General features: G+C 37.7%; 2 protein-coding genes across 2 annotated transcripts; both read right to left on the reverse strand.

Annotated features, from left to right (window-relative positions):
• Window positions 1–5770: 5770 nt before the first annotated feature.
• Window positions 5771–7030, reverse strand: CCER1 (coiled-coil glutamate rich protein 1). Its single transcript, XM_028105397.1, has one exon. It carries the CDS (start codon window positions 7028–7030, stop codon window positions 5771–5773), a length of 1260 nt encoding a protein of 419 aa, XP_027961198.1.
• A 15517-nt stretch (window positions 7031–22547) lies between these two features.
• EPYC (epiphycan) lies at window positions 22548–56261 on the reverse strand. Its single transcript, XM_028105416.2, has 6 exons — window positions 56103–56261; window positions 35004–35175; window positions 29906–30064; window positions 28855–29057; window positions 27463–27558; window positions 22548–22718 (listed from the first exon to the last, which is right to left on the reverse strand). The coding sequence occupies exons 1-6, from the start codon at window positions 56259–56261 to the stop codon at window positions 22548–22550; spliced, it is 960 nt and encodes a 319-aa protein (XP_027961217.2).
• Window positions 56262–72089: the final 15828 nt, after the last annotated feature.

The raw sequence follows: 72089 nt of genomic DNA on the forward strand, positions 1-72089 counted from the left end.
CTTCAATAATGTTATAGTATTATGAATGATACCCAGGGATTTTACACCCCTACAAAATTACCTACCATTCTTGTGAATATTTTTCTAACATAAAATTTTGATTGTGGTTTAATTATAGATGAGAAGCGACACAACATCTAAAACTATAAATTATCCCAATCAGGTGTTTTGTTTCCCACCAAATATGTGTATATTGACACATATATATATATATAAAATTATTAATTAACAGTTCCTAAGATTGTCATCATATGACTTACATAAACTATTAAACCACTACTAAGAATGATAATTGAGACAGGAATATTAGTATCTCCTTAGGTGCCATTATTACCAACCCCACACTGAAGAGACTATAATCTTTTCTCCTCTCCTTGGAACTCAGGTCAAGCTTATTAAAGGAAATTTTGTTCTACACAGGCTGTCTTAAATAAGACAACAGGGAGAGATGTTCCAATAATACAGTGGGCCCATAACTTTAAACTCAGAACAGAGGACTTGGGTCCTGAAACAATTACTTCTTTGAATTTCAGGTCCTACATCTGTATTAGGAAAATAAAGCATTAGTTCCCAGTGTGGCTATATGTCTAAATGTGATAATGCATGTTAAGAATCTTGCATATGCTTACACGGTTTTTGAAATATTAAGATCTCTGTTCTGAATAGCTGATGTGTTCCACGTAGGTGGCTTATAGCAGCTATTTAATATTTATTGGAATTTTCACTGTCTTTAGACTTAGCATAAGATAGAAACTTCTTTAAGCATCACATCAAAACACATGTTGAAAAGACACATTGCCTGTATGAAAAAGAATGAGCCTGACTTGAGTGGATAATTCTTAGCACTAGCTATTAAGGAATTAATGTCAGCCATAAGAAGGAAAGAAACATCACTGTCCTGGCGTTAGGGGAAGATGATAAAGAACAGAAAGTTTTAGCTGTAGAGATTTAACTGATTTTCATAGCCCTGCACAATGGTAAGTGCAGCTCAAAGTAATGTATCTGATGAGTTATCCATGGGGAAATGAGACAGATCAATGAATCATTTTATTAATTATCTTGTGAGGTTTTACATTTATAGTTGCTCTGATTACTTAACAAGTGACTTTTAGACACCACATAATATGTCAATGGTCTCATCTGTGCATTTACTGAATGCTTATCTGATAACTAGTAGGTATTGAATATCACTATTCTGAGTGTTTGGTAAGTATTGACCCATTTAGTCTTCAAAATCTCATTTAATCTCATGAGGTAGCTACTATAGAGGAAGAAAATGAGAAGGCAGAATTTCAGTAACATGCCTAAGGTCACACAAGTAGTAAATAATAGAAGTTTCGGAGCCACGGACTGTGATCTTGAACATTAACTTCCCATGACGGCCCTGTGATGGCACAAACCCCTCAACCACAGAACTTCTAGGTCTCTCATGTGCATGCATATCACTTAGAGGTCTTGCTACGAAGCAGATTCCAACTCACGAGGTGTGGGTTAGAGGCTAGGCATCGATAGTTCTAACAAGATCTCAAGTGGTACCAATACTGTGTGGTCCATGGACTACACTTTCAATATCAAGGCACCAGACAGACCACTACATTTGCACACTATTTTACCAGGAGCCCAAACTGAATGTCTAGGGCAAGGTGGTTCATGCTTAATTTAGTGCTAACAACTAAAATATCTAGATATCTTAGTCCAACAGAATTGCCATGAGATGACACCTCCTGGGCCTCGTTAATGAACCTACAGTGATCTAATGTTCAGAAACTGACATGATTTTGATTATAAGGTGTAGTTTAGCATATAATGATTAACAATGATGTGCAATCTATACTGCACTTATTTTTTAAAATATTTTATTTATTTATTTGTGTGTGTAAGAGAGAAGAGCACAAGCAGGGAGAGCAGCAGGCAGAGGGAGAGGGAGAAGCGGGCTCCGCGCTGAGCAGGGAGCCTGATGCGGGACTCGATTCCAGGACCCTGGGATCATGACCCGAGCCGAAGGCAGACGCTTAACCAACTGAATCACCCAGGCATCCCTATACTGCACTTTTTAAATACTGGGTTATTTGATCTTCGCAGTAGGTCTGAGCGGCAATGGAGTATGACAAATATATTTGAGGAAACAGCCCCAAGGTGAGTGACGACTGCCATAAGTGTCTTTTGCAGCCGTGACCACACACAGATGCCCAAATTTTTCTCTTCCATCAGCTGACCTTGATGTCTGGCTATGTTCCATTAACTGATTAAAAGTAAATAGATGCAAAACGATAGTACTGAAACAGGCAATATGCAGCCACATTCTGATTTTGCTTTAAAAACACAGATAACCAAGGCCGAAGGAATTTGGAAGCATTAAGAGTAATTTTCTATGGTGATTACATTAATATAAACCTATCTAAATACAAACAATAAAGCTGCATATATAATTTTATTATGCTGCTAAAATCAAAATTGAAGATGTTTTCTTAGTCCTATTTACTTCCAGGCCCCGATATCACGTATGAGAAGATACTAGTATCATTTTCTTCCCAGACTCTCTAGGTTTGGTGTGGCCGGCAGGAAACTGGATATGTCACCTCTTGTGTTTATTTTAATGGAACTAAATATGTTGGAATTACTTTTTTCATATGCAGATGCTAAAAGTTTTATGAAACTATACTCAGAATTCAGAGTTGATCTCTAAATGTCAAATGGATTTACTATCCTTAGAAGACTAATATTTTCACAGAAAAAAAAAAAGTCCCTTTGAGTTACTGTGGAGACAAAGTAATGAAGATAAATCAAGAAATGCTGTCAGTCACTAGGAAAGGAAAATTACCAAAGTCTCTATATTTAAAAACACTTGAGAATAGACAGCAAAGATTCTTATCAAGCCTGGGCCTTCTAAACATATTTGTGATTTATAATGTTGTTTTTCCCCTCATTGACAAAGGAAAGAATACCTCCATTCTTGACAGAAATGGCTACGTGGCACCTCTTTATCACTATGTTCACTCGTCAAGCTTGAACTGACTTTAAGAATAATGAGCATACTTTGGAAAATTGTGTTTTCTTCAAGTGTACACTTAACTCTAAAACTAAAGATTGGGTTTATTCTGAGTTCATACCGATACTACTGAATTATCAAGTTGTCCTGAACACGCTGTGCAGAGGTTCTCCATGGGAGTGCTCCAAGCATGCTAAGCAACAATCCCTATGACCCTGTCATTGATGATAGGTGTCTGGAAAGTGTTAATGATGGGTGTACTCGGATGACCATCCTCCCCCACCCCCAGCATTATTTATTTCATATTAAAGGGACCATCACAATATCTGGCTAATAAAACAAAGAGTTCAGATAGAGAATCATCTGTGACTAATCATTTCCTTCCTTAATTTTTGCTGGTGTCTTTCAGAAGATGTGAGTTGCACAGAAATGAACAGATAATAGAGCTTTTGCCTACCTCTGTCACTTTCATTGGCTGCTCTTTTGGGACACTTGTATTTCTGTCCTCAGTTCCTCAAAGGCACAAAGCTCCTCCCAGCTCCTGGCCTTTAGACTCACGCATGGTTCCCTCTGCCCACAGTTAATATCCCCAGCTTTTCTCTTGGGTTTCCTTGTGATTTATACTTATGATCATAGCGATGCATTTCCTTAGCATTGCTTGCAGTGACTGGTATGTCTACGTCCTCATTTAACGTGTCTTTTCTACTAAACTAAGAAGCAACCTGAGAGTAGGGATTTTATTTTTGCACCATTGTATCTTTATCACGATTCACATTGTTTGGCGCCTAGTAGTGCAGTAACTATTTGTTGGGAAGTAGAGGAAATTCCTGAGGCACTGCTCATGCTTACGTCCTTTACAAGGGCTAGTGAAGAATGCCTTGTGCCTATGGAGGTAATTAATGTGTTAAAATTTTTTTAAGGCAAAAGTAGAATCTTTTGTAATAATAAACTGAGAATTGTCCAGATGTGATTATGAAGAAATGAAATCCTAAATGAAATCCTAAATCCTTAATGAGAACATACTTACGATTTAGTGAATATTTGAATGTCTTGGATAAAGTATTTATGAGCTATGATTTGCAAGGATTCATGGGCCAGTCTCAGGGGAAGGACTCTTGGCTTCCCCCTACATATACTTTAGAATAGTAATAGTACTATGGGTAGCTAGTTTTAAACCACTTTTGTAGGTCACTCAGAAATTGCATCTTGTAGAAAGTCATGATCTTTTAGAGTATTATTAAATGTTTGGTTATCCACTGCTGTAGTTTGGAGTGTTCAGCATCGTTTTAAAATTCCTACAGTGTGTTAGCTGTTACCTCTGTTCATCCTGTTGACCACAGAAGTATTGCTGAATAGATTTCTAATATTTCAATAATAAGAAGTGAAAAACAGAGTACTTTCATTTAACCCTTTAATTTTTATTTATTTATTTTTTATTTTCCAAGAGCTTAAGCTTATCACCCCTAAAGCTGTAGTACACTGGGATATAGGAGTAAAAAGCAACATCCAGGTAAGATATCACCATACAGTCTTCTCTTCACCAAATAAATACTGAATTGCGGTTCAAACTATACTTAGAAGTACAGTTTGTCAAAAAATGTAATTTTTGAGAAAGCAGGTTCAAATTTTTCATCTAGGAATAGCCTGGAAATATGCTATGGATGGAACCTTTTACTAAGTTATGAGAATTAAGTGCCCAGGAGGAAATGTATTATTACTTCCTAAAAATGTCTGAATGAAAGCTATTGCTTTGAATAATGTATTCTCCGTAGGTAATTGTTTAGACATTAGAAACTCGCTCCCACAGGCTTGCACTTACGCGTCTTTGTTTTACTCTCCTTTCTAAGGAAGACAAACCGGGAAAGAAATAAGGTATTCCACCCCCCAAAGGCCAACAATCCTTAAAAAAAAAAAAAAAAAAAAAATCCATTCTGCAAAAACTATTTTTATGGTTCCTGTGAACTTAGGACAAGGAATATATCCAGGAACATGGCTTCAAAACATGGCTTCAAAATCTAAGCTATGTTCCATTGTTTGCAGTTACCTTGGATTTTAACTAGATGTACAAGTTGACTTCTGACCATGGGGCATCCTCTCATGCATGGATTTATGGGCTGTTGAGGCCATGGCAGATAACCAGTTCCACAGAAGCAACTTCATGTTCTTCTGAGGAAGATCCATAGCACTGTGGAACAAGGAATATAAATGAGCGACGCCACAGGAGACTGCGAATGGGGTTATCAAAATACGACCCTCAAAAATGAACTCTGAAGGTGGAGAATCCACAAGGAAAAATATTTTTCAGTGGTGTCACTACTTTGTTAAGAGCACTGATACGCATTCCATAGCCATGGCATGTGCTGCTTAAGCATGTTTAACAGCCAAAATATCTGTGGATTCCAAGCTCATTAAGTAGACGGATGAATAAATTTGTTACCAAAAAAAAAATAAATTCAGCATTGCCAGAATTAAAAAAAGAAAAAGAAATCTCAAGTGTCTAGAGGGGAAAACGCCAAATGAAACTATTCAAACTGCAGTGATAAAATATTTGGCCTTTAATCATTTCCAATTAAATTATATTTGAAAGCTCCCCTTCCCCCACCCGTAGTCATGAAGAAACACACCAGTTTTTAAACATTTTATAATGGCCCAAGAAGGGGTTTACATAGGTATGTTTATTAATGGAACTCACTTTTTAATTAGGTTTTATTTTTTAATAAGTTGCTAATCCATTTTAGCCTCAAATCAGTTCCATCCCATTCTCCATCCCTCCGCTGAGGTCTAACAGTTAATGTCCTCCACCCTGAGGAGAGCTTCCTGTGGCACTTCGGGAATGATCGGTTCCGGGCTTCCGTAAGTGCAGTTTATAAAGTTCTCTCTCTCTTCCTCAGCCCCCACTAGGAATGATAAAGGCATTTCCAGAGGTAAACGATCCTCTTCCTCGCTCTGCTCCTCTTCCTCCGCCCCCTCCTCTTCCTCTTCTGTGTCCTCCTCTTCCTCTTCCTCTTCGTCCTCCTCCCCCTCCTCCACACAGTCAGCCTCTTCGACCTCCTCTTCATCTCCGGCCTCCTCCTCCTCCTCGCTCTCCTCCTCCTCCTCCTCCTCGCTCTCCTCCTCCTCCTCCTCCCCGTCGCACTCCCCGTCGCATTCCTCGTCACCCTCCTCCTCCTCACACTCCTCCGCCTCCTTTTTCTCCTCGGCGTCGTCCTCCTCCTCCCCGAGCTGTGCGGCGGGAGACTGGTTTTCCTTGTCGGGGTCGGGACTGAAGACCCGAGAGGGATTCCGCAAGAAGCTGTACGAAGTTGCCTGCAGCTCCGCGGCTTCCGCACCGCCGCTGGGGGGCGCGTCGTTCCCGGAGGAGCCCTCGGGGGAGGCCGCGCCGCGCGCCTGGGCCTGCTGCGCCCGCAGCGCCTCCTGCTGGCGCTCCAGCTTCTCTTGCTGCCGCATGTCCTCGTAGATCTGGTTCATGATGAACTGGGTGGTGTTCCGCGGCGCCCGCATGCCGGGGGCCCGCCACCCGTACAGGTTGACTGGCCGTAGCAGCGTGCTCAGATCCACAGGCGGGCTCCTCGGGAAGGAGCGGCGAGGGTGGCGGCGCAGGCCGCGGCCCCTGCGGCCCCAGCGCTTCTTCCTGCCGGGGGGCCTCGCCCAGCCGGGGTTCCAGGGCCCGCGCCAGCAGGGGCAGCAGCAGAGGCAGAGCGGGTGCAGACCAAACACCCGGATCACTTGCACTCGGCCAGGAGGCTTCCAGAATCCCGCTGGAGGTGGGCGCCAGGGCCCTCCCCAGCGCCCCCAGTTAGAGTACACGGCCCAATAGGGCCGTCGGGGTGGTTGGAACCAAGGGCCCGGACCGTGCTGTTGCTTCGGCTGTTTCCTGGGGGGCTCGTACTCAGACTTGGGACCATAGCGGTGGCGCCGCTTGTATATGGGAGCACCCCTGCGCCTTCGGTGGCAGGTAGACCAGGTACGTAACGGGGCAGAGGACGCCCAGCCGCCGCCCAGGTTGAGAGGGTCCTCCCTTTTGTCGAGGGTCTGGGTCATCGTTCAGGGAGCTCCCGGAGGTGTAAATGGAAGCGTCCTAGAAGCTGTCGTCGGCTGGCCAGACCCGAAGCTCTGCAGAGCCTCGTCAGTCGGCGCAGCCCCACGTGCCTGCCACCGGGATGGCCTTTCTCTCCAGGAGGAGCCCTCTTCTCCGCTTGCTCAATCGCTCTTCCTTCGTAATCTCTTGTCCTTCGCACCCAAGCTGTCTTGCCCAGGTGGGTTGGGCGGGACTGGGGCTGGGTAAGGGTGGTGAGGGAGGAAGGTGTTGGTGGGCGACGCACGGTGAGACCCGCTCCCGGGTCCCACACACACCCGCCTCGGCCGAGGCGCGGGCTGGGAACCGGGGAGGCAGGGGTTGCGCGTTACCTTGCTGCTCCCTCCCAACCCAGGTGCTTCACCGTCGCCGTCCTGGCGGGACTGAGGTGGCGCGGGCAGCGGCAGCCTTTAAATAGCGGCCGGAGCCCCCCGCGTGCCCACCGCGTCCTTGGTTGCCCAGGGCGATAGCCAATTGGGGTCGAGGTCTTTCTCCCTGTGCGAGGAGAGGGGTTCCGGGTGGAAGGAGGTGCCCCGTGAATGTTCGCAGGGGGCTTGTGACGCAGTTCTTGAAAGAGGGAGAGTGGGCCCCAGGCTGGGGTTGTGCTTCCCAACTCAGACGACGTTTGGGGCAGTTAATTTGAAACCTTTGTACCACCTGGAGGTGCGGGGATAAAGATGATGGACCTTTAGCTGAACCCCTTGGAAGGGGGGGAGAACTTGTATGTTGGAAATCGTAAATCCTACACCTTTGGAGGTCGAGAGGACAGAGGAAAAGGCCGTAGAGTCAGACAGAAAACCGGGCCCCGCTCCTTACCTTATGGCCTGTGCACACTCTTCAAACTCCTGGGGGTTGTAGTGCATCATCCGTGAAACACGACCACGAACATTCATCGCGTGTGCTTGCAGCAAGCATGGGCTCATGGCACGTACCTCTGTGAGGTAGGCTTTGTTACGAAGCCTCACAGATCAGGAATTGAGAGGTTAATACACCCAAGGTCGTGGGGACAAGGAACTTTGGGGCTAGTATTTAAACCTAAGCCTCTTTGGCCCCCCGAACCAAATTCTTAACCACGTGGCTGCACTATACTGCCCATCTACCTTAAGTAGGACTCTTGTAACGAGTACACGAAATCCTTTGGGAAAACACTTTGCTAACTGTAACATAGCATGCAAATGTCCGCTGATTAAATAAATAGTACCAGGATGTATACAGGGGGTTTATTCTTGAGAATACAAATATGCCAATTATGTCTTTTGGTAGGTTCCTTTGTCTATCAGACAACACATACACTGGGAGTCTTTATAACATGGTTAAGAATATGGGCTTTGATTTAAATTAGCATGAACCTACTCTGAGTGATACTATAATGGTGGATATATGTCATTATGCATTCATCCAAATCCGTAAAATGTACAATATCAAGCCTGAACCCTAATGTGATCTGTAGACTTTGGGTGATGATGATATGTGAGTGCAGGTTCATCTGTTGAAAGGAAAGTACCATTCTGGGGCGGGGGCGATGTTGGTAATGGGGGAAGCTCTGCATGAGTGGGGAGAAGGCGTACATGGAAAATCTCTCTATATGGGAAACCTACTCCATTTTAGTGTGAACCTAAAACTGCTCACAAAAAATTGAAATCTGTTAATGAAAATGTGCTTCAACTTCAATTCAGCAATGATGAACCTCTGTAAACCTCAGGTTCCTAACCCACATCAAGAGTATAGTTATAATGCCTATTCCATAGGGTTATGTTAAAGGTTAAGTAAGCAGCTAGCGCAGGTACGCCACCACGAGTGCACAGTAGCTGTGAGCTATCGTCACTGTCATACTTAAATACTGCAGGACTTTAAAAGAACTTGGTACAGGGCGCCTGGGTGGCTCAGTTGTTAAGCGTCTGCCTTCGGCTCAGGTCATGATCCCAGACTCCTGGGATCGAGTCCCACATCGGGCTCCCTCCTTGGCAGGAAGCCTGCTTCTCCCTCTCCCACTCCCCCTGCTTGTGTTCCTGCTCTCGCTATCTCTGTCTCTGTCAAATAAATAAATAAAATCTTTAAAAAAATTAAAAAAAATAGTATTAAAAAAAAGAAGTTGGTACAGTGTATGTAAAGATAACCAACCCTGTGCGTGATGCCAAAATCAGCATCCCTGCCCTTGTGCCCTTTTCTTTTCCCACTTTATTAGAAACATCAAGGACGAGCTACCAGGCTCGATCCTAGAGAAAACCGTCCCAGAGTATGTCCTTTTATTGCTTTCCTGTGGTGAGTGGAATTGTGGAAAATGGAACATTGCCCACGGGGAACCCGAGTCTGCGCAAGCCTCCTGTACATGACAGAGAAGTAAATGGGGGAAAGCCCCGAAGCCTGCAAAGGTCATTTATGCCTTCCCGGTTGAAAATTGAGAACAGGGTGGGGATCCTGGATCCGGACTCCAACCCTTGCGGTGGGACCTGTAGATGCCACAGGCTTCATTCAATTTTGTTTGCTCTGTGGTTTGCTGGAGACAAGCTTGCTTGACTCAAAGTGCAGAATGCTGACACTTTTAGCCCCCAGTGTCCCTTTCTGGGTGGAGAATCACACATCTGGTGGTTACTCTCCCCTTACTCTGCTTAATTCAAATTGGAATGCTGATACCACAGATTTATTTTTCTGAGGACATATGTGGTATACATACTGGGTTTTAATTGGAACGTTGGAAATTGACCATGTTGCTGTAGTGGAATTCTCATCAATTTCTTCCTTGTTTTAAAGGGATTAACTCACAGATAATTAAAAACATTGTTTTTCCCATGGTGACATACATTTCATATTAATTGTCCTTATTAAAGAACATTAACAAGGTATCGTTCTTGCTCCATCCTTACTCTTCTTAAGAGAAGCAGAAAATTATGATTTATGATTTTTAGGTTTTTTTTCCAGTAGATTGGCATTGTAATTCAAATTGTTCATGTACTGGCAAATCACCCAAGAAGATTACCACCAGAGCATGTTAAACATAACTTTCAGAAATGCAATTAAGGAATTTTTAAAGACCTCTTTTAATTGGCCCATATTCTTTAAATGCTGCAAAATGAAGTGTTTTAGTATGTAGTATTAGTTTTCTACTGCTGTGTAACAAATTCTCACATACTTACTTAAAATAACATGCATTTATTATTAGAGTTTTCAGGTGTTAGGGGGTCCAGGAATAGCTTAGTCAGGTCTTCTACTCAGGGTCTCACCAGGCTAAGGTCAAGGCACCTGGCTGGCTTGGGTTCTCATCTGGGGTGCTCCATTTGGGAAAATGTTATGGGCTGAATTTATTTCCTTGTGGCTATATAAGTGAGGGCCCTGCCTTTTAGCTGTCTGTTGGCTGGGGGATGCCTTTAGATTTGGAGGCCACCCATAGGTCCTGGAGGTCAACAGCCATTCTTAGAGACTGTTCTCACTTCCTTGCCATGGGCTTTCTCAGTAGGGCTGCTCATTCCATCAAGTCAGCAAAGCAGATCTTAGTTCTTCGTAGCACAATGAAAATACACACACACACACACACACACACACACACACGTGCGTATGTATCATAGTATGGGCTTGACATGGACATTTGTGACATCCACCAACTTTGTCATATTCTTTTGGTTAGAAGCAAGATCCAGGTCTTAGCAGCATTCAAGGGGAGAAGGTTACACAAAGACATGAATACCAAGAAGTAGGAAGTTCACTGGGGGATTACCTTAGAGTCTGTTCACCACACAGACCAACTTGAGTTAAATATGTCCTTCATAGTAACTAGTTATGACTTTATTTGGGAGATTTTAATAGCATGCAGCATTTTGAAATTCCATTAAATGCTGTATGACAGCATAGGTTATGCTATGCTTTATGTTACATAGGACATTAAACTGTTAAGTTGAAAACACACTACTATCTTGGTGTTATTTTTTGTGCATTTGTGTGAATTGAAAAGGATGAATTCTAACACTTGATGGCAGTAGTAACTCATCCAAAATTCAGTCAGCAAGAGCACCCTATACAAAACAAACTATGAGAAGATAGGTACTTCATTTTTATATTTATCAAGAATGGCATATTTAAACTATTCCAGGTTGCCAATGTTAATTACCCTTTATTCTGGTGCAGTGTAATTGGGTATATGTATTAGATTTTAGCGTTTTTCAATTGGCTTTTGGAAAGCAAAGCTCAGCTAATTAAACTTATAAATAAAAGTTTTTAGAGAGAAGTTGGATATACCTGAGAAATTTGGTCAGATAAATAAAATTCAACAAATATTTTTTAGATCCATCTTTGTAACCAGTTAAGTTCTATGGGATATGAAAAAATAAATAATGAAACGCATTTTATACACTCTCAAAAACTTGCTTTTTGCAACTCTGAAGAGATCCACGTACAGTCATTTGAAACCAAAAAGGTAGGCGCCATCTGTTGGTCATAGAAGCTAAATACAAGGTATTAAACCTTCCCAGCTTTTCAAAAAGTGAGATGAAATTAACTCATTGCTTTCTCTTGATAATTTGGGAAGTTGTGGGATTAATTGGAAAATGGGTGAGGCGTGTTGTGCATCAGGGAATAACATTGGTACACTTCTCCATTAATGAATTCTCATGTCACTTAAGTAAATTATGAAGAGAAATTTAACTCTGTGAAGAGGTAATCACAAAGACAGTTTCTGCAGATTTAAGGAGGATGGGAATGTTGCACCCGTAAAGTACTATGTGTAGGTATTATTCACTATAACCCTTAGAAAATATTATTAACCTTTTAATTACTCAGGATTTTTAGAGAATTAACCTAACATATTGTAGTCATGACATTTGAAAAACATGTCATTAGTAATGATTAATTAGGAATTGTTAGCATGGAAATGTTTATTTATAAGTAATTTTAAAGTACACTATATTATGGGCAACAGAATGAAGTGCCTCCCCCCCCATGAAAAATGACCTATAATATTTGAGAAAAATAAACGTGTACCAGTTGAATAAAGAAAAAAAAAGTTTATTAAAAAGTACAGCATTTAATCAGGGATCAGTTTTAGAATTAAGAGCTTTCAATTAAGAATGTGAGGTGTTGGAAATGGCCCCGGAAATAGGATGCATACAGAAGGAATACTAAAATGTTGTCGTCACATTTTCAGGGCTATGGTAGTACTTTGTCCTTCTAGAAATCATGGTGAATTAAATCTGCAGAGAAGTCTTGTGAGTAGGAAGCCATAACGCCTGGGAACATGTCAGTTGGCCCTATATGTTCGCATAATAATGCCCTTTTTCCTCCCGGTATTTTATTTCACTTCACTTTTTGCTACAACTCCTCCCCCCCTCAATTTTGTAATAACAGTGTTGAGGGAAGTCTGTGAGGACAGAGTGGTTTCCAGACTATTGGCGGGGAGATCTAAGATCATCAGTGAGGTTCCTGTGGGTAAGGCCTCATTATGACTTTTTCATAAGCCCCTTCCTCCATAAAAAAATAAAAATAAAAATTCTATTTTATGACTTGTTGTAATGAGGGTAGATATAAACCAGGCTAGGTTCATGACTCCATATTTATTTTCATTATCATCATTATTATCATTATCTTGCTTTCTCTTATGTTAAAAGAAATGAAAACATTTTCATAGGTCTCTAAAATCATTATCGGCCCTTGGCACCTGTGGAATCCTAAGCTGAGAACCCAGTTGAGTCACATGGGACTTTTGACCTTCATAAACTGAGAGATAATAAGCTGCTGATTTTGTGCCAATTTTTTAAAGGCAACCATAGAAAAGTCAGCAGTTGCAATGTTAGAATTCTACTTTTAGTCTGATTCAGGATACTGTATTTATGAGGGAGTGTATCTAAAAAGTCAAAATGAAAATTCCATATTTAATATCACTGGTTTATAATGATGGGTTGATGGTTATTCTTTTTTAAGTTTTATAACTTTGAGAAACCAAAAAGGTAGGCGCCATCTGTTGGTCATAGAATATCCTACACCTTTGGAGGTATAGGATATTATGATTAATTATGATTAAATGATTAAATGAGTGCGTGGTTAGTTTTCCCCATAGGTCTCAAGAAAATTAATAGATATTTTTCATTATGACAGATATATCAGTATTTGTATTTTAAACTGAAACAAGGAAATGAGTATGCATCTACTGTGGAGAAACAGGAGAACAATTCTCTTCAATCACTCTACTACAGAAATTCTGGATTTAGCTCTAGTGTCTACAAATAATGGCATCTGACAGATGATATGGAGTAATGAGAAAAATTCAGATAATATAGATGAAGAAATATATTTGCCTGAGGGGCCCCTGGGTGGCTCAGTCGTTAGGCGTCTGCCTTCGGCTCAGGTCATGATCTCAGGGTCCTGGGATCGAGCCCCGCATGGGGCTCTCTGCTCGGCAGGAAGCCTGCTTCTCCCTCTCCCACTCCCCCTGCTGTGTTCCCTTTCCTGCTGTGTCTCTCTCTGCCAAATAAATAAAAAAATCTTAAAAAAATATATATATTTGCCTGAAAGAGATAGTTGAAAATAAAAATATGTATTGTATGTTTTTAAAAATTAGAGGTGTGCAATTACCAATTGTCCCTTTTTTTACTTTAATGGATTAATTCAGAAATAGATTATGCAATGATGAAAAAGTTTGATTTTAAACCATTTTAATGAGGTTGTAGAGAATCATGCACTCTCCCACACTGTTGGTGAGAGTGTAAATGGGTATAACATCTTTGAAGGCCAATCTAGTAATATTTATTAAAAATTTTTTTTCAGAGAATTGTTACAGAGCTTTTTTTTAAATTTTTTATTGTTATGTTAATCACCATATATTACATCATTTGTTTTGGTGTAGTGTTCCATGATTCATTGTTTGTTCATAACACCCAGTGCTCCATGCAGAACGTGCCCTCTTTAATACCCATCACCAGGCTAACCCATCCCCCTACCCTCCTCCCCTCTAGAACCCTCAGTTTGTTTTTCAGAGTCCATCATCTCTCCTGGTTCGTCTCCCCAATGACTTACTCCCCTTCATTCTTCCTCTCCTGCTATCTTCTTTTTCTTTTTTCTTAAAATATGTTGCGTTATTTGTTTCAGAAGTACAGATCTGTGATTCAACAGTCTTACACAATTCACAGCACTCACCATAGCACATACCCTCCCCAATGTCTATCACCCAGCCACCCCATCCCTCCCACCCCCAACCACTCCAGCAGCCCTCAGTTTGTTCCTGAGATTAAGAATTCCTCATATCAGTGAGGTCATATGATACATGTCTTTCTCTGATTGACTTATTTCACTCAGCATAACATCCTCCAGTTCCATCCATGTCGTTGCAAATGGCAAGATCTCATTCCTTTTGATGGCTGCATAATATTCCATTGTGTATATATACCAGCTCTTCTTTATCCATTCATCTGTCGATGGACATCTTGGCTCTTTCCACAGTTTGGCTATTGTGGACATTGCTGCTATAAACATTGGGGTACACGTACCCCTTCGGGTCCCTACATTTGTATCTTTGGGGTAAATACCCAGTAGTGCAATTGCTGGATCGAATGGTAGCTCTAATTTCAACTGTTTGAGGAACCTCCATACTGTTTTCCAGAGGGGTTGCACCAGCTTGCATTCCCACCAACAGTGTAGGAGGGTTCCCCTTTCTCCACATCCCCGCCAACATCTGTCGTTCCCTGACTTGTTAATTTTAGCCATTCTGACTGGTGTGAGGTGGTATCTCATTGAGGTTTGGATTTGGATTTCCCTGATGCTGAGCGATGTGGAGCACTTTTTCATGTGCCTGTTGGCCATTTGGATGTCTTCTTTGGAAAAATGTCTGTTCATGTCTTCTGCCCATTTATTGATTGGATTATTTGTTCTTTGGGTGTTGAGTTTGATAAGTTCTTTATAGATTTTGGATACTAGCCCTTTATCTGATATGTCATTTGCAAATATTTTCTCCCATTCTGTCGGTTGTCTTTTGGTTTTGTGGACTGTTTCTTTTGCTGTGCAAAAGCTTTTTATCTTGATGAAATCCCAATAGTTCATTTTTGCCCTGGCTTCCCATGCCTTTGGTGATGTTTCTAGGAAGAAGTTGCTGCGGCTGAGGTCGAAGAGGTTGCTACCTGTGTTCTCCTTTAGGATTTTGATGGACTTCTGTCTCACGTTTAGTTCTTTCAACCATTTGGAGTCTGTTTTTGTGTGTGGTGTAAGGAAATGGTCCAGTTTCATTCTTCTGCATGTGGCTGTCCAATTTTCCCAACACCATTTGTTGAAGAGACTGTCTTTTTTCCATTGGACATTCTTTCCTGCTTTGTCAAAGATAAGTTGACCATAGAGTTGAGGGTCCATTTCTGGGCTCTCGATTCTGTTCCATTGATCTATGTGTCTGTTTTTGTGCCAGTACCATACTGTCTTGATGATGACAGCTTTGTAATAGAGCTGGAAGTCCGGAATTGTGATGCCGCCAGCTTTGCTTTTCTTTTTCAATATTCCTCTGGCTATTCGGGGTCTCTTCTGGTTCCATACAAATTTTAGGATTATTTGTTCCATTTCTTTGAAAAAGGTGGATGGTATTTTGATGGGGATTGCATTGAATGTGTAGATTGCTCTAGGTAGCATTGACATCTTCACAATGTTTGTTCTTCCAATCCATGAGCGTGGAACGTTTTTCCATTTCCTGGTGTCTTCCTCAATTTCTTTCATGAGTATTTTATAGTTTTCTGAGTACAGATCCTTTGCCTCTTTGGTTAAATTTATTCCTAGGTATCTTATGGTTTTGGGTGCAATTGTAAATGGGATCGACTCCTTGATTTGTCTCTCTTCTGTCTTGTTGTTGGTGTATAGGAATGCCACTGATTTCTGTGTATTGATTTTATATCCTGCTACTTTACTGAATTCCTGTATGAGTTCTAGCAGTTTTGGGGTGGAGTCTTCTGGGTTTTCCACATACAGTATCATATCATCTGCAAAGAGTGAGAGTTTGACTTCCTCTTTGTCAATTTGGATGCCTTTGATTTCTTTTTGTTGTCTGATTGCTGTGGCTAGGACTTCTAATACTATGTTGAATAGCAGTGGTGAGAGTGGACATCCCTGCCACGTTCCTGACCTTAGGGGAAAAGCTCTCAGCTTTTCCCCATTGAGAATGATATTCGCTGTAGGTTTTTCGTAGATGGCTTTTATGATATTGAGGTATGTACCCTCTATCCCTATACTCTGAAGAGTTTTGATCAAGAAACGATGCTGTACTTTGTCAAATGCTTTTTCTGCATCTATTGAGAGGATCATATGATTCTTGTTCTTTCTTTTGTTAATGTATTGTATCACGTTGATTGATTTGCGGATGTTGAACCAGCCTTGCAGCCCAGGGATAAATCCCACTTGGTCGTGGTGAATAATCCTTTTAATGTAGTCTTGGAGCCTATTGGCTAGTATTTTGGTGAGAATTTTTGCATCCATGTTCATCAAGGATATTGGTCTGTAATTCTCCTTTTTGATGGGATCTTTGTCTGGTTTTGGGATCAAGGTAATGGTGGCCTCATAAAATGAATTTGGAAGTTTTCCTTCCATTTCTATTTTTTGGAACAGTTTCAGGAGAATAGGTATTAATTCTTCTTTAAATGTCTGATAGAATTCCCCTGGGAAGCCATCTGGCCCTGGGCTTTTGTTTCTTGGGAGATTTTTGATGACTGCTTCAATTTCCTTAGTGGTTATAGGTCTGTTCAGGTTTTCTATTTCTTCCTGGTTCAGTTTTGGTAGTTGATACATCTCTAGGAATGCACCCATTTCTTCCAGGTTATCTACTTTGCTGGCATAGAGTTGCTCGTAATATGTTCTTATAATTGTTTGTATTTCTTTGGTGTTGGTTGTGATCCCTCCTCTTTCATTCATGATTTTGTGGATTTGGGTCATTTCTCTTTTCTTTTTGATCAGTCTGGCCAGGGGTTTATCCATCTTGTTAATTCTTTCAAAGAACCAGCTCCTAGTTTCGTTGATCTGTTCTACTGTTCTTTTGGTTTCTAGTTCATTGATATCTGCTCTGATCTTTATTATTTCTCCTCTCCTGCTGGGTTTAGGCTTTATTTGCTGTTCTTTCTCCAGCTCCTTTAGGTGTAGGGTTAGTTTGTGTACTTGAGACCTTTCTTGTTTCTTGAGAAAGGCTTGTATTGCTATATACTTTCCTCTCAGGACTGCCTTTGCTGTATCCCAAAGATTTTGGACAGTTGTGTTTTCATTTTCATTGGTTTCCATGAATTTTTTAAATTCTTCTTTAATTTCCTGGTTGACCCATTCATTCTTTAGTAGGATGCTCTTTAGCCTCCATGTATTTGAGTTCTTTCTGACTTTCCTCTTGTGATTGAGTTCTAGTTTCAAAGCATTGTGGTCTGAAAATATGCAGGGAATGATCCCAATCTTTTGGTACCGGTTGAGACCTGATTTGTGACCTAGGATGTGATCAATTCTGGAGAATGTTCCATGGGCACTAGAGAAGAATGTGTATTCCGTTGCTTTGGGATGGAATGTTCTGAATATGTCTGTGAAGTCCATTTGGTCCAGTGTGTCATTTAAAGTCTTTATTTCCTTGTTGATCTTTTGCTTAGATGATCTGTCCATTTCAATCAGGGGGGTGTTAAAGTCCCCCACTATTATTGTATTGTTGTCAATGTGTTTCTTTGCTTTTGTTATTAATTGCCTTATATAATTGGCTGCTCCCATGTTCGGGGCATAGATATTTACAATTGTTAGATCTTCTTGTTGGATAGACCCTTTAAGTAGGATATAGTGTCCTTCCTCATCTCTTATTACAGTCTTTGTTTTAAAATCTAGTTTGTCTGATATAAGGATTGCCACCCCAGCTTTCTTTTGGTGTCCATTAGCATGGTAAACGGTTTTCCACCCCCTCACTTTCAATCTGGGGGTGTCTTTGGGTCTAAAATGAGTCTCTTGCAGACAGCATATGGATGGGTCTTGTTTTTTAATCCAATCTGATAGCCTGTGTCTTTTGATTGGGGCATTTAGTCCATTTACATTCAGGGTAACTATTTAAAGGTATGAATTTAGTGCCATTGTATTGCCTGTAAGGTGACTGTTACTGTATGTTGTCTGTGTTCCTTTCTGATCTTTGCTGCTTTTAGGCTCTCTCTTTGCTTAGAGGACCCCTTTCAATATTTCTTGGAGGGCTGGTTTCGTGTTTGCAAATTCCTTTAGTTTTTGTTTGTTCTGGAAGCTTTTTATCTCTCCTTCTATTTTCAATGACAGCCTAGCTGGATATAGTATTCTTGGCTGCATATTTTTCTCGTTTAGTGCTCTGAAGCTACCTTGCCAGTCCTTTCTGGCCTGCCAGGTCTCTGTGGATAGGTCTGTTGCCAATCTAATATTTTTACCATTGTAGGTTACATATCTCTTCTCCCGAGCTGCTTTCAGGATTTTCTCTTTGTCTCTGAGACTCGTAAGTTTTACTATTAGATGTCGGGGTGTTGACCTATTTTTATTGATTTTGAGAGGGGTTCTCTGTGCCTCCTGGATTTTGATGCCTGTTTCCTTCCCCACATTAGGGAAGTTCTCTGCTATTATTTGCTCCAATATACCTTCTGCCCCTCTCTCTCTTTCTTCTTCTTCTGGGATCCCAATTATTCTAATGTTGTTTCGTCTTATCGTATCACTTATCTCTCGAATTCTGCCCTCGTGATCCTGTAGTTGTTTCTCCCTCTTTTTCTTAGCCTCTTTATTTTCCATCATTTGGTCTTCTATATCACTGATTCTCTCTTCTGCCTCATTTATCCTAGCAGTTAGTGCCCCCATTTTTGATTGCACCTCATCAATAGCCTTTTTGATTTCGACTTGGTTAGATTTTAGTTCTTTTATTTCTCCAGAAAGGGTTTCTCTAATAACTTCCACACTTTTTTCAAGCCCAGCTAGTATCTTTAAAGTCATGATTCTGAACTCTAGGTCCGACATCGTACTAATGTCCGCATTGAGTAGGTCGCTGGCTGACGGTACTACCTCTTGTTCTTTTTGCTGAGGTGATTTTTTTCGTCTTGTCATTTTGTCCAGAGGAGAATAGATGAATGAGAGAACAAAATGCTAACAGGTTTACAACGTCCCCAGCAAATATACTGTATACAAATCAGAAAAGACCTGAAACCAGGGGAAAAGAAAGGGAAAGAAAGAAAAAAGAAAGAGGAAAAAAAAAAGAAAAAAAGATAAAAACAAAAACAGAACAATACAAAAAAAGCAGAATGTGATCAAATATGATCAGGCTAGTGCATAGATCAGCGCCACACACTAGATTTTGGGCGTATTTTGGTCTGTTAGAAAAAAGTGCCTCCTAAAATTTTAAAGGAAGAAAGACATATATGTACAAAATAAGGGTTGATACAATGAAGGGATAGAAGATGACTGTAAAGATGAAAATTATAAAAGATTTTATAAAAGGACTTGATAAGATAAGAAGTTTGAAAAAAGAAAGAAGATTTAAAAAAAAAAGAAAAAAGGGAGAGAATGTGATCAGGCAGGAGACTAGAACAGAGCCATACACTAGTGATTTAGGGTATATTTTTATCTTTTAGAAGAAACTGTATCTCAAAATTTTAAAGAGAGAACAACTTATATATATATGCCAAAAATAAGGGTAACTACTATGAAGGGATAAAATATGACTCTAAAAATGAAAAATAAAAAATTCTTTTTTTTTTTAAAGAGATTGATAAGATGTTGGTTGAAAAAGGGAAAAAGAAAAAAGAAAAAAAACAGTTAACAAAAATTAACTTTGATGAACTAATGAATCATGGTAAAAAAAAGCCATGAATTCTATGTGCAGTATTCCCCTAGCGCTGGAGTTCTCCCGTTCTCCTTGATCGGTAAACTTGGTCTTGGCTTGCTGGCTGTTCCTGCTGATCTTCTGGGGGAGGGGCCTGTTGCTGTGGTTTCCAAATGTCTTTGCCGGAGGCTGAATTGCCCCGCCCTTGTTGGTCCGGGCTAAGCAAGCTGCTCGGGTTTGATCTCAGGAGCTTTTGTTCCCTGCAAGCTCTCCGTACAGCCTTGGAGGACCAGGGCAAAAATGGTGGCCTCCCAATCTCCACCCGGAGGAGCTGAGAACTCGGGGCCCCGCTCCTCAGTGCGCCCCCAGAGAAAAGCAGTCACTCCCGTCTCCCCGGTCTCCGGCCGCACTCCGTGCTCACCCGGCCTGTGACCGAGCGTTGCTATCTCTGGCACCCGACCCTGTGTGGAGTCTCCAAACCCAGCAGATCCCTGCGGTGCGCTCCCGCGCCACTCCTCCCCGGGAAGGAAGGGGAGTCTCCCCGGATCTGCCGCTTGTTGGGTCCCTGCTGGAGGAGCAGTGGCCCGACTGGGCGGCGGATCACAGTTTATGCCAACCCCGAGCTGAGACCTGCGCCTCGGCTCCGTCTCTGCAGCCGGCTTCTCTGCTCCGATACCCGGGAGCTGTGGCTCACTCAGGCTCCCCCGGTCTTTCTGTGACCCCGAGGGTCCTGAGACCAAACTGTCCCGGGAGGATTCCACCCCCTGCTTAGCCACTGGAGCGACGTCCCTCCGTGGAGCCGACTTCTAACAGTTCCGATTTTGTGCTCCGCGGCTCTAGCACTTGCCAGAAGCGGCCGATGGAGGCCCCTCCCCCGCCGTCTGTCCTCCCGAATATCGCCTCGGATTCACTTCTCCGCACGTCCTACCTTCCAGTAAGTGGTCGCTTCTCTGTTCAGAGAGTTGTTGCTACTCTCCTCTTTGATCTCCTGTTGAGTTCGTAGGTGTTCAGAATGGTTTGATCCCTATTCAGCTGAATTCCTGAGACCAGACGAAATCTAGGTCTCCTACTCCTCCGCCATCTTGCTCCGCCCCTATTTATTAAAATTTAAAATAATATGCTCTTTGACCCAGAATTCCACTTCTATGAATTTATCCATAGATGTACTCTCGCATGTGCACAAAGCTATTTATGTTTACACAAGGATAGTCTTTGCAGTTTTAGTGTAAATAAAAAAAAAATAAAATGCTCATTCATGTAATGGGCTGATATGTGCTTTTCAGAATCAGTAGCACTCTATGTGCTGATATGGAAAAATCATCAAGAAATATTTTTAAGTGAAAGAAGCAAGATTTTGAAGAGTGATTATCTCTTGTATTTAAAAATCCATGTTGGTGATGTGTATGTGGGTGTAGCACCTGCACATGTATATTTGTAAAGAAAAGGGAAATTGGGGCACCCGGGTGGCTTAGCCAGTTAAGCGTCCAACTCTTGGTTTCTGGCTCAGATCATAATCTCAGGGTCATGATCTCAGGGTTGTGAGATGGAGCCTTACATTGAGCCCCATGTTGAGCCCCGCTGAGCCCCGTAGGTTGGGTTCCATGCTCAGCACAGAGTCTGCTCCAGATTCTTTCCCCTCCTTCTCCCTCCTCCCCCTGCTTCTCTGCCTGCTCACACTCTTCCTTTCTACAGAAAACTTCCCTCTCACTATCTAAAATAAATAAATAAATCTTTAAAAAAGGGGAAATTGCTTATGTACAAGTTTTTGTTTCTCATAGAAACTTTCACAAAAGCATGCAAGAAACCATTGCCTAGTTATTTCTCGGGAGTGGAACTTGAGGTTTTCAGCTGGAAGGAATATCACCTTTCATTGTATATTCCTTGGTCTTTTTTCAGTTTGTAACCATGTCCCTGTATGATGACCGTACATTTTAGAAAGATCAACTTTCCTTAGCAGGCATTCCTTAGCTTCTTCCCTAGTGTGGTGATCATATCATCGTCTCTTTTACATTTTCTTAATTTTGTTTTGTTCGCAGGCACAGAAATATACCAGTAGAATGATTTGATAGTTATCTAGTTGTGCTCGAGGGATGAGACAAGTGTAGGGTCCTCCTACAGCACCACCATCTTATGAGATATACCAATAAATTGCCATTTAGGGAAGGGTCTAAAATGAGTTGTCAGATCTTTAAGGTGATAAAATATTATTCAAAAACTGAAGCTATGTGTTATATTGTTGGATATGATTATTTGCATGTTGTGATTATAATGAATATTTTCCCACAAGGCCACTGTAAATCTAAAATTCTTTTATTCTCTCCTTCATTCTCATTAATAAATTTGGAAACAGAAACATGCCTTAGTAAAAAAAAAAAAAAAGAAAAGTTTAAAAACATCTAAATCTTGGCAATACACCTAAAGTGTTCATTTTGTATTTTTCTTTATTAGACTTAACTTGAAATGATATGGGATATAAATCCTTAAAACTTGCAAGTTACATGTGATTTATAAGAGTATCTATGAAATATTTGTTATCATTTAGTTTTGCTCTTACTGTACACCATTTGGTTTTATTCCTGACTCACCTGGTGTTTGCTTAACTTGCTAAATTGTCATCATATCTTAAATCTTTTAGGTGTATATCATTTTTTAGAACACAATTTGAAAGTATCATGCTGAGTTTCTGTTTTTAAAGAGAGGAGTAAGAATTGTTCCGTTATAGTGGGCATCATAATGCTAACCATTATCTCAAATTAGACAAGACTTCCAATAGGCAAACGAGGTAGGCACATATACGCTTGAGGAGTTTTGCTGAGATTGATAGGGTTTCCATCCAATCGAATGTCCTCTAGCGCCTTACGAATATAAGTCAAATTTTTAACATTGCAGAAAGTATCTTCATGCATCTCCAAAATGTTGTTATTCTAGAAGAGATGGACAATAAATGATAAGGCAAAATATAATATATACTTATTATTGATTAATAACACAGTCCATTTTGCTTCACCCCCATTTTAATTCTTTTGTTCCTTCTCTTATCCAAAGATGCATGTTATGGGATCATTATACCTGGGGCACTTTCTGGGCTATGGGGATTAAATCACTGAAGCACAAAGTAGGTACAGCCTTGCCCTAAAGCAGCTCACACTTCAGTAGTAGAAATGTAAGATACGGAGGTGAGAAAACAAATGTAAAGAAAAAACTATTTCTAAAACTGATGGGTACTGCAAAGGAAGAGTGGTAACTGTGGAAAGTTGTCTTAAAGAGAGAGCAATGGAGCTGAGAATGGAATAACAACACACGGGCATGGAAAGAGCCAAGGTAGGGACATTGCAGGGAGAGAGAAGACCACGTTCAGTCTGAGTAATTACCTTGGAATGTTCAAGAATGGGAAAAGAGTCAACATGGCTGAAGTAGAGTGAGGGAGAAAGTGAGAAACTATCAGGAAGATAAGCAGGACCCAGAAATAGATATTTAAAAATAGTTTTACTGAGTATATTTCACATACCATAAAATTCTTTCATTTTAAGTATATGGTTCAGTGGTTTTTAGGATAGTCACAGAGTTGTACAACCATCACCATAGTTTAATTTCATTTTTTAATTTTTTAATTAATATTTTTCACCATAATTTAATTTTAGAACATGTTAAACCCTGTAAATATTAGCAATTACTTCCCCCCGCCTCCATTTTCCCCTATCTTTAGCCCATGGTGACTTCTAATTTACTTTCTGTTTTTATGGATTTTCCTATTTTAGATATTTTATGTAAATGGAATCATAGATCATCTTATGGATTTTCCTATTTTAGATATTTTATGTAAATGGAATCATAGATCATCTTCTGTGACTGGGTTCTTTTACTTAGAATTGCATTTTCAAGGTTTATATATTTTGTACCATGTATCAGTACTTCCTTGTGTTTTATTGTCTGATAATATTCCATTGTGTGGATATACCACATTTTTATCCTTTCATCAGTTAATAGAAATTTGGATTTTTTTTCTACTTTTGACCCTTATGAATAATGCTTCTATGAACATTTGCAAACAAGTTTTGTGTTTACATATGTTTTCAGATCTCCTGGGTATATACCTGGGAGTTGAATTGTGGGTTTATAGTAACTCTGTGTTTAATATTTCAAGGAAGTGTCAAACTTTTCCAAAGTAGCTGCACCATTTTCGATTCCTACCAGCAATGTATGTGTTCCAATTTTCTCTGCATCCTAATCAACACTTGTAATTATCTGTCTATTTTATTTTAGCCAACCAAGTGGATGTGAAGTGGTATCTCATTGTGGTTTAATTCATGGCTAGTGTATTGAATACAATTGATATTTTATATTGATTTTATAACCTGCCACATTGCTGAACTCATTTATTAATTCAAATGGTTTAGTGGATTACTTGTGACTTTCTATATAAAAGATCTATAGATCAATTTGGGGAGTATTTCCTTCTTATTATTAAATCTTCCAAACCATGAATATGGACTATCTTTCCCTTATTTAGTAAAAGGCAAAATATTTATGTGTTTTGAAGAGAAACCAGAGTATCTGTTTCTCCCCAGATAAAATTATATATGTTTAAGGAGTACAGAATAATGTTATGATATATGTTTACATTGTGAAATGATTACAACAATCAAGCTAATTAACATTTCCATCACCTCCCACAGTTACCTTTTTTTGTTTCTGGTAAGAACACTTAAGATCTACTCTCAACAAATTTCAAGTACACAATAGGATATTCTTAACTATGGTCTCCATGCTGTATTACATATTATCTCCAGAACTTACTCATTCTGAATAACTAAAACTTTATATTCTTTGACCAACATGTTCCCATATCCCCCAGTCCCCGAGTCCTGGCACCATTCTACTCTCTGCTTCTTTGAGTTTGACTTTTTAGATTCCACATATAAGTGAGATCTTACAGTATGTGTCCGTCTGTGTCTGGCTTATTTCACTTAGCATAATATTCTCACCCATGTTGTTGCAAATAGCAGAATTTTCTCTTTTTAAAAATATTTTTTCTTTTTTAAAGAATGAATAATATCCCATTGTATACATGAGATGCTACCTCACTGAATAGCTATTATCAAAAAGACCAAAGATAACAAGGTTGACAAGGTTGTGGAAAAAAAGGGAATCCTTGTGTACTACTGATGGGAATGTAAGGGGTACAGTCATTATAGGAAATGGTAAGGTAAATTCACCCTTAATAGACACATAAATTGCTTCCATATCTTGGCAATTGTGAATAATGCTGCAGTGAACATGAGAGTGCAGATGTCTCTTTGAGATACCGATTTCATTTCCCTTGGATATATACTCAGAAGTGGGATTGCTCAATCATATGGTGGTTCTGTTAAATGTTTTGAAGAACTTCCATACCATTTCCTATAAACTGTACCCCTTACATTCCCACCAATAGTATGCAAGGGTTCCCTTTTTTTTCACAACCTTGTCAACCTTGTTATCTTTGATCTTTTTGATAATAGCTATTCAGTGAGGTGACATCTCATTGTGGTTTTGATTTGCATTTCCCTTATGATTAATGATGTTGAGCATCCTTTCATATACCTGTTGGCTCTTTGTATGCTTTCTTTTAAGAAATGTCTACTTAGGTCCTTTGCCAATATTTTAATTGATTTTTTATTGAGTTATTTGAGTTTTGTACATATTTCTGATATTAACCCCTTATCAAATGTATGGTTTGTAGATATCTTCTCCCATTTATAGGTTATCTCTTCTCTCTGTTGACTGTTTCCTTTGCTGTGCAGAAAGCTTTCAAAAATGTAGTGTTCAGTCTACAAATCTTGTACTTTTTTGATTAAAATTTTTCTTAGGTGATTTATTATTTTGTGATTAGTATAAATAGAATTGTTTTCTTAATTTCATTTTCAGATTGTTCATTTCTAGTGTATACATATACAATTAATATTTGTATATCGATTTTATTATCTATGGCATTGCTTAAATGATTTTTTAGATTTCTTCTTTGACTCATTGCTTATTAGGGAAAGTGTTGTTTAATATCCTTATATTTGTGAATTTTCCAAATTTTCTTTGTTGTTGATTTGTATTTTAGTTCCATTGTAATCAGAAAAGTACTTTGCATGATTTCAGTTCTTTTCAATTTTTTGTGGCTAGTTTTGTGGCCTAGTATATGACCTATCCTGGAAAATGTTCATTGAACCCTTGAGAACCATGTATATTTTGCTGTTGTTGGGTGGAATGCTGTGTAGATGACTGTTAAGTCTAGTTGATTTTTAAGATGTTGTTAAGGTGTTCTTGAACTATTTCCTAGTTGATCTTATGACTGGTTGTTCTATTATCGAAAATGGAGTATTGAAGATCCAACTTATTGTTGAATTGTCTATTTTTCCTTTCAATTCTGACAGTTTATGCTTCACACATTTTGAGACATTGTTTATAATCATTATAATAATGTAATAATGATTAATAACAATAATATGGGTATATAATTATATATGGTTAGGTGCATATATGTTTATAATCATTATATCTTTCTGATGGCTTGACCCTCTCCTCATTACAAAGTGTCCACGAGGAATAAAAGGTTTAGTGCCTAGGTGCTGTACTACTCCCTTTGATAGGTAATAGGTACCTGCTGTTAATAATAACTGTGCCTTACGTGTAAGTACTTATCATGTTCCAGTAAGTGTACTATTCACTTCATAATCTAAAACTGTGGTGCGGGGAGGCTCAGATATTTTTTCCAATCTTTAGATAGTATTAGAAATAGAATTTCAGTCCAGAGAATCTGCTTTTGCCAGAGCCTTCATTCTTAATTACTATACTATATTTTGGCAAAAATTTTGAAAGGAATCAATATTGGGGATTTTTATATAAGTATTAAAAATATAAACTGAAGACAATGTAAATTAAAAACAGCTATATACTGGATATTGGTGAGGTAGTCATGAGAAGGGAGATTTTTAAAGGGTGCACTTAATGCCTTTTAAACCTTAGAATAAGGAATATGAAGCCAAGTACTTTTTTTTAAATGTTGTATTGTATACATAAGCCCACTGTGTTTGAATACAACATCAGAGACGCAGTTACTTTGTAGGGTCAATATTATCACAGACAATAGTAATAAAATTTAATTCAGAATTAGAAAACACATTGGAAACACATTTTCTTAATCCAGAGTGATGGAAGTCTGTCATCTCTCAGCAGATAGGAATGCCCTAGGATTGAATTTAATTCAATACATAAAACCTAAAATTAAAAGCTAAAATTGACATTTTTTTTCCTCTCTTGAAAGCTAGAAATTAATTTAGATTTTTCTTTCTCCCATTTTTCTTTTCCATTTCTAAGTCTTACACGTTTCTTCAGCAGATAAAGTTTTCAGTTTTTTTTTCCAAAAGTAATTTTGGGTGCCAGAAAGATGCATTATGATTTGACAAAGACTGAAAATCTTTAAAGACTAAGGTCATCATCAATAAATCAGTATAGGCAGGCATGAATATACAAAAACCTTGCGCTCTGATCGAGAGAGTGAATGAGAGGAGAAAAAGAAGAAAAATGGTGACAGTATGTCAACAAATCATTTATAAACAGTTTTAGTGTCCTGACTTCCTCCTCTTTGCTTTTGTTTTCCATGGAGCTGTTGGGCATACCTTACTGGTGGAAGCCTACCTGAAGGTGAAGGGCCCGTAGATTTTCTGGGAGTGGCAGAGGGATGTGGTCCAAATTGTTATCCGTGAGGTAGAGGTGATGGAGATCATACATATCCTGTAAACATTCCAAATGTAGAGACTTAGTGGAAATTAGCGGCACCACAATTGTATTTTCCATTCCCTGTTCATGCAACTATTTGTAAAATGACACATGCCTGTCAAGGTCTCGTTTTGCAAAGATGAAGGAGATTGGTTCTCCAGGTCACTAGACAATTCAAATGAGTTTTAGAAAAATTAACTGTAAGTGAATATTTCTTGATGAAAATGTAAAGTGCTTCTCAATCTCTACAAAGAACCTTGCTTTGCCCACTCTTAACTTTTTCTGTTTAAGCAAGGCAGTGTCTTCACATAGAAGACATTCTGCATAGGATTTGGAGGATTTGGGTAAGGCAGAGGAAGAATGGCCTTCGTGTTACAGGGATGGAGAAAAAAGAATTTCTCTCCAACAAAATCCTGTTCTCTCTAGTACAAGTACCAGGAAAAGGGCAGCCTAGCAAGACCAAAAAAAAAAAAAACATTTAGACAATAACAGGTCTACTCTAGCCAACCACCACAGAACAAACCGTGACTCATCACCACCCATGCCAACAAAAGCTGAATGGGGAGACTGAACTTTGACCCTTGGCAGGCTACAATGAGGTGTCCTAGCTCCCTCGCCTACCAGGGTTACAGGAGAGCTGGTGGAGAAATAGGCCTTCTGCCATTGCTCAGTGCTGATTGGTCCACACAGCCCCCTGCACTTTCCCTGTGTCCCTTCAAACAGGATTTTAAATGTGTTTGTTTAACAGACATTTAGAAAAGCAGCTTGAATACAGTTAAGAGTGGGTAAGAAAGCTGGTTGGTGAGTGTTCTCATACTCTATGCTGTTACTCTAAGCAAGACCGTCTAGCCCCAAACTTGCTTTCTTCACTTAGAAAACAAAATTTCTAAGATTAATCAAATCCATTCTTTTTACAAGGTAATTTAAAAGACTTCTACCTCAAGGCACCACCCACACCCTGCCCAAGTTGTCATCCTTTAAGCCGCATAGAATATTCGCCTTGAGTGGAGTTCTTGGAAAATGCAGGTTGTCTGGCTGACACCATTTCCAGGTGCTCCTTAGAGACTTGCACTCCAGGGAGCCCCTCACTCCTTACGCAAGCTCTGCACTCTGTTCTTGTTGTTCGACCAGCCTCAGAACTTACCAAAATGCAATATTTCCCAAAAGCTTGATACATTAGTATTGTATAGTTTACTTTAGGAGGTAAAAATCTCATCAAATTGAATCTCCTTATGGAAATAAAAATGCTCGTCATTGACGGTAAATGGGGCAGAAGGATGAGAGTCTTCCATATCCAAACTTAAAACTCACTTTAAATGCTTCTTGCTTTATTCCTTTCTTTCCCAGCCTATTGTTGCTGATATCGATAAATGTCAAAGTATTTGGCAGTTCGGGAAGCTGCCTTATTTTATTGTCACGCAGGACAAGCTCCCGGAGGTGAGGCAGCTTTCTGAATGCATCCTCATGAATCTCAGATATTAGATTTGATGTCAGATCGATCCTTCTTAAATCATCTAGAAGGAAAAATGAAGGAAATAGTTAAATACTCTTGAATATGTTTTGCTCACATAAAAATATGAAGATAAATTTTCCCACGTAAAAGTAAATATAAATATGAAGTGAATTAGCAATAGGCAATTAATGAAATAATTATTTCTAACTACTCTATATAAAAATTTAATTGTTTCCACCTAATACTATACATATTTATGTACTTGTAAGAAAGCATAACTTTAACAAAGGTATTGACACATTATATTTAAAATAACTGGTCTTTTCCCTACATTCTTCATAAACTTTGTCTAGATTTTACTATTTAAAAGGTTTTCCTCAGTGATGACAGGTTGCTATATTTTCTAATAGTTACAGATACATTAGCATTAAAACACAAAGACATTAAAAAGAAATCTTCAAATGATTAAAACACTTTATAAAGACAAGTACCAAAATTCTTCTAACTTGGCAACCATTATAAAGTCAAAATATAGGCTTGTATGCATCAATCATAAAGCAATTGCGCTTTAATGGAAGCCTATTCAAACAGCTCAAATCCTCGTAAATATAGGACCATGACTTTTACTCAATGTCATGACATGATAATGAGTTCTAGTCTATAAAATATACATATTTATGATTCTATTTCTTGAAAATATAGTATGTGAAAATATCAACTATATAGTTTCATAATGACCTTTAACACTAAATCATTTTTTCACATAATTAAAGTAAACCTTCAAATATTTCAATAAGAAAGAATAGTTGATTTATGAGCCATATTTTCATATTCAAGTTTCATTTTATAGTACAACAATTTTAGGAAAGTCTGTAAAGAAGACAAAGATATTAGTGCTGTCATCCATACTTAGGCTTGCAAAATCATTTTTGTGGATCTTTTTAATTCTGTTGAAGCGGGAATAGAAATAAGCAGTGTTCTTGGGTAGCGCAGGAATAGCATCAAGTTCATGGTCATCACAGTATACAGTGGTACTTATACACGTACACAGAAGGCAGGTTGGAAAGTCTAAAAGGTAGAGGCAAATAATTATATGTAAGTAACAAAAGCAATTTCTAAGAAATAATGTGATTAGATATTTGTTAAATAAGTTTACAGTCTCATACAGGCCTTCCTGGCATATTTCATATTTTCTCATATAGTTTTCTGTAAATCGAAATTAAAGTCAAATGTACCAATTAAAGCAGCCACAATAATTAGTACATTCTTTGTACTGTTTTAAATTTTATTTTAAATTACCGAGTGGATACAGTGTGGTTGTTGCTTTTATACTTATTAGAAATTCTTTTCAAATGTAAATATTAAGACTGTGGTTTTATAAATCGCATCACACATAATATTTTTATTAGGTCTTTGGTTCAATATTTAAACACCCCACCAAAACAATCTGCTTCAAGAAAAAGATAGGGTAATAATCATTAATATGAATTCACTCAGTATGTAATTACTGAATCCTTTCTAGGTAAATGACACTGTGCTAGCTGGTGAAACAGTGAGGAGCACAAAGAGACACAATTCTATTTTATGATCTTCTATGTAAGATAAATGTGACTTGCACAAATAAAATGATGACTGTGCAAAATGTCATGATATATATGAGCACAAAATAGGGGAATTTGACTCAGTCTGACAGTCATGGTTCTCTGAGAGGGTGATAACTCAGTTGAGATCTGCAAGAACAGAAGGAGTTGACCATGCAGGGGGGAGTGAGGAGTACATGGGCAGAGGAAGCGGCATGTGCCAAGGCCCTTCACTTTGGAGGGACTGAAAGATGGTCCATGCGGCTGTAGCACAGAGAGCACTGAAATGTATGGGACATACCATACAGAGGCCCTATCGGCTGTGTTATTGCAGGTTTTGTTCCTTATCCTAAGGATGGGCAGGGTATTGCATGATGAGATTTGCATATTAAGAAATCATTCTGCTTGAAGGTGTGGTAGAAGACTGAGGGAGGGCAAGTGGACAGAGTGGAGAATGAGTTGTTATCTAGATAAAAGATGATGGTTGCTTGGCTGGGGTCATGGTGACATGTCGAATAAAAGGCAACAGATCCAAAAGGTATTTGCGAGGCTGGATTATATCTCAACATATTGGTCTGTCTCTATCGCATGCACGCGCACATATATATACACCTCCTTCACGCTCTGTTTAGTGGTCCTGTAGAGGACAGTAAGCTTCTAAGGAAGATAGAAAAGCAATGACCAGAAGGAAAGGAAGAAAAGAGAATGGGGAGATGTTATGGAGGCCAGATGGAGAGAGAGAGAGTTTGACGGAAAAGGGAATAGAAAACATTCTAAGGCTGCTGAGATGTCAGGTAAGTTAAGAACTGAAAATATCTCTTGGATTACTCCTTGTGGTGGTTATAGGCTACTTCAGTAAGAGCTGTGGAGTGATGGGGCTGGAAGCCAGATTAACAGCCAAATGAGGAGGGAATTGGGGTGCAGAGATAGTTACAGCAAATACAGACAATGCTATTGAGATGTTTGTGAAGGAGGAGAGAGAAATGGTGATAGGTATAAGCAGTTACATTTGTGGTGTGTAAATGGACTGAAGCAGGAAAAATTTGAAGAAAAAGATCCAAAGTAGGAGAAGTTGAATATCAAAAGGATCCTGAGAAGGCAGTAGGAAATGGGACCAGAAGCATAGCGGAAAGGATCACATCCTCCACGTGAGAGGACAGTTTGTTGTAATGGGGGGGAGGGGGATGAGGCACATGCATGTCAATGTAGGTAAAAATTACATCTGAAAACAGAAAGACTGAAAAGCTGCTGACCAGAAGATTTCTCTGTGGAGCAGGGGGCTCAGCTCTCTGATGAGCTTGAGGAGTCAAGGGAGGAGGAGAAGGTTGGTAAGGTGTGAGGTGAACAGAGGATGCGGAAGAGCCATGAAGGAAACTAGATGGAAGTCATGGGAGGACTTGCTTGCGATTGCTCAGTGTTCAGTTCATCCCAGTTTCGCTGGGACTTTCCTGGGTTTAGCCTTGAAAATCCCCCACGGTGGGACCCCTCACTCCCAGGCAAACCAGGACACTTGGTTGCCTGAGTTGAAGGATCCATTTGTAGTCTGTGATCAAGAGCTAGTAATGCACCTACTAAGGTCTTCTTGCTATCATTAAGTAGGAAAGTTATTTACAATAATAGCTTCAGAAATGAAAACTATATTATGACTGGAAATCTAGGAAAGACAATTTAAGGGGAAGCTATAAAATATTTAACACTTGCCAATTTTTCAAATCATTATAAATTAATATTTGCCACTTATAAAATTTTTAAAAAGTAAGGCATTTGAGTCTTCTATATATTCATGGCTTTGCTAATTTAGCAATAATACTTAGGGTAATTTATATATATATATATATTCACAAGAGTTATAATTTAATTCTCTTTTTTCCACTCATAACCCAAGTCTACTTTATATGGCTTCAAAATGTTGTTTTTAGAAATTTGTATTAATAGTAAAAAATATATATTTTTATTACTAATGCTCTAAATATTTCTTTCCAAGCTATTTAACTTTGATGAATATATAAGATTTAAATTTGGGGGTGTCTGGGTGGCTCAGTCAGTTAAGCATCTGCCTTCGGCTCAGGTTCCTGGGATTGAGCCCCACATCTGGCTCCCTGCTCAGTGGGGAGTCTGCTTCTCCCTCTCCTCCTGCTCATGCTCTCTCTCTCTTGCTTGCTCACTCTCTCTCTCAAGGGAATAAAGAAAATCTTTAAAAAAAAACCGATTTAAATTTAATTTAAAAGTTTAGAATTTCTGGCAATGCTTCATCTGTGGAAATGAAAATGTTAATTAAAGTTTTAACTTCATTACTCACCCTCAGACTACTTTGGAGATAACTTTTTTTTCCTAAAGTCGTAGATTTTTTATATGGTTTCAAAGCTGACATTCTTGAGCTATAATTTTGACTAAAGCTTTTGAAAAGACTGGGCATTATGTTTTTCTGTTGTGCCTTGGCTTGGCTAATAGACCTGAGTATAGGTAATGATGCCAGATTAGTCAAATTTTGACGGATCTGAAATTATTTAAAAGTTAATCATGTTCTAGATATATTTTCTTTCCCTACTGGAAACTTTCTTCTGGGCACTTACGTTTGCTTCTATTGTATGTGCATCTCCTTGGTTTTATCTGGAGAGTGTTCTACTCCATAGAATGTTAACTATGTGGAAAGAATATAATGTATCCATTAGAGATACTGGCTTAGGGTTTAGTGGTCTCTATTCGCATTTCAGCACTGCTATGTACCACCTCCATGATCTTGGACAACTTTTACACTATGTTGGGGCTTTAGTTTTCCTTTTTGTAAAGTGGAAATAACAATACCTAGTACATAGTATCATTCTGACTCTTCAAAGAGTTCATATACATAAAACACTTTAGTGGTTGGCATATACACAGCGTTTTACAAAAGACAACTCTTTACATAACTTACTGGTACAGTTAAAAACTGGTAGATGCAGAGAGTAGATTGATGGTTACCAGGGGCTGGGTGGGGAGTGATGGGGAGTGGCTGGTCAACAGCTGTAAAGTTTCAGTTATGCAAAACGATTAAGTTCTGGAGGTCTGCTGTACAACATAATGCTGAGAGTTAACAAAACTGTAGTGTACACTGAAACATTTGTTGAGAGTAAAAAAATAAACTCTTTTATCAATAATAGATTCATGAGAATAACTAACATTTATTATGTTTACTATGGGTCAGGCACTAAATTCATTCATTTAATCCTTACAACAATTCTGTGAAGTAAGATCTATTATTTATTATCCCATATTTTAGACGAGGAAACTAAGGCAAAAAATACCGAATGCCTTGCTCCATATTGTGTATCCAGCAAGTCCCAAAGCTGGCGTTTGAATGCCCTCCCTTTTGTCCTCTCAGTATGTTCTGTACAGAGTTTTGTCATATTATCTGGAACATATTATTGTTCCTCTACATTTGTTTGCATGTCTGTTTCCCTGTACTAGATAAAAAAGTCCATGAGAACAGTAATCATTTTAAGATAAGTTTTTATCTCCAGAGCTTAGAGTACAAACACACTTCAACTCTGTACTCACAAACCTTTGCAATAGGAATTCTACTCATTTTTCTACACCCCCTTGTTATGCCATTCTCTGTGTGGGAAAGCCTTCTGGTGTGAGTCCATCTGAGTACCCTCAAGGATGACACTGACAAATTTTAGAAAGAACTATAGACAGATCATAGAATCATATTTAGCATCAGGAACTCTTTCTCATTAACTAAAAGGGTCTGGTTTAGATCACCATCAGGCTGTACAAGATGGAGTCCAGTGTTATGGAATGCCTTCCACTCGGCTGCTCCTGAGGACTGAATGAGAAGAAGCCTATGTTCCAATAAATACACAGACAAGAATCAGAACAGGCTCGCTTTAAACCCCGTGTGAAAAACTAACAGCTATGTGATCTCTGACAAGTTCTTACCATTTTTGAGCTGGTTTCCTCAGTAAGAAAAACCTAAGACCTTTACAGGGAGGTTGTTGTAGTCAAATGAGAGAATGTGAGGTGGGCGTTGTGACCCACAGATAGTCTGTGCCCAGTCAGTGTAAAATATTACTACTCTTGCCGTCATCAAAATCAGCCATCATTTTCTTACCACCCTGAACTGCTGTGGCCAGCTCTGTGAGACATAGATTCTCATCTTCCTAACAGCGTAGTGGATTCTTTGTTCTAGAAATGCATTCCACCACAAAGGTTTGGAGTAATGATGCTAGATAAATATTTTTGTCCCAAATCTTTGGTTATTTGATAATTTCCATCACGCCAAAGCTGAATTATTAAAACTGCTTTATATTTGAAGACAATATACATGTATATCTTCTGCTTCAAAGATCCTATGACAAAACTCTCTCTGTGGGTCATGCGGGTTGCCTGTGGCATTGAGGTAGGACCAAGTGGACTTAATCCAAATCAGCCTTGATGGACCTGACCTTCGTTGGTGTGTGGGCCCAGAACCCCGGTGAATTCAGGCTCCTGTGGAGAAGAGCCATCGATCAGTCTGGGGGTGGACTCCTCCTCCTCCTCTTCTTCAGCTTCCTCTGGCGGTGGGGGTGGGGTAAGGAGCTCTCTGTTCCCAGAAGGCATCACTGTGGCTATTTCAATCTGAAAAAGAAACAAATTCATCAGGCAACCTTCTTAATCACCCATCCTATGAGACAGGGACACAAATTTTAAAAATATCAATTTTTGTCACAAGAGGTCGCTGGTGTTCTGAAGTGCAACACTGCAGGGCCCGCCTGCCTGGCTGAGCACATGTGGTTCGTTACTGTTATTGCTGGTTGTAATTCATTTTGCTTCTCAAATCTTAGTAATAATTTCCAATGCCCATGTTTTTTTTTTTTTTTTTTTTTGGTCATCTTGCTTTTTCAAACATTCTTACATGTTTATTCATTTTTCAAAAAACCTCATTTATTGTTTTCTAAATACATAGCTTTGCAAGAATGCATTATTGTTGTGGAAGATTCAAATTAACCCAGCAGTGTGCAGAATAAAATCCCAAAGTCCCTTTACTTTGAAGCTCTGATACAATTCCCTTTGAAGATAACAACCATTAAGAAATTAAGGTTAATGTTCCTTTGAGTCCTTTTATTTTATTTTTTTAAAAGATTTATTTATTTATTTGAGAGAGAGAATGAGATAGAGAGAGAGAACACGAGAGAGGGGAGGGTCAGAGGGAGAAGCAGACTCTCTGCTGAGCAGGGAGCCCAATGCGGGACTCAATCCCGGGACTCCAGGATCATGACCTGAGCTGAAGGCAGTGGCTTAACCGACTGAGCCACCCAGGTGCCCTTTTAATCCTTCGTTTCCTAGACTCAAATATTCTGGGTTTGTTTGTTTGTGTGTGTTTTTTGTTTTGTGGGTTTTGTTTTTGTTTTTGTTTTTTACAATTTACACTTCTTCCAATTGTTTTACTGTAAAGCATCCTTTCTACCAAAAGAAAAATATACATGGAGATACGAAAACTATATGATTTGATTATGATGTGCCATTTCTCATATACTTTCAATATTATTTTGAGCAACAAGTATTACCAACAATATTTGGGCTTGTTAAATTGACCTTTTTGAGAGCTTTGACAATAGAGGGAACTTATTAAAATTGAAAAAAATGCTCAAATATTTTTTCAGGGATTGTATCTTAGATTATATTTGGTTTTCTCTTCTTGCATATTTTAGGTAATGAGTAACTGCTCTTAAGAACACTGTTTGCATTTAGAATAACTCCTTACTCTCAAATCCCTTCCCATGCCTCAATGTCTATTCCTCTGTATTATTTAATAAATGTCTACCTCCCTGACAACCTTGTCACCTCAGGCAGGAAATCTGCTCAAGACCGTTTGTTGGCAACATGCAGCACCAACTTTTGGGGGCATACTTTCTTCATGACATCCCCAGAAATCCCAGTTTCTCCTTTTACCACCCTGATAGGGCTGCTTGATCCTTCCCACACTTCATTTGCATTTATTAAAAAGGCAAAAAACCCCACACAAATTACCTTCTAATTTATTTAATGTCAAAATGACATGCACAGTATTAATTTTATGTGTAAAATAAGTACATAACTAGGCCAGACATTTTCTGAGTATTTTAGAGAGATGTTTTAGATGATCACAATATTTTAAGATGCATTTATTATTTAATATCATTTTCAAGTAAATTTGAATACATTGCTTGACAAATGAAAATTATCCTTTTAAAAGATAAACTCTTTTGTCAGTTCACACTTTTGAATTGTGTCTCTATGTTTCTGTAGAGTCTCCCCATTTTCACCCTTCCTACACTGTATTTTAATGACTCCATCAGTTTTCTGCCCACTAGATGGTCCACTCTATGTTACATGTTTTATCTTTGTACTTCAAGGTTATAGCATAATAGGTGATCAACAAGTACTTATTAAATCAATTTTAAAACTGCTTGTCCAAAATATATCTAATTCACAGCTTTATATTTAATTTTAGAGATTTAATAAGAATTACTCATAAGAATCACTTAAAGCATGAAATCAAACCAAAAGCAACTCATACTGTATTTGGTGAATTAGAAAGCCATACATGAAGATTTTGTAAAACTTGGTCAAAAATCTCCACTTGAAAAGATTGGGCACACTTCCTTAAACAGGGAGACATACGGTTTCCATCTGCAGGATCAGAATGAAGCAGATTTAGAAGGAATAGACCTGCAGAGACCAAAAGGAGGCTCCAGGAAGAGCGGAAATTGAGACAGATGTTTCATGGAATGGAGGCAGCCTAAAGGGAGAAACACATTCCAGACACGTCGCCTTGAATCTTTAGCTTTGCAGGAAAAATGTTTGCACATACTTTCTACAGATAATTGTTTTTCCACTGATCTGACGTGAAGCTGTAAGATCTCACTTGTCATCCAATATAATGAGACAGAAACAGCTTTTGTGTTTATCAGAACCTGTTTTGTTCATGCTTACTTGCTAATAAAATGTGAATGTTGAACAGTTTTGAAGACCAAGTGAAAGGAATGCTTTTTCAGCTCAGCAAAATCCCAGAACTATAAACTCAAAGTGCTGTTCCTGGTAAGCTGTTTACGTTGCAGACGCATTTATTCTCACTATTGAATAGAAATGGTTTAGGCTTCTGTCTTTTCTTTTTCTTCTTCTTTTAACAATTTCCATACTACGATATGAAGTTGTGAGGCAATGCATGCAAAGAGAGGAAGCCAGGGAAGCATGAGCACCTGGCTCTCCATGTGGCTGACTTTTATGCTTACGCTACAGAAACCTAAATTTGGGGATAAACACAAATGGCCAGAAAACATCCCTGCCCCTTTTTCTCAAGCTACAACTGGCAACCCTCAAATGCAAATATAACCAAGGCTCTGATATAAATATTCATTCTTCCTGAATTTTCCTCCATTATTTTTCCTTTTACCTCCTTGTTTTACTCTGTTCCCTACTAAAATGTTTAAACCACTTTATTATATTTACCTGAGTTTTGCAAACAGTAAATACAAAGGATCACTCCTGCCCATGGCCTTGGACTTACCCATCTCTGTGCTTGCATATCTTCTCGACATGGGACCAGCAGGGCACATCTCTGAGTTGCCTGCCTTGTAGTAAGTTGTCAATTTCTATCTCCTTCCTACCGGGCTTTAGAGCTATAGATAGTTTATGTCATGGTGGACTGTATTTAGGAGTACATTCCATGCCCATGAAAGAATATGTCTGCACCAAAGATGACAAATGCATAGCCCAAAGACAGTGACCTGGGTAGAGGGAAGTGTCAGCAGATGTCAGGTTGGAGCGATAATAGTGCCAAGAAGAGTCATCAGGCCTGCCTCAGCCTCTGCACCCCACACAGCCTTGAGTCTTTGTAAGTAACCTAGCACCTCAGTACAATCTCAGGGAAAAAGGGGTTGACATGACCCTCAGGTGTCTTAGATAAAGTCTTTGCTCCCTGGAGACATCAGGACACTCAGTAGAAAATGATTCAGTTACCTTTCTTGCACCAGATGATGTGACTGAGACTTTCACCAGCAATATTTTTATCATTTAAGAATAATGCAAAATATTTGAGACTTCCATTCTCTAATAATCAGAAGAGTTATCCACAGAAAAGTCTTCCTATAAAAGTACGCAGCACCATTTTAAGTGGTAACATTTGGTTATAAATTATTTTAATCAAATCCATTTGTCTTTTAGCAAAAAACACATCTAAATGACCCGTAGGGCCATATTGCTACCATTGGATCTACTTAATATGTTTGTCTCAATTTCAGAGTAAAATATGAAAAAATAGTGCATTTGGAAGCAATGGTCATACTTCTTGACTGCTTCCCTTTGCCAGGGAACCCTGTCAGTACTGACTTCTTCTTGAACATGCTCCTTATACCTGTTCAGGATGGTCACAAGGCATTTTCGGCTCCTAAGCATGTGTTTTGACAAATAAAACATAATGTGTGTTTTTTTCAAATATCTTGATATCTTTTGATCTCAGCACTTAATCTGCAGCTAAATTTCCAATAAGGAACTTAACAAAAATGTCACGTATGCAATAACAGAAAGAAAGCTATGAAAGAGTTCAGGATACTCAGATTTGATACCTACCTTCATGAATGAATGCAAAGATCATTGAATGAAAGAGTGAAATTGTAAATGATGGAAGGTTTGCCCGTCTTTATAATTATCTAATCAGCCAGAATGAATGTGCCAAGCCTCACACTTAAATTATGATCATTATGTCCACTTTACTTGTCAGTATTATTTTCAAACATCTATCAATACATTTTTTTTTTTTTCCTGTGTCCACCACCATCACCATAATCTAAGTCCTACCTTGTCTTGCTGGGAATACAACAATAGTTTACTTATAGGAAGTTGGCACCTCCTCCATTATATATTCATTCTGTAATGAGAATAAGCTCTTAAAAAGGCAAAGCTAATCATGTCAACCTCTGCTTAAAACCCTTAAATGGATTTTTATTCTTTTTTTTTTTAATATTTTAGTTCAGTTATTTATTTGACAGAGAGAGAGGGCACGCAAGCACAAGCAGGGGGAGCGGCAGAGGGAGAGGAGAAGCTGGCCCCCCACAGAATAGGGAGCCCGGGGCGCCTGGGTGGCTCAGATGGTTAAGCGTCTGCCTTCGGCTCAGGTCATGATCCCAGAGTCCTGGGATCGAGTCCCGCGTCGGGCTCCCTGCTCCTTGGGAGCCTGCTTCTCCCTCTGCCTCTCTCTCTCTCTCTCTCTCTCTGTCTTTCATGAATAAATAAATAAAATCTTTAAAAAAAAAAAAAAAAGAATAGGGAACCTGATGCGGGGTTCGATCCCAGTACCCTGGGATCATGACCTGAGCTGAAGGCAAATGCTTAACCGACTGAGCCACCGAAGCACCTCTGGATTTTTATTCTTAATAGCCACAAGAACATTGTCCTTGCAGAAACACAGAAACATAGTAGCTAAGAGGAAGGATTCTGAGGAGGTGAGCTTGACTCTAGCCTACATCTGAGACCTTGGGTGAGTTACTTTATCTCCTGAGCCTCAGTTTCTCGATCTGTAAAATCCTGGTATATCTAGTAGATAGTACAGCTGTGTTAGGATGAAAATGTTAAAACATAGTAAGTGCCATGGAAATTTACTATTATTATTTGCTATTTATATTTTTGCTATTTTTATTTCATGTTTGCTATCATTATTAAAATAAATCCAAAACACTTTGACTTACAAGGTCCTGCGTGGCTTGGCCTTTCTAGTGTCTCCTTCCTCCATTTCATATCAATGGGCTCTTCTGCTGCACTGGCCATCTTTAATTTCTTATGCTCCTTGTTCTATGAGACATTTGCATGTACGAGTTGTTCTGCTTGGAATTCCCTCCATTCCTCATCTTTTTTCCCCCAATCTTATTTTTTTTAATTTTTTAACAGCTTTATTGACAATACAGTAAATCCATGAAGAAAAAGAAAGTAAAAGCATGTATACACTGAGATTCTTGTTGACTCATTGATACTCACTTAAAGATGAGGATATAATTGTTCCTATTAGCATACAAAAAATAATGCAGATTTTAGTGTATATATTAATAGGGTCTGGGATAGAGTCACAGTGAGGCCTCTATCCCAAGAAATTGAAGTGACTTTAGATTGTTCTCATGATATAAAACTGACCTTAAAAATGCACAGGAAAGAAACCATTCCTCCCAAGTGTTTGGGAACAGTTTCCTGACTCTTGACTTACTAGTGATAATAGTCCAGCTAAAGAAAGAAAAAAATAAAATGAAGAGGGTGGCAGCCTAAAAAAATCATGTTCAGGAAAGAATGGTTTATTATTGTGGCCAGCATTGTTTGAAGGAGAGAAATATTAAATTTGTTGAATATACATAAAAGTCACTAAAGAGATCACCTCTGGTATCAAAAGAAGTTTTATTGGATCTCATCAGGGACTAGATGAAAATAACTAGCATGAATTGAATATTCACTATGTGAGAAACTGCTATGTTCTTTCCATTGATTCACATGTTATTATCAGAATAACTGTTATTCTGATTTGAAGGTGCAGTAATCGTGCACATTTAATAGATTTGTAAACTGAGACCCGGGAGAGGAGGATCAAATAAATTGTCAGAGGTTACATAATTTCTAAGTAGTAAGGCCAGGATTTGAATCTAATTAGTGCTGCCACAAGACTGCTTAATTTACCTAATTTTTATTCTGTACTCAGCCAAATAAGTTTCTGCTGAATAATCTAGCTTCTTAGGTACTGCATTCTGAGAAAGAGGGGTTCTGGTTCATGGAAGTGAGCCTCATCATCACGGGGAAATGCCTTCACATTATAAATCGATAAATGGACTTTCTTGTACAAATTTTAAGACTCATATAATTTTTTTAAAGATTTTATTTATTTATTTGAGAGAGACAGAGACAGAGACAGCGAGAGCAGGAACACAAGCAGCAGGAGTGGGAGAGGGAGAAGCAGGCTTCCCGCTGAGGAGGAAGCCTGATGTGGGACTTGATCCCAGGACTCTGGGATCATGACCTGAGCTGAAGGCAGATGCTTAACGACTGAGCCACCCAGGTGCCCAAGCCTCATATAACTTTTGCTTGGCATCCTTCATCAACCTACAATCTGATTTGATCATCACTGATTATGGTAGTCAGTTGCTGATCCTGAAGGCTGAAGACCATACCAAAGCCATGTTGCCCTGTGGGAGCACTTGACAGTCTTTCAGTCTTCCCCTGATATTGACAAGTCTGAAAAATATCACATAACATTGATGTAGATGGATTGTAAAATTCAAGTAGCATTTATTATAATTCTCACTTTCTTGAGAAGTAAGTATTATGTCAGAATGAAACTTTCGTCTGGTTAAACATGATGGCCAAGACAATTCCATGTATTCACCACAGTTTCATTTTCCTCCTGGGCATTCAGCTCCGGTACATTTTCCACTTTCTTTGGCTCTGACTTAGGTCATGTGGCTAGTTTTAGCCAATTGAATGGGAAAGGAAGTAATGCAGCACATCTGGTCCAAATTAGTGAGGAGCAAGGATACTTTCTCAATCTGTCAACAGAAGATACCAGTGTGACCTTGAAGGTGAAGATGGTGAAGGTCTAGCATGAAAGAAGTTTGAATCCCTGAATAACTACTTGAAGGACTGTAAACCTTTGACCTGCACGGACAGTCACGTCAGCAAGATATAAATTTTTATTGTGCAAAGCCATTGGGATTTTGTAATTGTTTGTTACAGCTGCTAATGTAACTTGCCCTAATATACATCTTTTTAATTTTTGGTTTTTTTAAATCCATTTCTTATTCATACTGAGGGAACAATTTTTAATGCTTTTATGGGTTGATTTACTTAGCACGTATCACTCACATTAGAACAAAAATAATAAATGCCTGTTTTTTTGTCACTCTATCCTCTCTGATTTCTTTTTTACAAACAACTGTTCTTTGGTCTTGCTTATTTGGTGGACTACTTACTGAAATAATTCACATTTGAGTGAATTCACCATTATTTCAATTTATTTATTTTTAAAGCTGAGTATTTTATTAACTGCATTAAATCAGAGTTAACAAATTTATATAAATCAGAGTTAATAAATCTATATAATGAGTAAATGTCTGTAAGTCCAATATCAAAATTAGTTAATGGCTTTCTATTTACTTCCAAAGTCATAAAATCATAATATTTGATATTGACTTGCTAGGATGTATTTATGAAAACATGTGAATTCTTTCATGTTTTTAAAAATCTATCCTAATAGATGGTGATTCATCATAAATTCCTAACTCTAAATGGTAATGCTTCTTTGTATTTAACGTAATGTTTAAGTCTGTGTCTCTTCTGGGACCACAGTATTTTGTGGTTCACATGTTTATTTTCTCATTTCCTTTCCTTTTTGTCAGAAAGTGGCAATATCCCACTTTTAGTTACCAGAAAAAAATTCTACTTCAGTTTTATCCCAGTTTATTGAGGTCTCCATTCACCATCATTCTGTTAGGCTCCAGAAACTTAATAGATTTTCAATATCTTAGTTCTCACAAAATGTATCATCTAGTTCTAATTGAATGTCTCCAAATAATATTGGTAGAGAACTTTGGCAAAGGCTTTAGAAACATTATCTAATAACAAAGCCAGTTCACATTCCCTTTCCCCTTACTGCCCTTGCTTTCCAAGTAAGGATACCAGAAAGACAATTTATTGAAGGCCGAAATCAGTAATCTCATGAGGATAGGGCTGGGGGAGAGTCAATCACAATAATTGAAAACAAGAAGTTGGACTGAAAATCAAGAGATTTGGAACCTTATGAACTTGTTTTTTTTATCGAGTAATTTAGTATTTTTTTTAAGTTGAAACTTAAAAAGTTGAAATCTTTCCTATCCTAACACAAAGCAAATTGTTCCTTCTAATACAGACTTTATTAATTCACAAAGCATAATAAGCCATGCCTTTTAATATGTAGAACTTCTCTGCATAAAATTGCTATTCACTTATGGTGATGATGATGATGATGTATATATTATCAGAGGGTAAATATAGACATTTTGAATAGGAAAACATGTGCATTTATAGAGGCTGTCCCAGGGAGGACCAGCTAATAGCCAATTGCCTTTGAAAGAGATAATTAGTATGTTAATTTGTTTCTACTGTCCAATTTCAATGGTAAAGCCTTACAAATTTTACAAATTTAGAAACCTTTATCTTTTAGGGGCAGAATTACTTTAAAGAAATACAAAAACTGTACTAAACCAGAAAGCTAACCTGAATTCTCCTACTGCCACCAATATATTATCTGTAGCCTCTGCAGTATCACTTGGGAAGCTAGTTATGATCAAAAGATTGTTGATAAGCATAGAACCAGAACAAAGGACTCTAGGTAAGTCAGCTCTTTAATAGCTGAGGCAAAGCAAGAGCTGTTTTTCAAGGGATCAGAATCTTTAAATTTGTTGACAACCATAAGTTTTTGCTATTATTACTAAAATTGAATCACCCTGCTAATAGGAGAAGGCTGCTGAATAGTAGTTAATTGGCCTTGAAAATACTTGATTTTATGATCTTCCTTTATTCTCTCAGTACCAAAATGTACCAATTCCCTTCAACTTCTTTTATGTCTTTATATATGTTATAGATTCAATATAGTTTTAGTGGAAGGATTTTTATCTTACATGTCCTAAATTTGATTTCTTTCATATTTATCATATTTATCATATTTAATCAAAGTTTTGATATCAGAACTCCAAAGAGAACACACTTCTGAGAAAATTTGATCCAGCCTCAGTATCTTTTATATATTTTTTCTTTGTTCTTCTTCTCATATATGTTAAGAAATCAAGTTATAATACGTATTGGCAACCATGCCCTCTACTTTAAAGCCCGCATTGAATGTGAGCAGAGTCTGGCATGATGTCACTGTGATTATCCTTTAGAGCTCCTCTATCTGTATCTTATATTGGCCACATTGACATCCAAAGCCAGTGATTGTACAACCTGTTGGGTGACAACATTACCAAGCAATAATCCTTGCACTATTTCCATGCCCGTGGGTGTGGATGTTAACAAACACAAGGCAAGTCTGTTTATTCCTGGCAGACTCAAGACAAGGTTAACCAGAACTTGTCCTAGGAGTATTAAAATGATGAATTTGTGGAATTGGGGAAGATCCAGTAAAAGGCATGTTAAAAGAGAGTTAGGCAGGAAAATAACAGGTCAATTTCAATCTTAGGTTAGGAGAACATGTCCAAGACAGGATTACCCAACTCGAAAATGTGAAGAGTTCCCAAAATTTTTTGAACAATGTTGCTTCTGGAAGATTTATAATTTACTAATCTTTTTTTTTTAAATTAAGATTTTGTTTATTTATTTATTTTAGAGAGTGGGAGTGGCAGAAAGAGAGGGAGAGAGAGAATCCCAAGCAGACTCCATGCTGAGTGCAGAGGTTCAGTCCCAGAACCCTGAAATCATGACCTGAGCTGAAATTAAGAGTTGGATGCTTAACACACTGAGCCACCCAGGCAGCACTTAATTTACTAATTTTTTTAAAAGATTTACTTACATATCTGAGAGAGAGTGAGTGTGAGTGGGGAGAGGGACAGAGAGGGAGAATCTCAAGCAGACTCCCTGCTGAGGGAGGAGCCAACTTGGGCTTGATCTCATGACCCACGAGATCATGACCTGAGCCGAAATCACGAGTCAGCCACTTAGCCAACTGAGCTACCCAGGTGAACCTATTTTTTTTTTTTTATCTGTCCCTATTTTAGATGTCACAAGACAAAATCTACAGGTATGGTGACCAAATTAAATGCAGATTAAAATAATTCAGAAAAAAAATAGCAACTGACACTAAAAGAAGAGCTGAAGGAAGTCAAACACCTAATCTGGGCCCATCCCGAGAGATTCTGATTTCAATAGTCTGAGGTGTGGCAGAGACATTAGGATTTCTAGAAACTCTGGAAGTGATTCAAATATGTGGCCAAAGTTGAGAACCACCATGCTAGGGAGGAAATGTACTCCACTGAATAGGATGTAGAAGACAGAAATGCTAATTAAGTCCTGGAACTTTAAAAGGTTAGTAAAGTCTTGATGAGAATGTGGTAGAAAGATTGTTTTACACTAAGCTCACAGGGGCCAGAGGCTTCACAAACATTCATGACAGCTTCAGTTCAAGAATCTGCTGAGGTTGATGCTCCAGTTGAAACAAAACAAAACAAAACCAAAAAAACCACACATGGGGAAAAGGGGAAAGCTCTCTGGGAGGTAGATTTCTTGGATTCCAGAGCAGGAAGCCAAGGAGAAGCCATGGCATAGCTTTCAGTCTGAAAAATCCCACCAGCTGAAAATTCTTGCTTACAAGATCATCTGTCACCTGAGAGAATACACAAGGCAGCATCAGGTGCCAGAAACCCAGGGTTTAGCAGGAAAATAGACATTCAAAGGCTTTGAGTTGAGGAGAAAACTTCTGATTGACCTGGTGACTGGGCTGGCTGCCATCATATGTTTTGAAAACATTGTGGAAAATAGGACTATCTCAAATGCTACACTGAGAAAAGAGCCGGTGCCTGGGTGGCTCAGTCGTTAAGTGTCTGCCTTCGGCTCAGGTCATTGTCCCAGGGTCCTGGGATCGAGCCCCGCATTGGGCTCCCTGCTCAGCGGGAAGCCTGCTTCTCCCTCTCCCACTCCCCCTGCTTGAGTTCCCTCTCTCACTGTGCCTCTCTCTGTCAAATAAATAAATAAAATCTTAAAAAAAAATTAGGGTCAGTTTTGTGATAATACTGTGTGTGCACTTAATGCTCCATTCGTTTTATTTATTTATTTTTATTTTTAAAAGATTTTATATATATATTTATATATTATATATTTATTTATATATTTATATATATTTATATATATTATATATATTATATATTTATATATATATGTAGGGCAAATATATACATATTTGTGTTATCTTTATGTTTCTGGTGTTGTTTTTTTCAGAGTATATTTACTTAGTGCCTAATTTCATTTCAGAGTCTTTCCTAAGCTCTATTATTAATGTGGCTTGATATAATTTGAGGTAGAACATAGAACTGGGGGTAAAATGTCAATCTCAGGTACAGGAAGACCTTTGAGATAAATTCACTGATGCTCTCGGATCCATTTTAGAGCTTCTGAGATTAAAATCTACATTCTGTCAGAGGAAACTGAGTGGTGGTTGGCATATAGATACAGCTCATAAAGGCGGGAGCATGATTGTCCTAAAAATGGGACATTTTCTGTGGAAGGGAAGAGCTATATTGAACGTAATAGTTAAGCTTAATGGCTTAAAAGCTGCCATCCTGGGGCGGGGGGATGCATCCTCTGTTGGTCCCTTTACTCACTCTTCCTGAGGAAGAATGACTAGGCTAATTGGTGAATGGGAAAAGATACTAGGCCAGAGTGGTTCACCCTCGCTTTTGGGGAGAATTTCCTCCCTGTGAAGAAATATAATTTTGTCCCTCCATGCACTAAAATTTATTGGATCAGGCACTCATCTGAAGACTGTGGTTAACCACCGTTGCCTAGGACTGATGGCATATCTACTTCTGGAATTTTATATTAGGATGCTCATAATCACTTCATACCTAAGTTGTATATTTCAACCCAGCCTTTGTCAGTAGTAAAGGAGATATTTTGAACCCTATGTGTCTCATTTCTGTTACTCAACTGGGTCTGAAGTTAGGCAGTGCGTTAGGAGGAGTTTTTATGGGGTCCCTTAAAATCTAACACCTATTGCCCAGAAAAAATTCAGTATTATATGTATCTATGTATGTTATAATACAAAATAATATGCATTTTTATATATGTACCTGGTTCCTGGCTTCATATTATGTTTGCAACTCTTGTTTTTTTCTTTGCTTCACTTTCTTTATTTATAGTTTTCATGCCATAATGTAAAATAATACATAATAATATATAATACAAGATGTGATATTATGGAGAACATAACACAATATACACTGTATTGTGTAGTTTTAGAAATTATTTTATGAAATGATACTGCTGTATACAAGTTATATTTTATTTAAATCTACATTTATATTTACTGTATATACATCTATTGCTATACAGATTATAGCTTTTATTCGTGTAAGTAGCCTTAAATACTGTGGTGAATAAACACACAAGTGAAATAACATGTCTCAGATTTGCTGTCAGGTCTGCAACTGAGGACAGATTTGAGGACATAATTTCTCAGCATATATATTTTGTGACAGAATTCACAGAAGCCTTATGTCTCACTAGATAACTACAGATCTTATATATATAAAATCTTTTTTCACTTCCTCTATTGTGTTAAAGATGTATACTTTTAAGATGAGTAGACTGGGAGGTGCTGAGGGACAGGGAAGAACTGGTATGATCTACCTGCCGCAATTCTTGGCTCTTAGCAAAAGATTGGAAGGCAGATATGAAGTGAACTCATGCCAGGTGCAGTTAGCCTTAATTACAGCTGAAATCCCATCCCTCTCATGAAGGCCTCCCTGACCACCGTGTGGTATATCAGCTTCAGTGGCTATTGACTGAATGAGTCATTTGATGATAAAGCTACTCGCATTTATGAAACATTTACCATGTGCCAAGCTCTCAGTTAAGCAGTTAACAAGTGTATCTTACCTCATCCTCATAAGGTAGCTTATAACCAGGAGGCTGAAGCTCAGAAGGGTTGTTATTATTTTCCAAGGCTGTACAGTTGGTGTTCAGACCTGGGACTCAAACACAGGGAGTCTGAATCCAGAACCCAGTCACTCAACACTGTGGCAAACTACTTCTTAAGGATGAAACGGGTATATACATGAGAAACACCCACAGCCAGTGGTTCCTTTGATTATTCTTTGTGGTGTGTGGTTTAATAGCTTAAATGCCCAGGCAAAATCAGGATGGGAAACAAATGTCCTCACCGATATATTCACTTGGATTAGAATGCTCACTGTGTCGGTCAGTTCCTAACCAGTAAGCCCAGGCCTTCAGCAGATAATATTTAAATTATTGGTCTGCTTCTCATTAAAAAAAAAAAAAATGGAAATCCAGAATGTTATTTGGATTTTCACTCTAACACAGACTAAGGTGTTTGTTAAACAGAATGGAATTTTAAATTTATCTTTTTCCAAAATTGTCCCACACAGTTGACAATAAATCTTGAAGCTCTTCTTTGTTGTTACCATTATGTCAACAGTTGGCTTTGAAAGGTGTTAAGAGGCTCTGAGATATTCAACCTGGTTACTAAAGATGTATTCTTAAGGGTTTCATAGACTGGCATGTGGGTATCTTAAGTGCAATGGAATTCTTCTCTAAACATGAGCCTAGTGCTCAAATTGATTTAAGTGATCCATATTAATTATCTCAAAGATCATGACCATGAAGACTGGCAATGAAAGCTGTATCTTATTTTCTATTTTATCTTGAAAATGGATGAGGAAGAAATGTGTTTGGCACAGATTGCTCAAGCCCCACATTTCTCACAAAGTAGCTTTCAGTTCAGAAGGATTGTCTTACCCCTCTCTCCCTTAAATACTTTGACAGCTAAGACAGATGCTTAGATACTGTGTTAATTACAATCACTTGAAAATTCTTGCTTTTCTGATTCCTAACAATCAAATTACTTAATTTCAGAGGAAAGAAACTCAATATTGGACACAGCTAAAAGAAGGAAAGATTAAAGAGAAGAAGAAGGAAAATAATGGAAGCTTTTAATGCCAAAGTCTCTCTGGTTTGGCATTAAAACAATCTGGTTTAAATATTACTCTGAAACTTAACTAGCTGAATAACCTTGGGCAAAATTCTGATCCTCAGTTGCTCTTAATAATAATAGTGATAGAATAATTTATCATTTCAAGGGACAGTTATGAGAATTAACTTATGTTTGTGGTCCCATAAATAAGGTCTAATACAAATACAAACAAGTCACTGACAAAGATTATCAGCATTCTTTTGTTTCCTGAGGGGCTTATATAATTGTATATGTTTGTTGCTACATTTTTTAAAACTTTCCAATAGTTTTAAAATAACATTCAGTTTAACACTGTTTTTAAAAGAAGCATATGGTAAGTCAATCAGACAACCATATTAAAAGCTCATCAGCAAAATTCTTCCCTCCCTTCCTCCAGACTGTCTTTGTTGAAGAGGGAGAGTGAAGAAGATTAAGCCTTTATTTGTTGCCAAATTCTGAAAAGAACATTTAATTCAGGTTGAGTTTAAGTTACTTCTAACAATAAAAAGTGTTTTATACGCAAACCATAAGTTTGAAACTATTTTTTTTTAATTTTTTTAAAGATTTTATTTATTTATTTGACAGAGAGACACAGTGAGAGAGGGGACACAAGCTGGGGGGTGAGGTGGGAGAGGGAGAAGCAGGCTTCCCGCCGAGCAGGGAGCCCGATGCGGGGCTCGATCCCAGGACCCCGGGATCATGACCAGAACCGAAGGCAGACGCTTAATGACTGAGCCACCCAGGTGCCCCAAGTTTGAAACTTTAAAATGTATTATATAAAATGGCCAAAGTGAGACATCATTTCAAATATAGGGATAAAAAGTTTTATTTTTTATTTTATATTTTATAATATTTTATTTATATTTTAAAATTTATTTATATTTTAAAATATTTTATATTTTATAATATTCCATGCCTTCATCACCAGAGGAAGTAAATAGTAAAAATATTACTAATTTAATTACTTTTTGTCCAGAAAATACCGAGATGGTTTTTGAAACAAGCTGTTAGCATTACTAAAGTTCTATACCAATTTATCATATTTAGATAACCTAATTAAAAATACTTTTTATATACCATTATGTATAGTGGACATTCATTCTGTAGGTAGCCCAAAATTAATTTGATTCTACTTAAGCAATTTCTAGTGTTACAGGACATCAACGTTTATGCTAGAATTATTTTCATGGCACCCTATTACCATGATGGCAACTGAAAAGAAACCATTGTTCAACTGTTACTGGATACAACTGCCTTCACTGAGTTTTTGGTCCATTTCTACAACTCCACTAAATTTAATTTTAATTCCTTTGATGAATCTTACAGGTTCTGCATCTCTAAAAGCTATTTTTCAAGCTTAATGAATTTGTTTAAATGGCAGTTTCCGTATAAAGATGATTAAACAATTTAGCTAGAGGAAAAAATGGGCTAATTTTAAAATCAATGGAGAGTAATAGCAAGGAAAGCATCTCTCATTCAAAAAAATTTCCTATTGGTCAATTATTACTGATATCCCTTTATTAGTTGTTATTGTTATTTATTTATGAAAGTATATGAGGCAGTTCTAAAAGCATGTGTGGCAATGCTTCAATCTACATGAGGACGTTAGGATGATAAGAAAATAAAGGTGAGGAAAGTAATACAAAATGCGGAGGGGCGCCTGGGGGGCTCAGTAAGTTAAGCATCCTACTCGTGGTTTCGGCTCAGGTCGTGATCTCATGAGTCCTGAGATAGAGCCCCACCTCGGGCTTCTCGCTCAGTGGGGTGTCTTGTTGAAGATTCTCCCCCTCCACCCCTTCCCCTACTCATTCTTTCTCTCTCAAATAAATAAATCTAAATAAATAAATAAGTAAAATGAGAAAGGAATAAGGCAAAAACTTGGGTCCCAGATTTCTGAGCAAAATGACAAGCACAATTAGTTACAAGATGTAGAGCCCCCCAAAATAAGCAACTTCTTTAAAATTTGCAATCCATTTGGACTCTGAGGCCTGAGAGAAATTTCTACTCCATATCCTCCTGAAGAGCATTGTATGCTATCATTGTAAATGCCCTTCATACTGTCCCACATTAAATACAATCAAGTCCCCACAGGGCTCTGTACTACAACATTCATGGTGTCTACTGAAGATTAAGTAAAAGTAATTATACAAGGCTAAAGTAAGGTAGTACAGGGCAGGATCAGTCTGATTGGATGGAGCTGAGAACTTACTGCAGGAATGGTAGTTCATATCCTCCATAAATATTAACACAGCCACTGAGTACTTTTCTGGGCAAAAGAAATAACTCATGGTCAGGGCCAGTGTTTATCTTAGACCTAAGAGAAATGAAAAATCAATAACCCGAAAACTATATTATGAAAACAGAAACACCAAATACCTACCTTAGTCAAAAACACAGACTCAATTTAAATCAATCAGAGAATACCAAATTTTGAACTTGTTCTGATGAAATCTTCAAGGCAAATAGCAAAATGTTTCCCTGCATTCCAAGCCGCCAAATATGTATGATTTCTATACATCTATAGCTATATAAAGATTAGATAGATAGCTGGCTAGCCCATACCATAGGTATAACATGTTGGAGAATGCCTATCTACAATTATTCTTTGAAGTAGTTAGACTTAAGCCATTCTTTATTACAGTAATTAGGTAAGTCAACAGTCTATAAAGGTTACTTCTAGTTTACACTGTTCACCCATAGAACAATGATTTCTTTCTCTCTTAGCAATGTTCGGAGCACGAGCGTTCAGTTCAACTCAAACAAATATCAAGTTAAAAAGACAATTTGGAAAATGGTAGAAAACAGAGGGAGGATAATATTTTTTATTAACCTCCTGGAAGTTATTTTCTGATATGAGAAGATGATATAATTATCTTCTCACTGTAATTATAATCACTATAATTATATGTCACTAATAACTATAATATTAGTTAAGTTACTTACCTGCTCTTTATCTCAATATCCTCATCTATTCAATGAAAATAACAATAGCACTTCCTAGTTTTGTTGTCAGAAATGAGATAATGCCTGTGATAGGCCTAGAATAGTACCCAGCACATAATAAGCGCTCAATCAAGCTTAGCTAATATTCATCAGAAAGCAAAAAGTTCATATTTTGGTCTTAAGGCTTATATCCAATTCTTACCAATACCATTAAAGTAAAATAAAAGCTAAGTAAAAACCTGCAACAATTTTATATTATACCAGCAAATTTATCTATTATCCACTGGGTAACATAGAGCATCATGATGGAATTATTGGGCCTCTAATCTGCTCCTAACATAGAATCCAGCAGATCCTGGATATTCTAAATCATCAGAAATCACGTAAGTCAGCAGTCAGGAGTACTGTTACTGCATAAGATTTTCAAAACCAGAAATTCTTTCATGACCCTTTCTAATCACTAGGGAGGTAATGAATATACTACCACCAGTAGAAATCAACAAAGCTCTATTGAGATTCTAACTCTGGGATTCGGGGGATGATTGGACTCATTGCTAGATAAATCACTGGATTCATAAATGCAAGTTTTGCAGCAGTATAATTCAAATTTGGGTTTCAGGAAAAAATTTACATTATTACATATTGTTATTAGTTTTCTATGGCTGCATGACAAATTACCATACATTTATCAGCTTAAAACTATACTCATTTTTTCACTGACAGTTTCTGTGGGTCCAGGGATGACCTGACTGGATTCTCTGCTCAGGGTCTCACAAGGCCAAAATCAAGGTTAATGGCCAGGGCTGTGATCTCATGTGGAGCTCTGAGTTCCTGGCATCTATAGTGCTGTGGTTTCTATATGCTCATTGGCTGTCAGCTTCTCTCAAAATTTAGAGACTTCCTGCATTCCTTGCTACATGGACCCATCCATTTTTAAAGCCAGCAACAGATAGTTTCCCTTGCCTTGAATTTCTCTCATGCTTCAAAATTTGTCCCCAACCTCAAGACACTGTTTTAAAGTGAGCACAACTTTAAGTCAAGCCAACCAAGATAATTTCCCTTTTTAAATTTCAGTTGTGCCATATAAAATAACCTAATTATAGGAGTGATATCCCAATAGATCTGTGATGTTAAGAATTATAGAGGGCATGGACAGACCAGTGGATGGGTCATTTAGGGGACATCTTAGAATTCTGCCTACCGCATAGTCAGAGACCTTAAGGATTAATCATTCAAAGTCTAGAGGGTCTACTATGTTGGCCTAGGATGCCAAGTCTTACAATTTAGAAGAAAGAAACTGGCATATATTTCAGAAGCATTGTTCAGTTATTCTATAAACTTGCTATTTTAAAATATAAGGTTGCCTTTTATAGAGATGATAAGTAAATTCTAAGATAAGATAGAACCATATTCTTGGCATTGAGGACAAAATCCAAAGAACCTGATCCCACCATTCTCCATGTGCTTTGTTTACCATGAATTTTTTCATCAACTGTCCCCTATATGGATATGTTACCAGCATTCATACAAAAAGTATCACAGAGGATCAAGAACATATAGAACAATTGCTCTTAATTTATAAAGATGAGACAAATAAGGCTATCAGGAGTTGCCAGAATTTGAATTTCCAAGACTAAATTCAAGAAACTCATATCATGAGTAACTGTATTCTAGAATCCACTCACATGACTAGATCTACTGGCTTTATTTCACATCCTTCTATAAGGAATTGTATATTCTTTGTCTGTAAACAAAGAATAATATTAACATTAATGATTTGTTATGATCTGAGCTGAAGTTCTGAATTTTGTTCCTCATGTCATTTTGTGTGTTATATCACATTGTTTTTGTATTTTTTTGTTTCATAGGTGGTGGGTGAGTGGGTTGGCTGATTATTTTTGCTACTGGACCAACTTGGTAAAGTTAAAAAAATATGCAGTTTGTTTTCAAATGTATTATGTTTTCATTATAGCACAGATATATGTATATGTATATATGTATATCATGTATCTATAAACTGGTTTTCTGATGATGACTTCATCACAAAAGATTATTAAATCAGGGAGGACTTACCTATTTCAATCAGCAATAAGAGATTATTTAGTAGCTCTCTGGAGCCCGCAGTTGTTAAGGATGCTGAGTTTGGCTAGGCCAGTATGAAAATTAAGGATGCTTGAATGAGGGAAGGGGATACAATGGCATATACTTGGTACCTTGTAAGAAGTTGCTCTTTCAGAATAAGCAAATACTGAGGAAGGGTTGTATACTAAATCATCTTTCTATAGATTCAATTTATTAGCTTAAATTTCTTGATGTCAGAAAGAACTTCAGAATCTCATGAGAATGTGCAGTAAAAAGGGGTTCTGACAGCAAGGAATGGCTTTAAAGAAGTCTGCAGATAAAGCTCCTCTCCTTCACAATATTATCTAGGGCAGCCTTGAGCCCTCCCTAAAGTCCACTCCCCAGGCCTACTAAAAACAAAGGACTTACTTTTGGTACCCACAAAACCTGTGAGTTTGATCCTTGATCCTATAAAATATTTTTTGGAGGCATGACAAGTAAATTTAAACTACAATATTTAGTTTGGTAGATTACTGCACATACATATGCAATCTTTCTTTTCTTAAAATATTTATGCAAGATGGGAAAAGGAGCAGGGCAGATGAGTTAATCACTGAAAAAGTTTCTCCTTATACTCTTCACTGATGCATTAGATTGGAAATGCAGAGGTCACATACAGCAAGACTGGTGTTAATGACCATAAACTCTACAGAAAATGCCCTTAACATAACAGAAGACATACAGTGAATAAGGACTTGGAAAATAGAGTTACAACTTTGCAGAAGAACAGTGGTCTTCTTTTAACCCTAAAACTTTACTAAAAGGAGGGAAAGAGAGGGAAAAAGAAAAGGAGTGGAGCCTGGGGTGAGGGGAGACTGAAGCCAAAAGAGAGGGAGATGGAAAGGAAAATGGAGTTGGGGAGAAGATGTGAAAAGTATTGTATAAATTTGATTCTTGAATTTCATCAGGCAACATAAACAATGATGAGAACGTTTATCCTCTTAATAAAGATATAGCTAAGTTCCATTTAAATATATGCTTTTGTCTGACTATTTTATTTCCCTAGTTTTCAAAAGTAATTATTCTAAGAAGATTTGAACTTGAATGACTGCCCAAAATATGTTATGATCCCATATAGGTGATGTAATTTCTCTTTTGGTTGATTTCTTCTTAATTAGTTTTTGTCAATGTTGTACTTTAATTACAAGCCAACATTTCAAGGTCTGTTTGTTTTCTGATTCAGAAAAATTAGTCTGTATCCTTTAGTTATGTAAAAAGTCTAACATTTAATTAGAAACACGTCATATCAGATTTATGTAATGGGCTGTAACCTTGCCAATGTCTACATTACTGCTGAGAGATAATCAGTCATTTCAGAAAGCACAGCCACTCTTGGAATACACTGGAGTTCCAAATCATTGTCTGTTCTTTGCATTCTTTTTATTTTCTTCCAGTTTATGTTAATCTCACATCTTTTTTCTTTGCCCCAAACTTCCCCAAATTCCTCATCATTGCATGTGTATTATTTCCACTCTTCCTTACTGACTGCTTTTTCCTTTAATTTCCTCATCTCAACTTGATAGAAACTATTTTCATTGTTGTGGTTTAATTTTGTGAGAAGATATAAAGGAAATGAAGTGAACTGTGGGAAAGCAAGTGTGTCCCAATGTTAACTTCCAACAGATTGAACACATTCTGAGGAAAGGTCCATATGAAATTGCTAAGATAGAACATCTCTATTTATACATAAACAAAAATCTATTTGAAAGGAACGCATCTCAGAAATTCCCCACACTCATGTTCTTAAAAGTCTCAAGAGTGAGGAATCAGTTACCTCAGCTTGACCAATAGGTATGTTTTCATAGTTGTATAAATTATCCAGGTCCTCCAAAGTGGCATCGTATGTTTCTGAGTCATAGTTGATGGGTTCCAGAGTTGGAGCAGTCCCAGCAGCATTGAAGATGACAAGTCCCAGAACGAGTCTTGCCAACATTTTGATTTTTCAAGCTTTCCTAATCAAAAAAGGCCCAAATGTATAAATATTTAATTGATGATAACTTATGAATATTTTTCACTAAATAGGAATAATAAATAAACATCAATGCTGTGGAACTCAAGCCGGTAGCTTTCTTTACACGGATCATTTATAAACATAACACGGGAAATTGTATGGATTCGGAAGACTTGTGATACATATGCTCAAATTAATCACAAACCCATCCATGTTTTTACAGTAGATAGTGTAATTACAGTGAAATTAAGTTTACTTCATAGAGAAACACAGAGAAAATAGGATGTGGAAATATTGTCATGCACTTATTCACAAAAACTTGTGCATTAGAGTTTTACCTTTTACTAAGCATTAAGTTTCTTTCTTCAACTGGGAGTAGGAAGGAGGAGGAAGAGAACTATTTTACTGTTACTCCATTTTTCAGATGAGGAAACCGAAGCAGGGTTGGCTAGTGACCTAACTAGGACTCATAACTGTTTCTTGCACATTCAAGCCTGTGGCTTTTTCCGGTCAAAATAATGAAGGCATTTTTTTTTTCACTTTTACTTCCTTCTTGCCTCTGGGTATCGTTAATGCATACATAATTTAATATACATACACATTAATATTTCACGTGATACTTTTCCTCAAAACTTATTCTTAACTGAATAGAGCAGAAAAGAAAATTATTTCTCCTTTAGTCCTTAGTGTTTTCTTTCAATTCTTAATAGCCATCTAAGCTTTAAACTCAGAATCAAGAATCCATGTCTAAAATATACTATTTGGTAAGATTTCCTTTGAGGAGGATTTCCACACACATAAGATTAAAAACTCTTTTGTTTTGTAATTCTTTGTTAAGCACAATTCTTATTTTCCATGATAACATCCTGCTTTTTGGGAGGATTCAATCAAAATCTTATAGTTTTAATTATATTTATAATATATATACATAATATAGATGTATAAATATGTATATATATAACATATATATAACATTTATAATTTTAATTATTTTAGTTCTGTATGTGCTCCTTTGAATACATTTTAGTTTAAGAAAAAAAACTCTCATGTTTAATTTTAAACATTTAAGTTGGGCCTATCAAAAATGTTACTTGGTGGTCCTTTATCGGGGAAGCAAAGCATTTGTAAAACTTTTTATCAGGCATGTCTAATTTTAAAGGTTTTGTATTTTGGATACACTTCTTAGGTTACTTCAAGAACAGGACCTCTGGTGTTTGTACCTATGCACACACGTAAAAGGAAATTCATGATAAATATTACTTTTAAACTTGAATACACTGGCAGACAAAATGACCTTCAGTTACTTGAAAGAAAGTCTTTATGAAGCAGGTTTAGGCAGAGGGATATGAAATCCCTCTGAGAAAAAGAAGCAGTACAAGGAGTTCCTTTTTATTCCCTCCTATGCTTTCTTCGAATCATTTTTTTTATTCACACTGGATAAGCTAAGGCTCTATTTTACCCGCCTTTGCAGGATTGGGGATTTGGAACCGCTGTACACAGTCACCAACAAGGTCCTACTTGATCAGCTGGTGTGATTTACAAATCTTCCAGGAACCATTCTTCCCTTTTCAAGTGGGAGGCAGTCACAGGGGCCACCACTAACCTCGAAAAAATATTTTCCTTCTACACTTCTGGCAACTTTCATTGTTCAAAGTAATTATGCACTTGCTGATTATTTTTCTCACTTCAGACTCTGTATTTGATTATAAGTATCTACATTCTCAGAGTTTATTTGCATTGTGCATATCCTCTAGAGCTATCAGCAGTAAGAAAGTCTGTGCAAACCCTGGAACTATGAAGAACACCTCTCTATGTTTAGCTTTAAAAGGACGTTTTTTCCTTCAAGTGACTATACTAGTATTTAATGTAGTGCCTTTGTTGAGACTTGAATTTGTTGTGCACTTCACACCGTGTCATGATATTTTGAAAATTATGCTTATATAAAGCTTTAAACTATAGATGTTAAAAAGACATTCCAAATGCCTAATTCCCATAGGATCATCAATATGTTTTTAAACACCTGAAATCTCCCCTTTTTCTTCTGTTGTGTAATATTTCAATCAATACTAATCAATAGTGCCTAGCTATCCTGGCAAGGAACATGGTCTATGTCAGGGCACTTGCTTTAAGGAATATATTGGAAACTACTATAATTTTATTGGCATCTATCCTGACTACTAAGAGCAACTCTTTTACTGGGTGCTATTAATTCTTGGGCTAATTCAAAATTTTGGATTTTCCAAGAATAATATAAATATAAAATAGCAAACTTCAACCCAATCCACTGCATCCAAGTTCACCATGAAATATTAAAACAAATTGAATTATTTTTTAAAAGGTTACTATAGGAGGAAAAAAAGTCTCTGACCCAAGAAGAAAGCAAGTGTAAAAACTTACCTTTGGCTCCTACTTGGTGAAATGGCAGAGAGTGACTGAGGACGCAGAGCTGGTAATATTTGCCCCTGACCAATGGTTGTGAATTCTGGTCTGTGGGAGGTGGAGTTTATAACACTCAATTTTCTGTTTGGAAAAGCCAACCTTGAGAAATGCCTCTCAGTCTTTAGAAACCCCAAATTACTTTATAGTCGCTCAAAATAAGCAGTAGAATCCAAATGACATAGTGTATAGAGCTCTTGAAATTATGTTAAAGGAGTTCTCATTGCCAATGTATCCTCTTAAACATTTTAAATGGAAAAAGTTGGTTTTATTCTATTTCATCTATAACAAGTTCACCAGTTAAGAAAAAGTTAATGTGTACAGTGATACTATAGATGAATATTTTAGAATTGTTCTAATAAGAAATAATTTTCCTTGCGTGTCTTGAATTGCTTTCGTCACTTTTCATTAATGTTAACAGAAATTCAATAAAGGTTGCAAAAGCCTTACCTGTTTTAATGTTGGGTAAGTAAAAAAAAAAAAAAATCCAGATTATTTTGATGACTTGGAATGGTCTGAGAGCAATGAAACAATAAACCCTCTGCATGCCCATTTAAAAAAAAAAAAAAAGTCCTGAAACTGCATAAATATGATCTGAGTGTTTTGAAAAAAAAAAAAAAAAAAGCTGCTTTTTTTCTCCCTTTTATCTATGAGAGCCAAACAAATCAAATTACATAAAAACATTTTCCCCCAGAATACAAGATTTGTTGTAGGCTCCTGGTACCTGACATGGTTTGTGAGACTCAGCTTTATTTCAGATTTGGAGAGAAAATACGTTTATATTAAACTTCCATTCTTCGCCTCCATTCACACTGCAAAAGTTCTAGAGGGAGACGAAACTTGTGTCATGCATTCTGGCTTCTGGCATGTTTTCCATAAATCCAGGAGTCTGGTTCTAACCTGGGCATCAGGAATCCTTTTTCCTTGACCAAAAGCAAATAGCTGTATTGAATTTTGAAAGTGTATTAGGGCACACTGATGGAGGAGAGAGTCTGTCTTGAGGACTCCTACACCTCCTTCTGCCTTCCCTGCCATCCTCCCTCCCCACCCCGACCTTCTTTGCTTATGGATTCAGGGCACTGTCAGTCATTATCCTCATCACCCACACCTGCTTCCACACATCTACATTATTTGTGCTCAGTGTGCATTATTTTTCTTGGGACCAGTTTTATTTGTAATGGAAGCAGTGATTCTGGGTGAAGTACAGAAGCTACCAAGACCTCTCCAACAGCAGAGAGACCATCCTTGGGGGTAGGGATGCCTTCCCTGCCTCCTTGCAGTGTCATCTGATATGGAGGCTACTTTCAGAAGCACTTCTGGAAAGAGGACTGAATCTGAGTTCCCATGCTGTCTCTGTCACAGCAATGCCCTCCACTGTGTGTTCGAGGAGTTTATATGTGGTTAACTCTCTCAACACTTTCTCCATCAGAGGAGTTGTCCATTCACAGATGGGTGACACTTAAACATTAAGTTATCCAGTGTCACATGGGACACAAATAAAGAGAAAACCAAATTGGGTCAAGTTCCCAGATGTTACTGAGCTCATCTGAGGGATGCAGGTGAAGGTAAAAAGGTGGTGGTGTCTCTCAGTTTCTTAGATCCTAAGGCTGTTTACCTGTCACTAGGTGTTGGGCTCCTTTAGGTGCTTTAGGATAAAAAGAGATGAATAGCATATCCACGAAAATACCTAGTATTTCGTCTGCCTCCATTATTTAATCTAATACTCTGCATACATTGTAAGGTGACAATGTCATCTGACATCTAAGTAGTCCCTTCTTTTCCGAAAGGCTCTGGCTGAACCTGTAAGATTCTATTTCCCAAAATAACATTTTCACACTATCCTTTAGTGACCTGTTGGTTTAAGTGACATTGTTCTTATGCTTCAGAACATTGTCTACTAATGCAATTATTTCACAACAATTTAATAACTAAATTCCTTATCCTAATATAGGATTGGAAGCAGAAATGATCGCTCCTGAATCTTTTCTTTTTTTCCCAAATAGATAAGCCTTTCACTTCTCCTTATAAAATATAGATAATTTTTAAGTCAATCCTCTTGGTCTTATCTGGACTCTCACCAATATTTCAAAATCTGTGTTAAACTGTGGGAGCTCGAATTTGTAACAATCTCATGAGGACCTAATTTCTATTTAATAGTGAGAAGGATTAATTACCAGGTCCAGCCTTTCTTATCCTTGGTAAATATCTTTTAGCTTCATGCTAATTTTCTTAATAGAGCCTGAGCTTGGTTATCAGAAACCCTCAGGGGATTGGTTTTTAAGACTAGTTGCATTATACAGTAACTGAGGCTTTCTGGCTTTATCTCTTTAAGCCCCAAAACAGTTTACAAATCCTTTTGGCTACAATTCTTGACAAAATTAATTAAACGTCATCCTGCTTGTTTAAATGGAATTAATTTTAAATAGAATAGTCTTCTTTCAATGATGCTCTTTGTTCTGTAGAGTGGTGAACAGAGAGGAGCCCTCTGAGGACCGCACATTGCTGTCCTTGTCCTCAGCCCCAAAAGACCAGATCAGTAAGAGTGACAAGAGGGTGTAGATATCCCACCCCACGGATCATAAGGCATAAAACCATTCCCTGAAATGATTAGCTACCTTCCTCTGAAGAATCCGCATGTTGCCTTAGAGACTTTGTACTCATCAGTAGGAGTCCTAGAGTTTTGGACCATAAACCCACATCCACTGTGCTGTCTGTATCCCCTCATCTGATCTGATCACCTCCTCCAGAATATTTCAAGCCTGACCTGCCATCTGCAAACTCTCCTTTGCCCTCAGTTTCATTTTGGAAAATGTCCCTTTGCTTCTTTTATCTTAAAAGAATCTGGCTGTCTCCCGACAAAGTTTTCTGCTGCTGTGGCAGGTTTGATTTTTTTTGTTGTTGTTTTATTCTTCACTCACATAACTCAAAGATGGAGCAATTTTTCTTGTTTTACACTATTTCTTCCAAATGATTCGTCCTCTTCACTCTTTCAAATATTTTGCCCATTCTGAAACTCATGGCATTTGGTTTAACTACCAGTCACCTCTCCCTGTCATCAACTGCTTGATCTAGCCAAACCTCTTGTCACCTTTAGCTCATGGCTCACTCTTACCCTCTACTCAGACCCTGTCATTATTTCCAGGGATGCCAACCTCCATGTGCATGATCCATCTATCGTGGTGGCATGGCGGCTCCTTTAGCTTCACATGTGCAGTCAAGTTACCACATTCCTACCCAGCTACTCACCATCACTGTCATGCCTTCTAGCTCATCATCGCCAAGTAGTACATAACCCTACTAATGGGGCACTATTATTATTTTTCTTTTTGCCTAATGAGACCTTCTTGCCATAGCCTCCACCACTTTTCCACAATTCATTGCATCTCTTACCTTTACATCTCTCCTTTCCTTTAGATTTGAAGCACCATTATCATATTTATACCTTCTCAAGCACTTTCTGCTTTCTTCTTTTTTTCTTTCTTTTTCCATCATACTTACCTGGAAAAACCTCAACTTTAGTTGAATACTACTCCCAACTTTCTTCTCTTCTGCATCTGAGGAGCTGTATATTACTAGTGAAAATCACACACAACAGTGATTGGTGTCAATTTAAATTCTTTAAATTGATCTCCAACCCTGGCCAACAGATCTACTATTCTAAAATGTCTATTTTATAACATTTCTTCTCTCAAACTTTCCGTATTCCTTTTCTATACACAGAAAGTCATTAGAGTGATGGTAGAAGTCATCAGAAAAATACTCTATAACTTTTGCCATCCAATCTACCCGCATGTATATGCATCCTCTGTGTTTTCTCCTTCTGTAACAGAGCAAGACGTTAAAAGTAAATTCCCCAAATGATGCCCACGATCTTATGCTCTTTCCTCTTTTTAAGATCTGTGCTTCTCTAATTATCTCCTCCCTCCCAGCATCTCCCTTTCTGCTAGGTCAGTTCTACATACAGACACATATACTCTGGGCAAAACTCAGGCAGGAATTCCCTCTAACACGAGTGAACTGAATGAAGGTAAAAAATGGTGGCTGTAGAAGGGAGGGGGGTGGGGGGACGGGGTAACCAGGAGATGGGTATTAAGGAGGGCACGTTTTGTGATGAGCATTGGGTGTTATATACAACTAATACATCGTTGAACACTACATCAAAAACTGCTGATGTACTGTATGTTGGCTAACTGAACATAATAAAAAGTAAATAAATGCAAAAAAAATATGGTGCCTGCAGCAGTGTCTTTGAGAATACATGTGTAAGTCTAAAGACATTCAGAGTCAAATTATTTTAAAACACTGCAGAGTCCCAAAACTGTATCTGCAGACTTGATTCACTTTACATCTGAAATTATGCCTCAACTTTATAAAATACATTTTCATCTTATTACTGTCCTATTTTTATGACCCTTTTTATAGAAAAAAAATTCCCAAATCGTGTTTATTGCATTTCCCCTTGCTCTGTTCCTATTCACTCTCCATTCCCTTGCAGTTTGGGCTCCGTATAGGTAATTTTCTGGCTTTGTCTTAACTGCTGTCCTAGCAGCCAACTTTGGTTTCACTGTGGTCTTCCTCTTACCCCACTGGCTTGCCTTGTCTGTTCCTTTGTCAGCCACCTCTTTCTCTCCCTGGCCTTTAAATTTTGGAGTGCCTCTGGTTTTAGTCCAATGATTCATCTTTTCTCTATTTATCCTTTCCCTTGAGTGCCCTCCACTATTTCCATGCTACAATTACGACAAAACAAGAATAATGTCAATACTAACTAACATTTTGAATGCTCACTATGCACCTGGCATTGTTTATTATCCTCACTTACTGAGGTCTGGGGAGGTTAAGTGACTTCAACCAGTAAGAGGCAGAGCCAAAGTCAAAGCTGAAGCAGTCTGGCAGCCAAGTCCAAGTTCTTAGCCACAACACTGAACCACCACCTTCTGTTTACATACTCCAGCTTTACATCTCCCATCCTCACCATTCACTCTGAGCTGCAGATTCTTACATGCTCTACGGACTACCTTGGACTTGACATCTTCATTTGGATCCGTCATTGGGCCATCACATTGTGCTCTGGACCCATTTTGTTCTTTTGCTTGTGGTGTTTAATTAAATGATATCACATCCCTCTCAGTTGACTCCAGTCCAGAGCCTTAAAATTATTGTAGATTTCTTCCATTTCCCTACTTTCACCCATCTAATCTATCAGAAGTTGGTTCTACTTCTTGTGTATCTCATTCCACCATCCTCTCTCATCTGGATGATCAAAAAAGCCCATTACCAGGTCTCCTTGCTTCCCCTTTTGTGCTTCTACCATTTGGTCTCCAAACCCCAGCCAGAGGTCATCTAAAATGTAAATATGTAAAACTCAATGTTTTTTTCATTGAAACATTCAGTGGCTTCATATTTCTCTTTGAATACAATTAAAACTCTTACATCATGTCCCCAAAATCTCCCCATCAACTACAACCTACCTACTTCTCCAAGCTTAGATTAAGCACCACTCCCTCCATCACTTGCTACAGGTGTACTAATGTCCTTTCTGTTCTTGAATCATGCCTGATTGTGCCTTCCCCAAAGTGTTGCACTTAATGTTGTCACCCTTTATGTTAGAATGGCTGGCTAGCTTTTTAAACTGTTCATGTTTTTGCATAAATACCACCTTAAAGGAGCTTTCCTGCTTAGCCCCCTCCCCATCAGAATGGACCATCTTCCTTTCCATCACACTCTAATGCCTATGCTATAATTGTGGGGTTTTTTCATAGCACTTGCCATAACCCATTATTATATTTTTCTGTTTTATATATATATAAAATATAGATAGATAGATAGATAGATGGATAGATAGATAGATAGATAGATCTCCCCCAGGTGAATATAAGCACCATGATGCATGAAATTTACAGGTCATATTCACAATTGTATCCTTAGTGTCTAAAACTGTCCTTGGCTCACAATTCATGCTCAGTATTATTTGAATGAATCAATCAATTAATGATTGATTGCATAAATCAAATGCATAGCAATTCAAAGTAATAAATACTTAATAAACTATTATGAGGGTGCCTGGGTGGCTCAGTCCATTAAGGGTCTGCCTCCGACTCAGGTCATGATCCCAGAGTTCCAGGCTAGAGCCCCACATTGGGCTCCCTGATCAGCAGGGAGTCTGCTTCTCCCTCTGCCCCTCATTCCACTCATGGCTGTGCTCTCTCTCTCTCTCATATAAATAAATAAAATCTTTTAAAAAATAAAAAATAAACTACTATGATTTGTTTGGGCTATTCTAAAATATATAGGATTAGTTGCGTTTATGATAAATGGTTTTTGGCTATTCTTTTTTTTTTTTTTTGAATTGCATCTTTCTGTTTGGCTAACTAGCCAAGCTGTCTCTTAACACTTCTAAGCCACTGCCCATGGACTTCGTGCAGCAAGTTTTGCATTTACTTTCTGCTAAGAGTTTCTTGTGTCACATACAAAGATATATGGTACAGAATTTTGATGAGAATTTGAGAGTTTCCATACCAGGTAGGACTCCTTCCAAATAGAAGTATAGAAAACCCCAAATCAAACTGACTTAGGAAACAGGGGATTTATTGACCCAAGTAACTGAAAAGTACAAGTTTCTCTCTTTTCGGAGAACTTCTGTTTGTTGGCATCATTCTCAGTGTGTCCAAACAAAGGAGGTGACTATGTCTGTTCCATATCTTACATCTTTCTGGGTTAAAATCCAGGGGGAAAGAGGGGAGTTCTTTGTTCTAGTAACCTAAGAAAATGTTACCTTTTGTGCTATTGATTCTAATCAAATTGCCTGCACATAATTAGTTATAATTATTAATTAATCACTTTTTAAAAATGATTTTATTTATTCACTTGAAACAGAGACAGAGAGAGCACAAGCAGAGGGAGAGGCAGAGGGAGAGGGAGAAGCAGACTCTCTGCTGAGCAGGGAGCCCGATGCGGGGCTGGATCCCAGGACCTGGCGATCATGACCTGAGCCGCCCAACCAATTGAGCCACCCAAGAGCCCCAATTAATTAATCACTTTAAAAAATGGAGTTGAGGGAATTTAGTGTCTGTTCAGCTGAGTCCTCACCTCATTCGAGGCTTTGCTCAAATGTCACCTCTTCAGTCCCTGCTTTTCTGACCACTCCTTCTAAAAGAGAACCAACTTCTTTATAACCCTTATATCTATTTGACATTCCTGCAGAGCTTGTTACCTTCTTTATTTTCTTCACCAGAATGTGATCTTCACAAAAACATGATACATCTGTTTTGTTTATGGCCGCATTTGTAGTCCATAAGTACATAGAAAGCAGTCGCTAAATATTTATCGAATAAATTAAAGAACTAACTTAGATCTCTGGCCGAATGCTTTACCCCTGAGCCTGCAGTGAACTGGGTAAGGAGTGGTTTCCAGCAAGGGCTAGTAAAAGAAGAGCAAATGAATCAAGTGGTGAAAGTCTTTGAACTTTAGTGCGGGACTTTCTGAAACCTATTTTGTATGAGCTGAGGGGTTTTCCTAAATTTATTATTTTTATCTGTCTTCCCAAAGAATTGACATAACATGTCAACAAGACATTGACAAACAAGATGTTGTAATAGTACCATTAAATCTCTGATTCACGTATAGCTTATGGAATACTATGTTTTTGTATCATTTTCACATTACTCATGCTTAATCAATAATAATTATAATAACATTTATAGACACTGTTAATGCTTTTTAATCATAATTTGGACTCTGAATTATTATATTGTATTTGCCTTTTTTATGTTGCATCTTTTTAAAAAGCTTATCATTGTGGCATTAATTATACATTTTTGTCATTATAAAAATTCAAGGACTAAATACGTGTTGAGAAAAAGGGAAAATAACTATCCAAATGCTCACCACCCAAAATGTTGTTATCTCTGTGTATCTACAGATAACAATGCTTTTAGCTATATCTGTTTCCAGATTTTTTTTCCCAAAAAACATTTCATATGTGCCAAATTCCCTGAGGCTTTGCATGTTTGAAAAATGTCTGTGAACTTTTTACTCTGAGGACAAGTTGTTTGGTAGGATATTCTTAGGTCACATTTTTCTTAGGACATTGAGACATTGCTTCATTGTATTCTGGCTCTAAAGGTTGCAGTGGAAAAGTCTGAAGCCAGACTAATTATTTTCCACTGTTTAGGTCATTTTCTTTTTTCCTCTGGCGACTTATAAGATATTTTCTACACCTTGAGCCTTGGTAACATCATCAAATGATGGCTTGACAATTATGGTTCTGTATCAGTCTTTCCAAGATAAGAATGCGTTTTCACTTGCAGATTAGTTACTATTCTTAATTTCAGCACAAATCTCTTCTAACTTGCCTTTTAATTTTGATTTCCATTTAATTCATTGTAATCATTTTGTCTAAAATAACAATTACATCACATTGAAACTCATTTTGTTTTTCTCTATCACTATCTCTTTTCACTTTAGTCAATGTTATTATTTTTCTCTTTCCTGTATATGTCCTTAAACTGGCCACTCTTCTATTGTTTTTAGTAAATATTTTGAAATATGCCCAAAGGAATATTAACAAAGGCCTGTTCTCCGTGGGAAGCTACTCTACCAGAGGCCCCTCTGGCTTGACAGAAGGGCAATCAGCCAACTCTAGCTCCTGCTAGCCTCTTTGTCCCACATAAAGAGAAAGAGAAAAAAAGCACTAAGGCATAATTCCCAGGGACTAAAGTCTACTAAAAATCTCTGAGATTTAACTATGTAAATACAAAACGTATACCCCCCCCATACCTTATCAGCACATTAACAGGTCTTTGGCATAAAAACAACAGGTTAGAACTGAGAAACTTCAAGACACAGTCTCTACTTAAGAAAGAGTTCTTAGGGGAAACCCAAACGCAAGAGGGGCTGGGGAAAACATCCAATGAGGAAACTAGAGAAAACTAAAGCTTCTGGCACCTACAGCCATGGAAAACACTGAACACAACCCAACTCTTGGCCAGATTAACAGAAAAACTCACAATAAAAGCCTAATTACTAATCAGTGTCTATTACCCCATACATCATGCCCAACTTTCAACCAAAAATTACAAGTTATGCTAAAAGACAAGAAAAACACAGTCTGAAGAGACAAAGCAAGTATCAGAACATGACTCAGATATGACATAGATTTTGAAATGATCAGATGGAGAATCTCAAATAAATATAGTTAATATGTTAAGGACTCTATTGGAAGAAGTAGACAATGTGCATCGACAATGGATAATGTAGTGTAGGGACAAGTAAAATGAATGACAGCAATGCTGAAAAGGATGGGAGGAAGGAGTTGGGAGCACTATGTTTGTAGCAGTTTCATTCATACTCTCCAAAAACTGGAGGCATTCAAAATATCCTTCAAAGGTGAATGGATAAACTGTGGTACACCATGCAATGGAATATTATTCAAATATTTTTTTTCAATGAGTTATAAAGCCATAACAAGACTTGGATTAAAATTGAATATGCTAACTGAAAGAAGCTGATCTTTAAAGTCAACATATTGTATGACTCCAACCATATGACATTGTGGGAAAGGCAAAACTACAAAAACAGTAAAAAGATCAGTAGTTGCCAGGTGTTTAGAGGGCATGTGTAGGGGTGAGTAGGTGAAGCACAGGGGTTTTTTGGGGGCAGGGAAACTATTCTGTGTACTATAATGATTGAAAAATGACATTATGCATTTGTCAAAACCCATAGAACTGTACAGCACCAATAGTGAACCTTAATGTTGCTTTGGAATTTAGTTAATAACAAGTGTATTGATATTGGTTCATTAATTATAATGAATGTCTCATACTAATGTAAGATACTATAATAGAGTACAAGGTTGATAATCTGGGAATCTCCACTTCATCTGCTCAACTTTCCTGTAAGTCTAAAACTATTCTTCAAAAATTCAGTCTTTTAAAAAAAATCCAGCCTTTTCATTTCACATACACAAAAAAAGATTAATAATATATTAATTTACTCACTAATTTCCCTTATTTTTGGAGTACCTACTACAGACATACCTCATACATATTGCAGGGTTGGTTCCAGACCACTGCAATAAAGCAAGGCAAACAAATTTTTTTTTGCTTCCCAATGCATGTGAAAGTTATGTTTCCGCTATACTGTAGTCTACCAAGTGTGCAATAGCATTAGGTTTAAAAAACAGTGTGCATACTTTAATCAAAAAAACACTTCACTGCTAAAAACTGCTAACCATCATCTGAGCTTTCAGTGACTAGTCATTGCTGATCACAGATCACAGTAACAAATACAATAATGAACAAGTTTGAAATATTGTGAGAATTACCAGAATGTGACACAGAGACAGTAAGTGAGAAAATATGCTGCTGGAAAAAAATGGTGCCAATAGAGTTACTCAATGCAGGGTGGCCACAGACCTTTAATTTGAGGGAAAAAAAAAACAAACAAACAGTATCTGTGAAGCTCAATAAAGCAAAGGGCAATAAAATGAGGTGTGCCTGTGTATCCCAGACACTGTACGTGGGGTATACACTTTTATGGAATTCTCCTGACGTAGTGAGCACCTAAATGAAAAATATAGTATCATACTGGATTAAGGATAGACCATGTTTTAAAATGAGGTAAATAGTACTATGGCTACAGCCACCTCTATTGCTACTACCTCTAGTTATGGATGGGTCCCTGCATTAATCTGCTGGGAAAACCCACACACTGTGTACATTATATTATTTATATATGTGTGTGTGTATGAAACAGTGTATGTTTATATATTTTATACACATATATAAAATATATAATTATACATATATATTTGAGAAATTTTGTCTCCTTCAGCAAGTATTTTCTTCTAAAGAAAAACATTTGAAGTCAAAAGAGGCTTTTATCAGAGCTGAGAACTGAGGCACACAGTATGTTTATGGTGTTCTTACTGTAGAATATTGCCTCACTTCTAACTTTATGTCTACATAAATATATAAATGCCAGCAGTCTTAACACTTTGCTCCCTCATTTTCTGACTCTGATGTTTGTTGGCTCTGTTACAGTTAACATCCAGTCTTCTCTTGGCTGAAGTTACTTTATGTTGTCTAACTTGGTTAAATCATTTGTCCTGAGCTGAATAAGTTAATTCATGTGCTTGTTTACAAGATGATGTGTTTTTCGTCTTGGCCTTTATAGCTGGTATAGGTGAATTGGCTTTTTGCTCCAAACTTGATTCTCATCCCAAAACATCATCCAACTTTCACTCTTTCTATGCCTCAAACATTCATTTGACTCTGATGTTTGCACCTTGAGATAGCATTCAATGCAGCTTTTATAAGTTGCCACTGTTTTTCTCTCATCGGTTCCCCTCATCGGTTTCTTATTCTTGTTTTTTAGACTTCAGTTTTTTCATATATCTTTGCCAAAGCCATTAATAAAATGATAGATGATAAAAGGAAAAATATACACCTAAGAAAGAGTTAAAATGGAATTTTAATAAGTTTATTAATAATCGGTGAAATGTTGGTAAAAGCAACTATGTGGTATATTGGGTAATATGGATCCCAAACATAAAGATTTAATTCTATTTACCCTTTTTTAAAATTATTTTTTAAAGTTTTTATTTAAATTCCAGGTAGTTAACATACAGGGTAATATTAGTTTCAGAAGCACAGTATAGTGATTCAACACTTCCATACAGCACTCCGTGCTCATCGCACGTGTACTCCTAATCCCGGAGACCTATTTCACCCATCCTTCCACCTCCCTCCTCTCTGGTAACTAACAGTTTGTTCTCTAGAGTTAAGAGTGTTTCTTGCTTGGCCTCTCTCTCTCTCTCTTTTTTTTCCTCCTTTGCTCATTTGTTTTGTTTCTTAAATTCTACATAAGAGTGAGATCGTATGGTGTTTGTCTTTCTCTGACTGACTTTTTCACTTAGCATTATACTCTCTAGCTCCATCCATGTCATTGCAAATGGCAAGATTTCATTCTTTTTGATGGTCGAATAATATTCCATTGTATATATATATATATATATATATATATGTGTGTGTATATATATATATATATATATGTATATATACCACATCTTCTTTATCCATTCATCAGTCGATGGACACTTGGGCAGTTTCCATAATTTGGCTTTTGTAGATAATGCTTCTACAAACATGGGGGTGCACTTATCCCTTTGAATGAGTGTTTTTGTATTTTGGGGATAAATACCCAGTAGTGAGATTGCTGGATCATAGGCTAGTTCTATTTTTAACTTTTTGAGCAACCTCCACACGGTTTTCCACAGTAACTGCACCAGTTGCATTCCCACAAACAGTGCAAGAGGGTTTCTTTTTCTCCACATCCTCCCAACACCTGCTGTTTCTTGTGTTATTGATTTTAGCCATTCAGCATGTGATATCACATTGTAGTTTTGATTTGCATTTCCTAGTCTTTTTATTATTATTTAAAATACTAAGTAAATGCCTCAAGAGATCAGAAATTCTTCTCTTTTGCAAGAGAAAATATAGACAACTTGTTAATGACAACTAGGGAACTTTTCCATTTAAAGGACTATAGAATTTATCTTTCTACTTAAGGAAATGGTCTGAGTTCCTTCAAAATTGTCTAAATGTGTCATCTTATACTGTTGTTATTTTTAAAAATCTTCTGATAACATCATTGATAGCTACAACACAGCAATGATCCTTTCTTATGCTTGAAATTAAATAAAAAATCATTAATGTAGCTGAAATCTGTTTTCTGTTGTGGCTTAGTGTCTTTCCAACCTTACCTTATCCTGTCATGGTCCTTGCTCACCAAAGATTCAGTCACATTAGTCTTTCAGTTCTTCCACTATACCAAGTTCTTTCCATTTCAAGTCCTTCACCCCTGTTGTTTCCTTTTGTCTCATATGTACTTTCCTCGCCCTCTCAAAACACCACCACCAGTCACTTATGTCTCAGAGGGGCCTTCCTGATTCCTCCAAACTAGAAATCTTATTGTTGTTTTTTTTTTCCCCCAAGGCCTCCTGCTTTATTTTTCCACATTTTTTCTCATTGAATATTTTGTGTTTATTTATTATCAAATTTAATTTCCACCAAGCTAAATTCTGGAAGGGCAAAAATCACACTTTATTTACCTATCTTTGCATGTCCACTGCCTAGCTCTTTCTCCAGAACAAAGGAGGGCTCCAATCAATGTACAAGTAAAGAAAATACAGTTTCAAAATTTATATTGTGTGGCCATTCAGTTTCATTGGGTCAAATTAGTCTAGAAATACGTTAAATCCAAGGAAAACACAGGAAGACCACGTGGATGATTGTTTCATCATATGACCAAAGTGTCTACTGGTGGAAACAGTAGTTGGTACCGGTGCTTTGTCAGTGTGTCTTGTGTCAACTCTGG

Source organism: Eumetopias jubatus, unplaced genomic scaffold (genome assembly GCF_037043125.1).
Source record: "Eumetopias jubatus isolate StellerSeaLion01/CBP00866 unplaced genomic scaffold, mEumJub1_p1.0 scaffold_8, whole genome shotgun sequence".
In the NCBI taxonomy this organism is placed as follows: domain Eukaryota; kingdom Metazoa; phylum Chordata; class Mammalia; order Carnivora; family Otariidae; genus Eumetopias; species Eumetopias jubatus.

Bases quoted from the DNA above. Each gene is read 5' to 3' on its own strand.
- CCER1 (XM_028105397.1), bottom strand. From the start codon at position 7,030: ATGACCCAGACCCTCGACAAAAGGGAGGACCCTCTCAACCTGGGCGGC.
- EPYC (XM_028105416.2), bottom strand. From the start codon at position 56,261: ATGTTGGCAAGACTCGTTCTGGGACTTGTCATCTTCAATGCTGCTGGG. The intron at 35,176-56,102 runs GTAACTGATTCC...TTTCTTTTTCAG, and splicing joins TACCTATTGGTCAAGCTGAG to ATTGAAATAGCCACAGTGAT. The intron at 22,719-27,462 runs GTAGGCTTCCAC...CATCTCTTCTAG, and splicing joins TACGGGCCCTTCACCTTCAG to AATAACAACATTTTGGAGAT.